Source organism: Theropithecus gelada, chromosome 5 (assembly GCF_003255815.1).
Source record: "Theropithecus gelada isolate Dixy chromosome 5, Tgel_1.0, whole genome shotgun sequence".
Lineage (NCBI taxonomy): Eukaryota > Metazoa > Chordata > Mammalia > Primates > Cercopithecidae > Theropithecus > Theropithecus gelada.
The window spans coordinates 161745769-161808969 of NC_037672.1; the positions used below are offsets into that span (position 1 = coordinate 161745769).

General features: G+C 38.8%; 1 non-coding gene across 1 annotated transcript; it reads left to right on the forward strand.

Annotated features, from left to right (window-relative positions):
* The first annotated feature begins 40163 nt into the window (after nucleotides 1-40163).
* Nucleotides 40164-40270, forward strand: LOC112625540. The gene has a single exon (XR_003119634.1). It is a non-coding gene; the product is annotated as a U6 spliceosomal RNA (small nuclear RNA).
* The last annotated feature ends 22931 nt before the right edge of the window (nucleotides 40271-63201 follow it).

A 63201-nucleotide genomic window follows, 5' to 3' on the forward strand; every position in this document is an offset into this window, starting at 1 on the left:
GGCCAGGTGTTCCTTGCCCTTATTCCAGTAAATCCACAGCCTTCCAGCGTGGGCGTATGGCCATCAGGAACATGTCACAGTGCTGCAAAGATTTTGTTTATGGACAGTTTTGGGGCCAGTTTATGGCTAGGTTCTGGGGGGCCTGTTCCCAACAGTTTTCTTTTCCCAAGAGGTTTAGGATAGTATTTTTAATCAGATTTTTCCGCAGTTTTATTATGTTATGTTCTTTTGTTTCTCTCAGACCCTTCAGGGATGAATATCAGGTTCAAGTGATTTGATTTATATCCTACTACCTCTGATTCTAAGTTGGACAGTATTTATATTGTTTTGCAAGAGAGAACTTCAGGAATTTGTTGTAGCTATTAGTTTGCTCTTATTATAGAAAAAAAATAATCTCATGAGGAATAAAAAAAAATTGAGAAAAAAGGACAAGCATGTGGTTTCTAAGAATGAATGTTCTCAGAAACCCAGCAAGAAACTCATGCTGATGGCTCCCAGTCACCTTGTCTACCTTCTTGGGTAAGTCCATTTGCTTCTGCACTTTAGCTACTATGGACGCACCATTAACCTCCTAGTCTGTATCCCCAGATCTCACACAGATAGAAAGTGTGCTTGTCCACAATCTTTTATCTGCAATTCTAAAATTTAAGAAGTGGTGAAATACGAATGTTTTTCCATAACTCATTTTGCATTCAAAAATGACTTAATCTGAATTCACTTGGTAATAAAACTTGATCTGTATTGATGTGAGGCTGCTTTAAATTACTGTTTTTTCCTCTTAAGGAATCATAGGGTTAACTGTAGAACTGTTACTGTGTTTGACAATCAGGTGCTCTCCTAATCCCCCTTTGAGAGTTTTACATAATGTAGGGTTATCTATCATTTAAACTGTCTAAAATAGAAATATCTGAATATAAAGCACATCTAGACCCATAAGTTTCCTATAAAGGATTGTAGATCTATCCTGGGCAACATGCCAAAACACCATCTCTATAAAAAATACCAAAACATTTAGCCAGGCATGATGACACATCCCTGTAGTCCCAGCTACTCAGGAGAGTGAGGTGAGAGGATGGCTTGAGCCCAGGAGGTCAAGGCTGCAGTGAGCCAAGATCATGTCACTGTACTCTAGCCTGGCAACAGAGCAAGACTCTCTCTCAAAATAAAACTACAGAATTGTAGATCTAAACTAACATTTCATTTAACATATTCAGTCTAAATAATTTCAATCATTAAAGCACTCTTAAAGGCATTTTACCAAGTAATGAGATAGAAAAATATTAATTAACTTCTTAGAGGGAATGTTTTAATAAAATAACAATCTCAAGATTAGATGTCTTTATTAAGATCTAAGAAAAATCTGAAAAAGAGTAATAATCATAGCTAACATTTATTGAACCCTGATAAATTGCTAGACACTCTATTAATTTACATTTATCTACATTATTTCATTAATTCCTCTAAACTACAATGTGAAGTAGATATTTCTATCATACTTTCTCTATAAATGAGAAAACTGAGGCACAGAATAGTTAACATACAAGGATACATTTACAAGTGGTTGAGATAAAATCTAAATCTACGTAATCTGACTCCAGAGCCTCTACATCAAACCTATGTGGTATATTGGCTCAATAATAATAGGAAACCAGCCCTAAAATGTATTAAAATACTACAGTGATGAACAGTTTAGTGCTGGCACAAAAATAAACAGACATGCTGACACTAGTAAGATTTCCATGAATGTTCCAGTTTTCTACTACTGCACAACAAACAACCACAAAACGTAGGGGCTTAAAAATGTATATTATCTCTAATGGTTTTGTGACTTGGCTGGGCTCAGCTAGGTAATTCTTGTTTAGAGTGTTTCATGTGATTGCAGTCCAATGATGGCTGGAGCTAGAATCATCCAAAGGCTCACCTAGGATGGATATCCAAGATGGCCGACTCACATGGTTGGCAGCTGATGCTAGTGATAGCTGGGACTGTAAACTGGAACACCCACACAAGGCCTCCCCATGTGGCTTGGGTTTTTCATAGGACGACCGCTAGGTTCTACATGGGAGCATTCCAAGAATGAGTGTCCTAAGAAATGCAGGCAAAAGCTGTGAGACATCATATGGCCTAGTTTCCAATATTCCAGAACATCTCTTCTCTTCACATTCTATTGGTCTAGCAGGTCACTAAGTCTAGCCCAGATTCAAGAAGAGGGTAATTTGACCCTACTTCTTGATACAAGATACAGCATATGCACACAGGAGGAAAACGATGGTGGACATCTTTGGATACTAGTTACCAAGGTTCACCTTCTGGTCGCCACAATTTACATTTTTCCCGTTAGCAAAATGGGCTTGTCACCATTCCCAAGACCCCTATGATGATATGGCATCAGCTCAAAGTCTAGGATCTACTCATTTAAATCCGACCCAGGTACAGTTGCAGGTGCAGTTCATTGGGTATAACTCTTCAATATGTCTCTTCTCAGGCTGAAGAACTGTGTACTAAGTGTCTACACACTACATGCAATGATGGTGCAGAAATATAATAAACAACAATTTTCCTCAAAAACAACAAGATGGGGGCAAAGGGACTAGTCAGAAGACACATAGCAGGTACTCTGATTTACAGCAATTCTTAAGTCCTGGCAGGCTTATGTCACTAGTTTCTTCATAAGGGAGTCATTCCTGTGGCTCTTGGTTCTACCCTCTGGACTTTCAGCTCTTCATTTTGAATCAATCTTCTTTCTTTTTAAGAAATGATTAATGTTTTAAAACTTAATAGCTTTCTCAAATTGCTTCCTAACTAAAGAAGTTTGGGAACTCTAAAAACTTTCTTTCTTTCTGAACTATTTCTGTCCTTTCAATCCAAGCACATTGTACTTCTAATGGTACAACCCTCTTAAAAACTTAACAAGTTCCCTATTAATCTCACTGGGGTTCACTCCTTTATACAAAAGCCACACACACAATCTCTTTAAGACAGGCCTTGTTCACTACCATGGCCCAAGAGTCACAGTTCTTTGGGTCAAATGCCCTTAGGACTTTGTTCACCTGAGACGATCGACAAGGCACCCTCTTGAGTCTTTCTGAAATCTCAGTAGGTGGTTACAGATGCATGCTTAACTCTATTTTCACCCTGACATCACATCAGTGACACTGGAAACGCCCTAGATTTGTTCTTTGTCCAGAAGCCCTTTCTTTTTTTTTTTTCTTTTTTTTCTTTTCTTTTTTGAGACAGGGTCTTGCTCTGTCGCCCAGGCTGGAGTGCAGTGGCACAATCTCGGCTTACCGCAACCTCTGCCTACCAGGTTCAAGCGATTCTCCTGCCTCGGTTTTACGAGTAGCTGGGACTATAGGCGCACACCACCATGCCCAGATAATTTTTGTATTTTAGCCAAGACGGGGTTTCACCATGTTAGCTAGGCTGGTCTCGAACTCCTGACCTCAGGTGATCCGCCCACCTCAGCGTCCTAAAGTGTTGGGTTTGCAGGCGTGAGCCACTGTGCCTGACCTGCCTTTTCTTGAGAAAATTTTACTCTCTGGAAACGGTTCAAAACTTAACAGTAACGGTACCCTCCCCATCCCCCTACCTTTTTTAAAGTTCATCTCTCTCTAGCCATTACTTTAGCGTAAGAGGCTAAAAGAAAGAAGGTGGCACTTTCAGTATTCTATGTGGACATCTCCTTAACCAAACCCATTAGTTCATTTCGACTTCCTATATTTCTTCTGGCAACATTGTTACCAAACTTTCTAACATTGTATAACAAGGATCTGCTTTTCTCCAGCTTCCACTGGTAATTCCTTACTGTCCCTCAGGTTGTCACTTACAGTCTCCTCAAGGCCCTATTTGCCCCTTGCCTGCTGCCTAGTCCCAAAGCCAATGCCACAAGTTTTAAGCCTTTATTACAGCAGCATCCCAGTTTCAATAACAATTTTTGTTGTATGCTTCTAATATTGTGTAACAAATCAACCCAAACTTAGATGCTTAAGGCAACAATTTATTATTACCTCTCATAGCCCCAGAGACATCAAGTACAATGAATGGAATGAGGTGCCATATTGAGAAAAAGGCCACTCCAGTCCCTTTTTTCCACTTACTCCAACCACCACACCCGAGAATGATGCCTGCCCAGCTAGAAATTGGAGGCTTTCTATGTGGGGAAACTGGAAAATGATGAGTCCAAGAAAAAAGAGCTCTAGATTAATACTCAGTAATCTCACACTCTTATGCCTAGGTTCCTCTCAAATCCCCCTATAGTAAAACCCAGCAGCTGATGAACCCTACTACTCTTGAAGTGCCTCCAGGCAACACTCTTAAATATGATTAGCCAGTTACAAATCACAAGACATTTGTAAACAGTCTCAAGCATGAAAGGAGAGACTAAGGTAAGTAAATCAAAAGAACTCAAAGAAAACAGAGTCAATGCATTGCATGACACTGTGAAAAACAAAGACTTAAAAAACCTATAGTTAACAAGCTTGAGGATAAAACAATATTTCAAGCAAGAAAAAAGTTGCTACCAACAAAGAATATCCAGGGGTAGAGTGGCCAACCATCCCCGTTTGCCCAGAATTGTCTCAGTTTTAGCTCTGAGAGTCTTACATCCCAGGAAAATTATTAGTCCCAGGCAAACCAGGAGGGTTGGTGACCTTGCTGAAAAGTGGGAATGCTTTACTAAATTAAGGACAAGATAGCAGAAATAAGAAGCTATTTGAAGGGTTGACAAATAAAGTTGAGGATAAAACGCAGGAGTAGAATGAAAAGACAAAGAAAAAAACGGGAAAAAATATTTTTTGAAAACAGAGAATCTATCTAGGAGGTAGATCATTTGGATAATAGGAGTTCTTGAAAGAGGAAATAGAATACAGAAGGGAAGAAGCTATCAAAGAACTAATAGAAGGACATTTTCCAGACTGGAAGGACCCAAGTTTTCGGACTAAAAGGGCTCACTGGAGGCCCAAAACAGTGTTTGGGAAAAAAGAATGGCAATGGGGACTTTCCTCAAGAGTGTTAAGAGCTGTGGGAGTGAATAAACAATTCTTAAAGTGGAGAAGGAGAGGAGGGGTGTAAATAGAAAGTGAACATATCAAATTCAAAGGACTTGAATGGAATCAGAAATCCAAATGGCATATTTAACTACTCAACAGCAATGCTGCAGCTTTAATCAATAGAAGATCATGCCTTTAAAGTTCTGAAAGAAAATCATGTCCAACAGAGATGTCTATAGCCAGTACACCATAATAAATATACAAGGATAGTTTCTGCATCATTGTTTGCACAAGCAAAAACCTATATACAACCTAAATACCTACTGTTAGAGATGAAAGAAATTATAGCATATTTTATAACATTCAGATCATTTAAAATAATTTATTCACCAAATTTCATTGAAGAATGAAATCAATGTATATGTACTGACATGGAAAGAACTCCATCATATATTAGCCTTCTAGAAAAAAAGTTTCAAAATGTACGGTATTAGATACTTTTTATAAAAGAGCATAAACACACACACACACAAACAGTATAGGAAGAGAAAAATCTCAATTATTAGTGACTATTTTGGGGACACAGAACTTAGAAGCCCGGCTATTAGTTTTTGTTTTATACAGTTCTACAGTAGTCAGATTTTTTTCCTTAGATGGCCAAATTGTTTTTAAAACAATGCACATATTTTATTTCTTTGGGATGACGGCACCATCTAGTGGTCTATGTTAACTTAACTCTTAGAATATTTTCAACTTTGAAGTGGTATTTAATAATATTTTCCTATTAAAATAAAAACAAGTAAGTACAGCACAGGGAAAAACATTTTAATATGGTATTTGAAAGAACAAACCCTCATAATTATTTATAGGGTTTATGTCTTAGAATGATCTCCAAGATGTAGCAAATGCAAAAATCAAATACAAAAAAATGTTTTTAAAAATCTACTATTTGTGCTAAAAAATACTCGGCTAAAAAAAAGCAGAATATTTTTACATATTAGATTATACATGCATAAAATGTTTCTGGAAAGACACATACACATACAAACTAGAGACATTAGTTACCTTTAGTACGGATAACTGGATGGCTGAAAAATAGAAATAACAACAGAATTTTTCTGTATATCTTTTTGAATCTTTAAAATTTGAACTTTGTTGGTATAAAATTTAAATTAAAACAAAGTTCATATCCAAGGAAAATTTGCTCTGTGCTGCTTTCAGATACTTATGTTATAAACTCTTTGCTATTCTTTATAGGTCTTATTTGTACCACATGTTAAAGTAAGTTTTTCTTGAAATAAAACACAGAGGGACACAGAACCAAATTACTTGTTTAGGGTCCAGGTCCAGAAACTGTCTTAAAAGAAACATCCAGAGAAATAGCAACTACAGAAAGGATTCTACTCTCAGAGAAAACAAAAGATCACCACCCACCTTACCTCCTCAGCACCAAAGATTCCAGGTTCCCTAACTGAAGATGAGAGATATCTCATCCTCAGAGACTGATCACTATTAAAAGAAACATGTACAAACTTCTAGAAGAGAAAGCTGTGATCACTAAGACCACAATGCATTATCAAGAACAACTGATATTGGCCCAATCTTGTTTTTCTAGAGTTAATTTACAGTGATCAACACAATAGCATAACTGGCTGTCAATGATGCCTTGATAGTGTCTTTATAATGATGTGTGATTACATAGAAATATTGAATAGGCCGGGCGCGGTGGCTCAAGCCTGTAATCCCAGCACTTTGGGAGGCCGAGACGGGCGGATCACGAGGTCAGGAGATCGAGACCATCCTGGCTAACACAGTGAAACCCCGTCTCTACTAAAAAATACAAAAAATAGCCGGGCGAAGTGGCGGGCGCCTGTAGTCCCAGCTACTTGGGAGGCTGAGGCAGGAGAATGGCGCAAACCCGGGAGGCAGAGCTTGCAGTGAGCTGAGATCCGGCCACTGCACTCCAGCCTGGGTGACAGCGCGAGACTCCGTCTCAAAAAAAAAAAAAAAAAAAAAGAAATATTGAATAGATAGTAATGTCCACAAGACAATGGTTGAGTATCATAACCAAAGAATGCCAATTAATACATTTAAATCAAATTGTAGATGTCTAGTGCTGTCTTGCATTCATCTTTTTAACAGTTGTACCAGTAACTTCACAGTGTTATCAAGTCAATAGGCTTATGAAATTTGTGAAAAACATAAAGCTTTGAGAGAGAGATATGCATCATATAACAGAGTTAGATGGACTTGATGTTGTACAGAAATGATTAAAATAGAATTTAGGACACAGGAATGTAAGGAACTACATTTGTTTTCAAATAAAGCATCTTTACTAATACAGAATAGAGAAAATCTGGATTACCTGCAACAAGTGTATATCAGGGGAACCTGCCCCCAATATTTCAACATAGGTTCTTTCTATTTTCCATAAGTGTTGGCTGACTGAAAAATAAAGAGAGACAGTACAAAGAGAGGGATTTTACAGCTGGACCTCCAGGGGTGACATCACATATCAGTCGGACTGTGATGCCCGCCTGAGTGTCAAACCAGCAAGTTTTTATTAAGGGTTTCAAAAGGGGAGGGGGTGTAAGAACAGGGAGTAGGTACAAAGATCACATGCTTCAAAGGACAAAAAGCAGAACTACTAATAAGGGTCTAACAAAGATCACATGCTTTTGAGGGAACAGGACAATGGGCAAAAGCAGAACTACTGATAAGGGTCCAACAAAGATCACAAGGCAAAGGGCAAAAGCAGAACTACTGATAAGGGTCTATGTTCAGCGGTGCACGTATTGTCTTGATAAACATCTTGATAGCAGAAAATAGGGTTTGAAAGCAGAGACCCAGTCTGACCACAAATTTGCCAGGGTCGAGTTACCCAACCCTAGTAAGCCTGAGGGTACTACAGGAGACCAGGGCAGGTCTCAGTCCTTATCTCAACCGCGTAAGACAGACATTCCCAGAACAACAATTTATAGTCTTCCCCCAGGAATGTATTCCTTTCCCAGGGTATTAATATTAACATTCCTTGCTAGGAAAAGAATTTAGTGACATCTCTCCTACTTACACATCCATTTATAGGCTCTTTGCAAAAAGAAAAATATGGCTTTTTTTTACCCGACCCTGCAGGCAGTCAGACCTTATGGTTGTCTTCCCTTGTTCCCTAAAAATCACTGTTATTCTGTTCTTTTTCAAGGTGCACTGATTTCATATTGTTCAAACACACGTTTTACAATCAATTTGTACAGTTAACACAATTATCACAGTGGTCCTGAGGTGACATACATCCTCAGCTTACAAACATAATAGGATTAAGAGATTACAGGCATCAGAAATTATAAAAGTATTATTTGGGAACTGATAAATGTCCATATTAAAATGAAATCTTCACAATTTATGTTCCTCTGCCACGGCTCCAGCCGGTCCCTCCATTTGGGGTCCCTGACTTCCCGCAACAGGTGTAAAAAAAAAAAAGAAAAAAAAAGTGGAAACACTAATTCATTGTATAAAGAAATTATCATTATCATTATATTTTATAATTACATGATATAGAATGTTACAATTATATGTTATATGTCCTGTTTAAGGAAAGAACGTTTTCTAGAATGAAGAGGCAATTTCCTGTTCTGTTGTGTGCTGAGCAGAAGCCTCGTGGATGCCGCACAAGCTTCTGGACACCACACTTTCCACATGGACACTCAGCAAACTGTAAACAATCTAAATGAAAAGAACAAGGGCGTCTAGGAGATGTGAGTTTCTGACATAAGCAAAAGCAAGTAAACGAACTAGCAGATCTACATTTCACACGGACAGTGTGCCCTCAGATATGCCAGTTGCTCTTGAGGAAGTAGAAACACCTGTGTACCTTGGAGGGTGAAAATAAACTCGGTTGGTAGAAACTTCAGAGAAACAAAATTTGCTTTAATGTAAGTTGATATTTTCTCATAGTCATAACTCTAAAAAGATGGAAAGGACTACTTCAAGAAGTAGTGTATTTTCCCCAAACCAGAAAGCTCAAGCAAAAGGAATAAACTGCTATGTGGAAATGCTGGAAGGCCACACCTAATTGCACTGGTTACACTCTCCAGTAAGCTTTGTGGGTACTATTGCATTAGGAAGACAGCATTCAATATTTCACCTTTAAGTAAGGTGTTAGTTCTAGGTTTTTATTCCTTATCAGACTGAGGAAGATTCCTTCTATTTCAAATTTGCTGACGATTTTCAGCATGAATTACTGTGAGGTGGTTGATATTAGAATTCCATAGAACCCTATATTGCTATGACTAACATGCTCTATGAATTTCCCTATCTCAGCCTCTCTTGCTCTTTTAGACACCAGTGTGCTATTTTTTTTTTTTTTTTTTTTTTTTTTTTGAGACGGAGTCTTGCTCTGTAGCCCGGGCTGGAGTGCAGTGGCCGGATCTCAGCTCACTGCAAGCTCCGCCTCCCGGGTTTGCGCCATTCTCCTGCCTCAGCCTCCTGAGTAGCTGGGACTACAGGCGCCCGCCACCACGCCTGGCTAGTTTTTTGTATTTTTAGTAGAGACGGGGTTTCACCGTGTTAGCCAGGATGGTCTCGATCTCCTGACCTCGTGATCCGCCCGTCTCGGCCTCCCAAAGTGCTGGGATTACAGGCTTGAGCCACCGCGCCCGGCCCAGTGTGCTATTTCTAATATATGGCAAGAAATGAGTTTTATACTTTCCAGATTTTATAAACTAGAGAACTTTTAAAAATCTAGATAATTATACATTCAGTATGTATGTGAATTTTTAAAATGTCAACTTAATTTTTTTTTTTTTCACATGAGACTGAAGGGGAGGAGACAACTGTTTCTCAGAGTTTAAAAAATGACAAAAGTTGGTCAGGCACAGTGGCTCACGCTTATAATCCCAGTACTTTGGAAAGACAAGGCAGGTGGATCACCTGAGGTCAGGAGTTCAAGACCAGTGTGACCAACATGGTGAAACCCCATCTCTATTAACAGTATAAAATGAGTCGGGTGTGGTGGCATGTGCCTGTAATCCCAACCACTCAGGAGACTGAGGCAGGAGAATAACTTAGAACCTGGGAGGTGGAGGTTGCAGTGAGCTGAGATCACACCACTACACTCCAGCCTGGGCAACAGAGTGAAACTCCGTCTCAGAAAAAAAAAAAAAAAACAACAACAACAAATGTTGGACATCCAGGCTGCAACACGTGGTCAAGTGGTCCAGGTGGAATTCATTCTCAGCCCTCATCCTTACTGTTACTGATAGTTCACTTCTTCCCTTTTTATTTTTCGCAGCTGAACTAAAAGTAGAAACTAAAAATAAAAATAATGGAAAAAAAAAAAAAAAGCAAAGGAATAAGATCTCCTTATTGTAAAGAGCAAAAGGGCCATTTAATAAACAACAATAAAAACCAAGACAAGGCTGGGCACGGTGGCTCACACCTGTAATCCCAGAACTTTAGGAGGCCGAGGCGGGCAGATCAGGAGGTCAGGAGATCCAGACCATCCTGGCTAACACGGTGAAACCCCGTCTCTACTAAAAATACAAAAAATTAGCCAGGCGTGGTGGTGGGTGCCTGTAGTTCCAGCTACTCAGGAGGCTGAGGCAGGAGAATGGCATGAACCCAGGAGGCTGAGCTTGCAGTGAGCCGAGATCATGCCACTGCACTCCAGCCCGGGAGAGAGAGCAAGACCCCATCTCAAAAAATAAATAAATAAATAACGAAGACAAAAGCTGACAAGTAGCTGTGAAGTCCCAAGATAAACTGCGGTTGAAAAGTTAATTGTTTACCAAACTCTCATGTGTTCGACTTGCCTGTTATCATTAAAGACATTAAGGAATACTATAGAAATTGACCTGTGTTCAGACACGTCCCTCCTATAAACCACCTGTTGAATTTCTTGTTTGTCAGCCAAAGCACAATCATTGTTTGCTCAGAACTGTGTATAGTAGTGGTATTTACAGCCGGTTGGGTGACGCAAAAGTAAATAACTACGTTTCATTAGTTTCCTGTTTCCTTCTTGATCCTTCAGAAGGGAAGATTTCCTTTTTAGAGGCATAGATTCCCCTTGGTCAAGTCCTGATTAACACTCCAGCTAAGAGATTAGTAAACCTTGGTTAGTGAAGTGGCATCAGGAAGCGCCTACATTTTCATGGCCTGGTAGCGTTCAGTGAAAATGTTTGTTAACAGACACAGGCCATTCAGTCCGGAATCCCAAGACACTGAAGACTCTGTCTGAATCGGACTCACGGGTTCCTTCCTAGCCACTCTCAGGAACAGGAATGCTTCTGGTAAGTTTTTATAAATCCCCTATTTTATTTACCTCAAAACTCTTTTTTTCACTAATACATATTGACTAGAAATGTAATATTTAATTGCCACAGTTAAGAAATTTTACTTATTGTTCTTTCCTGGAGATTTTTTTTTTTTTTTTTTTTTTACTGTTTAAAAAAATGGCTAAAGAGGGAAGGAAAATTTTCCGTTTTGTAGAACAACTCCCCCTCAGAATAGTTTTCTTCTCTTTTGCTATGTTTGGTTTATTTGTCCTAGTTTTGTTTTTTCCCAAAGCCAGAAGATATGTATTTTTATTTAATTCCAAGGTAGAATGAACCACATTAAATTAAATCATACGATTTCCCTTGGTTCTTGTACTTTTCTACTGCTGAAAATAATGATACCATATTTTGGTGAAAGCAAGAAATAATTTCAAGGGAAATATTTTTAAGGGATATAGTTAAATAATGATTTATTTTAAGTTTAAGGTTAAAAGCAGAAAAATGACAGTATTTCCTCCTATTTCTAAAGCCTTTTAATAACATAAATCTGATGATAGAAATCTTTTTCTATCATCCACAGCCACAGCTGGGCACGGTGGCTCACGCCTGTAATCCCAGTACTTTGGGAGGCCAAGGCAGGCAGATCACTTGAGTTCAGGAGTTCAAGATCAGCCTGGCCAAAATGGTGAAACCCTGTCTCTACTAAAAATGCAAAAATTAGCTGGACATGGTGGTGTGTGCCTGTAATCCCAGCTATTCGGGAGGCTGAGGCAGGAGAATCACTTGAACCCGGGAAGCAGAGGTTACTGTGAGCCGAGATCACGCCATTGCACTCCAGCCTGGGCTACAGAGGGAGACTCTGTCTCAAACAAAAAAAAAAGAAAGAAAGAAAGAAAGAAAAAGAAATCTGTGGCCAGCATTGTTTTGTTCTAGATATTCAACCTGCAAATCTGAGCTGAAATATTATGGGATAGGCCTTGAAAATTGAAATTGAATCAAACTGATGTTATTGACTTGCCTTTTGTCCCATGTGATAAAATATAAAAAACACACCCAGTCTCACACCAGTCTCTGGTGGGACAGAGACTAGCAATTATGTCGTCAACAATTTTAAAAATTCTTTGGAATGCAGTAGTAGCAAAGTCTTTTAGTTCCTAACACTTTGTTATGAAAATTGTTCAAACATAGAGAAAAATTGAAATAATTGTATCATGAACACTCAAATGCCTTCCATGTAGATTGTAAAATTAACATTTTGCTATATTGGCTTCTTTGCCTATTATCTAATATCCATCTGTCTGTACATCCACTGATTCACCTTTATTTTTATGATACCTTTTAAAGTTGAAGACCTCAGTAAACTTTACCCCTAAGCATTTAGGAAAGTACATCACTAACTAGAAGTCGATACTTGTTTAACTAGTTTCTTGAAATAAAATTCAATTAGAGTGAAATGCACAAATCATTAGTGTTATGATTCAATGAATTTTGATGGACATATACATCTATGTAATCCAAACCCCCGTCAAGATATAGAGAACATCTCTGCACATGTAATCCCAGAACTTAAAAGTAAAATTTGTTTAAAAGGGAAACTTTAAAAAGTAATAATAATATAAACAAATAAAAAGATATACAGACCATCGATATAGCTCCAGATCTAGAATGCTGTTTCCTTCCTCTACCTAATCAGCTCCTAGCCCTGCCTCCAGATGTAATCTTCCTCTCTACACAGCATGTATGCTCAATGTTTTCTTCAGATTCATTTGTCTTGTTGTATGCATCACAAAATCGTTCTTTTTAATGTTGAGTAGGATTCCATTATGTAAATGTGTAATTTGTGTATATCCATTCTCTTGTCCATGAAGCCTGAGCTTTGTCCAGTTCTTGGCTAGTATGAATAAGCCTGCTATTGGAGATAAGTGTTTCTCTGAACATATGAACATATGTTTTCAGTCTGTTGTGTAAATACCTAGAAGTGGAACTTCTAGGTCATACTGTAGTTACAGTTTATTTTATACACTTCCAGAGATTTTTTTCCAAGGAACTGTATCATTTTAACACCCTAACATTGTATGAGCATTTCAGTTACTGCACATCTTTGCCAATCTTAGGGTTCTGGCTTTAATTTTAGCTATGTTGGTGGTTAGGCAATGCTATCTTATTGTGATTTTATTTGCATGTGCCTGATGATGAATATTGTTCAGCATTTTCTCTTAGGTTTATTGGTCATTTGCATATGTTCCTTTGTGAAATGTCTATCCAAATATTTGGGCCATTTTTTAAAACTTGGATTGTCTTTTTGTTATTGAGTTGGAGGAGTTTTCACAAGCATATATTGTCGACACAAGTTCTTGGTCAAATATGCATTTTGTTAATGTTCTCCCCCAATCTGAGCCTTGCCAACTCATTTTCTTAATGACGCATTTTGATGAGCACTAGCTTTAAATTATGAAAGGTCTAATTACAAATTTTTGTTTGGTTATTAATTTTCATGTCCTATCTTAAAAAGTCTTTTTTTTAACCACTAAGTTATAAAGACACTCCACTATGCTTTTTTCTAGAAGTCTTATTGTATTAGCTTTTACATTCCGTTCTAAAACTATGTTGAATTTATTTTTCATATGTTGCTGAAGCAGAAATAGAAGTTCCTTTTTTCTTATAAATATCTCATCGTTCCACTACTGCTTTCAAAAAACCATTTTCTTTTCATTACTGAATTGCTTTGGAGCCTTCGTAGGAAATCAAATGTCATAAAGGGTCGATCTTAACTTTGAAATCTTTATTTAGTACTACTAATCTATTTGTCGCCACTCACACAAATACTATACTCTTTTGATTACTAAAGTTTTATAGTAAGTCTTGAAGTCAGGTAGTTTGAGTCTTCCTACTTTGTTCTTTCTCAAAAGTTTGGGTGTAGCTTTTGCATTTCCTTAGAAAGTTTAGAATCAGCTTGTCAATTTCTACAAAAAAAAGCATGATAAGATTATAAGTATAATTGCCTTGGATTTATAGGTTAATCTGGGAAACTTAACAATACTGAGTTTTTCAATCCATAAATATGGTGTATCTCTCAATTTATTTAGATACTTTATTTCTCTCAGCAGTATTTTTTAGTTTTAAGTGTATGTATCTTCAGTATTTTTTGTTAATTTATTTCTAAATTATTGAGCTCTATTTAAAATATAATTTTCATGTTTTATTTTACAATTATTGAAGCCAATATACAGAAACACAATTGGTTTTTCAATATTGACCTTGTATCCTAAGATGCCACTAAATTCTAATCTTGAAAAATTCTTAGGATTTTTTTACATAAACAATGATATCAACTAAAAATAGAGTTTATTTTACTTATCAAATTGTGATCTTTAGGTTTTTAAATTTTTATTTCTAACTTTATTGCATTGGCTAAAGCCTTCAGTATAAGTTGAATAGAAATGACTGAAGTAAATATTGTGCTTAAGGGCAAAGGACTCAGTAGTTCACCTTTACCTATGGTGTTAGCTCTAGGTTTTTCATAGATGCCCCTTATCAAATTGAGGAAGATTATTTTTATTCCTAACTTTCTGGGTGTTTTTATCATGAAGAGTGTTAATTTTTTTCAAATGCCTTGTCAGTATTTATGGAAATGACCATATATGTAGTTTTTCTTTCTTTCTTTCTTTTTTTTTTTTTTTTTTTTTTTTTGTTGAGACGGATTCTCGCTCTGTCGCCCAGGCTGGAGTGCAGTGGCGTGATCTCGGCTCACTGCAAGCTCCGCCTCCCGGGTTCACGCCATTCTCCTGCCTCAGCCTCCCTAGTAGCTGGAACTACAGGTTCCCGCCACCGTGCCCGGCTAATCTTTCTTTTTTTTTTAGTAGAGACCAGGTTTCACCGTGTTAGCAAGGATGGTCTCTATCTCCTGACCTCGTGATCCGCCCACCTCGGCCTCCCAAAGCGCTGGGATTACAGGCGTGAGTCACCGCGCCCGGCCTCATTATGTAGGTTTTCTGCTTTATTCTGTTAATAGAGAACATTACAGTGATTGAATCCCAAATGTTAAGCCGACCCTGGGATAAACCTCACTTACTCATTATAGTATCCTTTTATATACATTGCTGGATTTCATTTGCTATCATCTTACTAGGATTTTTGTGTTTATGTACATTAAGAATACTAGTCTGCAATTTACTTTTGTTATTGTTTTTGTAATGTCTACCAGTTTTGGATATCAGAACTAATTCAGGCCTCATAAAATGATTAGGAATTGTTTCCTCTGCCTCTATTTTCTGATTTTATGTAAATTTTTTCTTCCTTAAGTGTTTGATAGAACACACTCACCTTGTGAGAGCTCCTCACAATCTTTCCATGGAAGAGGAGACTGCTGATAATAGCTGTCATTTTGTGAGGTCCTACAATGTATCGGTTACTTTATTTGGTATGTTACATATGTTAATTAATCCTCACAACAACCCTGAGAATAGATACTATTCTTATGTCAAAAATACAAAAACTATATCTGTAAGTGCCAGGGGCTAGAGTCAGGTATGACTCTAATGGGTAAGCTTTTTCCATTCAACTAAACTCCCTATCAAATTTATTTTTATAGTGACCTAAAGATATCCCTATCAATGAGGAATCATTCCACCAGGCAAATCTGTATCCACTTCATTAGATCTTCATTCATTCATTCATTCATTGAATCATATTGGTAAATACTAATTGAGCTCCTCCTACTAGCCAGGTACTACTCCAAGCACTGTTCTAGGCTCAGCAAACAAAGCACACAAAAATCCTTGCCCCCGTGAAGCTTAAATTCTATTATACTAAACAATAAATATAATAAATAAGTAAAGATTAGAAGGTGATAATTGCTTTGCAAAAATATAACAAAGCAGGCTAAGGAGACTGGGGGGAATACCAACTTTTAATATGATGGTGAGAGTAGACCACACTGAGAAGGTAACACGTCTGAGCAAAGACTTGAAGGAGGTAAGCGGGTGAGCCATTCAGGTCTCCAGAAAAGAGCATTCCAGGCAAAGAGAATAACCAGTACAAAGGCCCTCTGGCAGAAACATGCCTGGAGTGAAGGAGCAACAGCCAGGAGGATAGTGCACCGAGAATGGCGCAAATGACGGGGAGGAAAGTAGGAGAGAAAGTCAGAGACAAAGCGGGACCAGATAATTTAGGGTCTTCCAACAGGACATTTACAAGGATGCTGGCTGTTAATCTGAGTGAAATAGGAGCCATAATAGAGTGTTGACCAGATAGGCAATGTAGTATGCCTTACAATCTTAAAGTGCTGTCTTAAGGGTAGACAAGAAAAGCAAGGGGAGAAGCTGAGAGATCAGTTAAGACCCTATTTCATTCAACCTTGTGAGTAGTAGTGCTTCAAATCAGGGCAGTTGCAGGGGAAGTGGTGGGATTCTGAATGTATGTTGAAGATAAAGCCAGTAGGGGCCAGGCCTGGTGGCTCATGTTTGTAATCCCAGCACTTTGTGAGACCGAGGCGGGTGGATTGCTTGAGGTCAGGACTTCAAGACCAGCCTGGCCAACATGGTGAAACCCCAACTCTACTAAAAAAAGAAAAAAAAAAAATACAAACATGAGTCAGGCATGGTGGCAGGCACCTGTAATCCCAGCTATTCAGGAGGCTGAGGTGGGAGGATCACTTGAACCTGGGAAGTGAAGGTTGCAGTGAGCTGAGATCATGCCACTATGCTCCAGCCTGGGTGACAGAGTGAGACTCCACCTCAAAAAAAAAAGATAAAGCCAATAGGATTTCTTGATAGAAGAGGATATGAACTGTGAAAGAAAGGCGTCAAGGATGACTTTGAGGATTTTATGCTGAACAACTAGAAACATGGAGCTGCTGTCAAATGAAAAGGGAAATAAAGGGGGTGAGATAAAGAAGGAATTCTGTTTTAAACACATTAAGTTTGAGAAATAGTATGTACAAGTCCAAGGATGCATGAGATCTTTGTCCGCTGAAATCTCTTAAGTTTCTTGAAGTTTAGAAATATTACATATTTTCTCAAAGCCAATTGCCCATCTATGATAAATTTTTTATTGCCATTCTAAGCCAAAGGCTTAAGTGCCTTGGTTATTCTTCCCATTTTGAAACCAACCATATTTTCAAATATAGTAGTATTTGAGTGTCAATTTTTCTTTTAAAAGAAAATCACAGGTTTAATAATAATTTATCCTTATGCCATAGCATAACTTTGTCAGAGAAATATTCTTTCTACTATGAAGAAGTAAATCAACAATTTCATTTAAGAGTTCTAGGAAACAAATAGAACAATTTTCTTTAATTGATTTCTATTCTTTACATAATCATCTTAACTCTTGAGCCATTCATCCTTATCTTAAAAAAAATTCATAAATCACCTTTGAACCTTGGCAAGATAGTTACAGTTTCTGCCCTTTGAAACCTAGCAAAATAGAAATTACGACACTGATACACATTATAAAAGAAGCCACAGTCAATTCCTCATGCCTACAGTAGAGTCCGTAGTTGCAAGGATTTGGGTCAATTCTACTGTCCAGCAGCCCAGTGGCCCACTGTCATAGTTATACCTGGGTTGCGACAGGTAATCTCTACCCTGTTCATAAAGGTCTCTGGCCAGGCACTGTGGCTCACGTCTGTAATCCCAGCACTTTGGGAGGCCAAAGAGGGTGTATCACAAGGTCAGGAGTTCAAGACCAGCCTGGCCAAGATGGTGAAACCCCATCTCTACTAAAAATAAAATAATAATAATAATAATAGCCAGGTGTGGTGGCTGATGCCTATAATCCCATCTACTCAGGAGGCTGAGGCAGGGAATTGCTTGAACCCGGGAGGTAGAGGTTGAAGTGAGCCGAGATCCCGCCACCACACTCTAGTCTGGGCAACACAGCGAGATTCCACCTCAAAAAAATAAATAATCAGGTCTCTGATGCTTTGCGTCAGCTCCCACTTCCAGAGCTCCTGCTAGCTCAGCCAATGTCAGCAGGAGGGAGGAGAAATGTGAGAGAGCCACCCCACCTCTCCACATGCCACCACCCCCAAGGCTCACACAGAGCTCACTCTGCAGGGTCTAGTGGTGGTGAAATGGGAAACTGCTTGCAACTTTAAATAGGAACTTTGGGGTGTGAAGCTTATGACTGAAAGGGGACTATAAATATATCTTCCTTTAAATGGATAACAACCATGGGCAAAAACAGAATAATCTCTGCAAAATGTTAGGGATTCTAAAGACTGGAGATATACCTAACATCAATAGAAAGTCAAGGAATGGGGAATAAGGTATAATGTTCCAAGTAAAGCCTTCTTCTATTTTAACAAATATCTAATTCAACCAAGATGATTGAATCAATGTTTAATTCAATCAAATGATTGAAAGTATTCAATATCTGGACAGGCATGGTGGCTCATACCTATAATCCCAGCACTTTTTGGGGAGCCATGGCAGGTAGATTACTTGAGGTCAGGAGTTTGAGACCAGCCTGGGCAAAAGGGTGAAACCCCATCTCTACTAAAAATACAAAAAAAAAAACATATGTATAGCAGGGGGTCCTGGCACATGCCAGCAACTTGAGAGGCTGAAGCAGGAGAATCGTTTGAATGAACCCAGGAAGCAGAGGTTGCAGTGAACCAAGATCACACCACTGCACTCCAGCCTGGGCAACAGAGTAAGACTCCGTGAAAGAAAGAAAGAAAGAAAGGAAAGAAGGAAGGAAGGAAGGAAGGAAGGAAGGAAGGAAGGAAGGAAGGAAGGAAGGAAGGAAGGAAGGAAGGGATTCAGTATCTACTGAGAGCCCACAATGCTGCTATAAAACAATGTATAGAACATTTGCTTATATTCAGTGCGCACTTCATCTATCAGATTGAGAGCATCAGAGCTACACAGTTGTGGGTGAGTTTATGTGATTCCACTCTACCTAGAAGAATGAAACGCTTTGAAGAACATGCAAAGGGGAGAACCTGAAGATACCTGAATTCATGCTCTCCTTGGACAAAAATAAAGCTCTAATGACTCCAAGTTAAAATGACTTTGGAGATCTAATATTTTTCAAGCACAAAAGAATTCTAATTATTTTGCTTAGGGGATGAATATCTAGTTAAAGACAAAAGGCATAAAGAAAAAAATGAAAGTTATTATTCACAAGGTTAAATACAGTGTATATACCCTTATGAAGGGGAAAAGAACTTTAGTAAACCTATACCTCAGAGACTCGCAAATTTGGCAATGCTTCTTCCAACCTTATAAATGCCCATTGCCTCAATAATTCAATTCATTAAATGAGAATACCAAAATAAAAACACAAACCCTTCCATGATTTTATTTCCTATTTCCTATTCTCTTTAGTTTCCAAAATTCTTCAACATGTTATATTATCTATAATCACAAAAATTAATAACTGGAATTTTTACATCATCCTTCAGAAACTCAGAAAGTGTCATTAAATAAATTGAAAACTAAAGTGTACATCAGGAAGGATGAGAATAATGTCTTTTAAAAGACATTTCCAATCTCAGAATTTTAAAAAATGAACCAAATAGAAAGTCAGCCTAAAATTAAAGAAAAATACTTTTTAAAGAATAAATCTGCAATGGTGAATTAAACATCAGAATTTCTAGTGGACACAGAAAGGGGGATGAATCTCAATGATTGTATGATTGGGCATTCACCAAATGCCAGACACTGTTCAAAGTTCTGTATTTCACATGTGATCCTCCCTAAGACTCAAACCAGTCTCCTAAGCTTATAGGTTAAGCAAATTCAACAATCACAGTATATTTCGCTTGTTCTTATGGAAAAGATAACCTTGTTTCAGGCAATGTTTTTGCCCAAGATTTAAAAGAAGACATAGAACACCTGCTTGTTAACCTAGTGGGCATGTGTATATATGAAAAAATCAAATTATACACCCTAACTGTATACAATTTTTATTTGCCAATTATACCTCAATAAAATTGGGGGGGGAAACTTGTGGGTGACATAAAGCAAAGGAATCTTCAAACATTCTGTGAAATAAGAAAAATAAGGGTAGGTAGGAAGTGCTATATCTAGCTATCTATCTTTAGTTTCCAAAATTCTTCAACATATTATTTATAATCATGTTTATAATCACAAAAATTAATAACTATAATTTTTAAATAATCCTTTAGAAACTCAGAAAGTGATATTAAATAAATTGAAAACTAACAATTGCTGAATTTTCCCTAAGTTGTTTTGGTCAAATAGATGTCTAGCCTGAATTCCTCTAGTGACAAGGAACTCACTATCATTGGAGGCATGGATTGCCCTATATTATAGGTTTTTTTAAATGAGGCCTGACTGGCAACCAGACCATTGGCAGATCACTGAGTTAAAATGTGGTAGGTGTGGCGGGGCGCAGTGGCTCTCACCTGTAATCTCAGCACTTTGGGAGGCCGAGGTGGGCAGATCACGAGGTCAAGAGATCAAGACCATCCTGGCCAACATGGTGAAATCCTGTCTCTACTAAAAATACAAAAATTAGCTGAGCGTGGTGGCATGTGCCTGTAGTCGCAGCTACTCAGGAGGCTGAGGCAGGAGAATCACTTGAACCCGGGAGGCAAAGGTTGCAGTGAGCCAAGATCACGCCACTGCACTATAGCCTGGGCAACAGAGCGAGACTCTGTCTCAAAAAAAAAAAAAAAAAATATGGTGGGTGCTGTTGTTGCCTTATTGGAATCTAGTCACCCTAATTCAAAATATTACCTTCAGCTTGGTTACTCCACTTTAGAGGGATTTAGAAGTAAAAGACAAATCAAAAGGGACAAAGGACACAGAATTATGTCATATGAAGAATATTTGTCTAGACAAAGGAGAGAAAGCCCAGGCAACATGACAAAGTCCTGGTCTCAAATATTTGAGGACCCCTCTCATAAAAGAAGAGCTTTTTAGTTCTGTATTTAGGAATCACATGGTAACAGTTAAAAGGAACAGAATTTTGGCTCATATAACGATGGAGTTTTCTAAAGAGCAGGGTTATCCAGAGCTTAAACGGATTGCCTCCAATGATAGGCAGTTCCTCGTCACTAGAGGAATTCAGGCTGGGCATCTAGTTCACCAAAACAGTTTAGGGAAAATTCAATCATTGTATGGTGTCTTCACAAGGGTGATTTTTTATTTTCTTTCCAAACCTGAAACTTCATTTGAAGGAAAGTTCTCAAGGACAAGATGGCTTTTTGTTCAGAGTTTGACGAGAAGAAGACTTGAAACATGGAACTGTCCCAAGAAACAGAGGAAGGCAACGTGATAGGGGATCCACCCAAAAAGAAAGATTGAGAAAATCAAAGAGACATGCAGCAGGTTGAAATGTCAAGTAGGGACAGCAATGACAGGAGCTGGGACACATCATTTGTCATTCAGCAAGTGTGATTTGCCAAGTACTTGGTGTCAGGGAGTAAATAAGAAACACAGATTTCTGCCTGTATGAGCCTTCAAGGTGAATACATAATTCAGAAACCATACGCAGAGACTAATGAGCGTTGTTGGCATTTCACAGATGGACGGGATAATTAAGGCTTTGTTTAGTAGACAGGATTTACACCGTGACAGCATTACTGGTATAGCCATCCACACGCCTACAGATAAAACAGAAAAAAGTGCCACTGGTTTCAGATTATTTAAATTAGATAAGCATTCAATGCGTCAGGTGAGTCTTGTTCAGAATTTTTAAAGGAGGAAGGGATACTTTGTCTCAGAAAAAAAAAAAAAAAAAAAAAGCAGATAAATCCAGCAAGCAACAGAAGAGGCACACATGTTGGTTAGTAGCCTTTACACTTTTTCCACAAGGCCTTTGAAGGCTAGTGGGGGAGTGGGCACTGCAGTATCTCACAGAATTTTTTTCAGCCCGTAGTTTTCTAATACAGCAGGCTATAAGAATTCAAAACACTAAATTCCCACTGCCCAGAAAAGTGCATTTACTTCCTGTAAATAAGCCCTTTATTTTTACTGTAGCAGATTTTTCTTTAGATGAAGGCAGACATTTTACCTAGTCCCTTCGGCCCTTGATGCATGCACAGAGCATCTACATTAGGAATGGGGCCCAGTAAGAAGAGCATGTTCCATGCTGTCCTCAAGCAATCATAACAGCACTCAAGGGAGCCGCAAGAGAATGAATGGATGGTGCACAAAGAGAGCAGTGAGCTCAGTCAGCAACCACGAAGACAGAAAAATAAAGCAACAAAGGAAAGGCAACACATCCCCCCGTGAGGGCAGTAACAGCCGCAAGAAAAACCATCAGTCCCAACCACGCTGCTTATTTTATGGAAACCTTAAAGTCATTTTCAAAATAGACTTCTTGTCCTCTGGGTGGGATTTTCTCAAGTAATAAAGTGCTTGATGCCACTGGGATTTCCAAATATATCTTCAATCCGGAGTTTCCATTCACAGCTGCGAAATTCAGATTTTTGCATCAACTTGCCTTCTTCGGTGCTGCTTTCATCCATTCATTTGTTTATGGTCACTCAATGAATACTTACGGAAAAATGTACTATATGCCAGTCATTTCTTCGAAGTCCTATAGGTACAGAGGTAAACAAAGCAGACTGTTTTCGTAGAACTTTAATGGGGAAAGACAGACAAAGAAACAATAACAAAAAAATGCAGCCAGGCGTGATGGCTCACGTCTGTAATCCTAGCACTTCGGGAGGCTGAAGCGGGCGGATCACAAGGTCAGGAGATCAAGACCATCCTGGCCAATACGGTGAACCCCCATCTCTACTAAAAATACAAAAAATTAGCCAGGTGTGGTGGCACGCACCTGTAGTCCCAGCTACTTGGGAGGCTGAGGCAGGAGAATCACTTGAACCTGGGAGGTAGAGCTTGCAGTGAGCCAAGATCGTGCCACTGCGCTCCAGCCTGGTGACAGAGCGAGACTCTGTCTCAAAAAAATAAAAATAAAAATAATGCAATGGAGAATAGCTGTGGTGAGAATAAAACAGTGCTTAGATTAGAAGTCAAGAAAGGCCTCTGTGGGGAGGTGGTGCTTGAACTGAAGAGAAGACACAGAGAAAGTAGACAAATGAGAATGTGGAGGGGATTCTCAGGCAGAAGGAAGAGAGGATGAGCTTAGCTGGGCAAGGTACACGAGCCAGGTCAGTGCAGGAGCATGCAAACTGTCACACAGGCTACCATCAGACGGATGCGGGGCAAGTGATGGGAGCCTAGGAGGGAAGAACTGGGAGTTTGAATTTTATTCCAAGGGAAGCCATTTGCTAGTTATGTAGAAGAGGAGTGAATCTGATTTCCATTTATAAAGATCATTCCCTTCGTGATGCTGAAGGATAGGAGGAATACAGAATGGTAGGGTTGGGATAGTCTAATGACCCATTTCCCTCCTTAAATCAAGAAGATAATGTCTGAATTTAATCTGTTTCCTAAATGATCTAAGAAATAATGACATATCAGGGTAACCATGCTTTAGTCACTAGTAAATGATTTTAATTTAACTAAGCTTAGATAAGCTTAAATGTGATAGAATATATGGTATGATAAAAGGAGTTCGATTAATTTTTATCGTACAAAAATGAATATGATTTACCTACTATCTGTTACTAGATAATAATTTCAGTTGGTACTAACCCTTAGAGAAGCTGCAGGGAACAAGTGATACATTTTTGCACCAAGTAAGCTGAGATGGAGAAAATGTCCAGAGAACAGACTACAGATACACATCCCAGGAAGAAATGCAGGCTGTACAACCAGCTGTTCTTCAGATGTTCCGTCAAGGATACACAAGAACGGGAACAGTGTAGGCACCAGAAGCATCATCTTTGCATTTAGAAAATATCTCTTGGCTGGTTTATTTATGCAGAAATCACCTTTTCTGGAATTTAGGGCATAGTTGTGGAGAGCCCCTGGTCAAGGGCTGTTTGCCCTGAGCACGTGACAAGAAGGTAGTTGGGTTCCAAGTTCCATAGTCATAGATATCTGACAATATCTATTATCCCACTATGTCTTCTCCCCCAACTTTCAATTTCTACTGAAAATTCAAAGACCATTATTTTGTGTTTATTATGCCTAGAATGACAGTATCTAGGATAGTGAGCTAGAAATAACTCATCACAGGGCCAGACGCGGTGGCTATGCCTGTAATCTCAGCACTTGGGAGGAGAAGTGGGTGTATCGCTTGAGCCCAGGAGTTTGAGACCAGCCTGGACAACATAACCAGACCTTGTCTCTACATGAAAATCAAAAAATTAGCTGAGGGTGGTAGTGCATGTCTGTGGCCCCAGCTATTCTTGAGGCTGAAATGGGAGGATTGCTTGAGCCCAAAAGGATGCAGTAAACTGTGATCATGCCATTGCTCTTCAACCTGGGCAACAGAGCAAGACTTTGTCTCAAAAAAAAAGAGAAAGAGAAAGAAGAGAAAGGAGAGAAAGAGAAAGAGACAGAGAGAGAGACAGAGAGACAGAGAGGAAGGAAGAAGATACTCTGGAAGCTGAGGCAGAGAACTGCTTGAACCCGGGAGGTGGCGGTTGCAGTGAGCCGAGATCGCACCACTGCACTCCAGCCTGGGTGACAGAGCAAGAGTTCGTCTCAAAACAAGAAAAAAAAAAAAAAAAAAGTGAGGATTCTGTAACCAGGTTGCCAGAGGAAGGGAGAGAGGGAGGGAATCACCACATATGAGCTATGTGTCCAGAAAACATTAACAACTGCCTCCTCTCAAAGACAGGTACCTTAAGTCTGTTGATATTCTAGGCGTAGGACAAAACGGGAGAATAGGAGAAACCATTTTGCATGAGCACAGGGTAACACGTATGTATAATGAAACATCTTTAGAGAGTGTGGGCAATTCATCCTTCTTTCTCCCACCTATAGCACTTAAAAACCACTAGAGGGCACAATTTTTTCTTTTCTGTTTTTAGGTTTGTTTTTTTTTTTTTTTTTTTTTTTTTTGAGACGGAGTCTGGCTCTGTCGCCCAGGCTGGAGCGCAGTGGCCGGATCTCAGCTCACTGCAAGCTCCGCCTCCCGGGTTTACGCCATTCTCCTGCCTCAGCCTCCCGAGTAGCTGGGACTACAGGCGCCCGCCACCTCGCCCGGCTAGTTTTTTGTATTTTTTAGTAGAGACGTGGTTTCACCGTGTTAGCCAGGATGGTCTCGATCTCCTGACCTTGTGATCCGCCCGTCTCAGCCTCCCAAAGTGCTGGGATTACAGGCTTGAGCCACCGCGCCCGGTTAGTTTTATTTTTTTCTTCAGGAAAGAGTCCTCACAGAAAACTGATAGTAAAAATAACCGTATTCTCTGTGCTGCTTTAGCAGAGTTAATAGCCTTCATATTCTCTGAAGAAGCATAAGCATGATCAATTCATTTTCCAAATATTGATGAATGGCCGAATACGTGACAGTGCATCTGCATCCCTAGTAACCACAAGGAAGTTTGAGGAACTAATATTCTCTACCACGGATTTCACACATGATTCTGGGGGCCTCTTTTTCCCAGTGATCTTTGTTTCTCCTCTTCCTTCCCGCACTTCATTTTAATGTTGGGACACCCTCTGCACCCCATAGAGCCAACAAGCTGCCAAGATCCTTCTTCCCTTCTATCAAATCGGCTTTTAGTTTTATCCCTTCCTTTCTCTCCTTCCCGCTAAAATCCTAACACAGAGCTAAAACTCACTCTGAGTTTTTTCCAGTTACCAGTCTCTTCCTTCATTCTCTCCTGTACATGGAGATGCCATTAATATTCTCAAAATACTACTTCATCATGTCTCTGTACTACCAAGGACCTTATATTCATCTTCTAATATCATTTGAAAAAAGACTAAGTTCTCATCTTGACATTAAATTCTTTCCAATATCCTTGGCTTAACCCACTGTATCTCCTACTACCTAACATAAAAACTCCTCTCCAATCAACCCACTTAACGCTTTTGCAGAACATGATCCTAACCATTACTGTGGGTTTGGGATTGGTTGGCTGGTTGGTTGGTTAGTTGGTTAGTCGAGTGTCAGTATAGTATATTGACTAAGAGTGAGGATTCTGTAACCAGATTGCCAGAGTTGGTGTTTCACCTCTGCCATATACTAGAGTTATAACTTAAGGTAAGTTACATCGTAGTGCTTCAGTTCCTTCATTTATGAAATGGAGACAATACTGGTATCTCACAGAGTTATTATGAGGATTAAAGGAGGTAATAGCTCAAGCTCTTTCAAGTGCGTGGTCCTGTTTAAGTGCTCATTGCATGTCAGCATACCTTATCTTTATTCCCAGAGTAGTGTTGAAAAACTCACAAAGGTGTGTAAAGGTAAATTGACTCTGCCATTCAGACTTCTAGGCTCTCTTCCAATCTACACAGTGAAATTGTATGCCAAATTTCAAAACAAGAGCACACTTCATTTTTGCCAGTGCCAAATACATTGTTCCAGGTACACAGAAGTATTTCAACAAGCTTCAGTAAATCTCACACGTGTTGAATTCTAAAATAAATCATTGCTGAGCAAGCTCTCTCTGGATTAGAGTATGCTGAGCCAATGTTGTATTTCTCTTGTAGGTGAAGAAGTTTTTGGTGGCAGTTCATGGAGCTTCCCTACACCAACTTGGAAATGGCATTCATTTTATTGGCTTTTGTTATCTTTTCCTTATTTACCCTGGCTTCCATCTACACTACTCCGGATGACAGTAATGAAGGTAAAAGAAGAAAAAAAGAAAAAAGCTCTTTGTGGCTACTGTGTACTTTTCTCTCCCTATCATCTTGCTGTGTGTTGGGATTTGGTTTGGTTTCTATCCTGTGTGTGAGGATAACTTTGTTTTTGTTTTGTGGCATGTGTGTGCATGTGTGTTCATTCAACTATACATAGAAAGGAAAAGGATTAGAATTTTTTTGATGAGTTCTTAATAAAGCCCAAACATTTAAAAAAATATGTAGAAGTATTTTAAAAACCCAGTACATTTTTTTCCTCATTGCCAGTAATAACATTTGTCAATAAGAGAAATATATAATTTCAATGATTGTGCTTGGTAGTTCAGGTCCTACCACATTTCAGACAAAATTGATAACTGGAGAAATGATACACTTGGGAACCAAAAATTTATATTTATTTGTGTGTATGTGTGTGTGTAAATATATGATTAGGAAATTATATATATTCATAGAAAATAAGATAAAATCATAAAAAGCAAATTGTATTTGTGCTTCCTAGCTTATCCCCAACCCTATCAATTCTTGACTATAAAATAAGTGCTGTCTATGAATTAAAAGACTATTCTATCCCATAGACATACAACACTATCATAACAAGGAAACAAAAAGCCACAGTAAATAGACATTCCAGATCATGCTGACTTGCAGACTGCAAAACATAATTGGAATCCATAAAATCTTTTTCCTGCTCACAATTATTTCCACTGCGTTAGTTTAAAATGGGTTTGCCTGAAAGAAAGAGGAAAACCAAAATAGCTGTTACTTTAACTACAAAATAATGTATTTCTCTTACCAGGACAGGAAGCCTGGAGGTAGTCGATGTGGCACTTAATAAAATCTTGGAACCCCGGTTACTTCTACCTTGGTTCTTTCCATCTTCAACATAAATTTTAAAGAATCCACTTGCTGGGCACGGTGGCTCACACCTGTAATCCCAGCACTTCGGGAGTCCAAGGCGGGTGGATCACGAGGTCAGGAGATCAAGACCATCCTGACTAACACAGTGAAACCCTGCCTCTACTAAAAATACAAAAAAAAAAAAAAATAGCTGGGCATGGTAGCACACATCTGTAGCTCCAGCTACACAGGAGGCTGAGGCAGGAGAAGCACTTGAATACGGGAGGCGGAGGTTGCAGTGATCCGAGATCGCGCTACTGCACTCCAGCCTGGGTGACAGAGCAAGACTCTGTCTCAAAAAACAAAAATTAAAAATTAAAAAAGAATCCACTCAACCTGGAAAAATGGTTGTCTCCTTTTGGTGACTTAAAAATTGATAAAAATGAAATTATTTAGCTGTAGTGGAAATGAGAATGAAGCAGGGCTGATTCTCCCAGTTTACTACACTGTTTACTGTCTATCTTATTTGCCTGTAAGCATAAAAACAATGGAAATGTTTATCAGGAGCTATATTAATTCATTCTTGCACTGTTATAAAGAAATACCTGAGACTGGGTAATTTATAAAGAAAAGTTTTAAGTTGCTTATAGTTCTGCAGGCTGTATAGGAAGCCTAGTGGCTTCTGCTTCTGTGAAAGTCTCAGAAAGCCTCCAATCATGGTGGAAGGCAAAGGGGTAGTGAGGCATCTCACATGGCCAAAGCAGGAGGAAGAGGGAGAAGGGCGAGGGGAGGTGCTACACACTTTTAAACAACCAGATCTCATGAGAACTCACTGCCATGACTATAGCACCAAGGGGCGTGGTGTTAAATCATGAGAAACTGCCCCCATGATCCAATCACCTCTCACCAGGCCCCACCTTCAACACTGGGTATTACATTTCAACATGAGATTCGGGAGGGGGCACAGACTCAAACCGTATCAGGAGCCTTCCATTAAAAAGGCAGAACACGAAGCACTTTAGAGGTATTATTGTGTTTAATCTTAAAACAATCCCATGAGATGAGTAATAATAACCCCACTATTTCACAAGCAAGGATATTGAAGTTTTAACTTTACCATAGGTCACTCAGCTAATAAGACAGAGAGCCAGAAGTTGATCTCCAGCTTATAGGACTCCAGAACCTGGAGTGTGCATAACCAGCACACTTTCTCTTCAGATAACCTTGAAAAAGATACATGGCTTAAAAAAAAAAAAAAAAAAGCATATATACTTCTCTTTCTTTCTACAAAGGGCTTAAATTGGCTAAAAAAGATATAACAAGATACAACTTAATTTTTAATAAGTAGATAAGGACATCCAGGCAAAAGGAAAAATTAGGGTAGGAAAAAAATGGGTGAACTCGGTAGGGAGAAGGAGGCTGGCATACCATTTCAGCACAGAGCACAAATTTGTGATTAGTCACTCCTGGATTCCTGTCCTGGCTTTGCCATTGGATAATTCTGCCTTTGGAAAAATCATACAAATTATCAAAGCCTCTGTGTTAGTCTATTCTCATGCTGCTAATAAGAACATACCCAAAACTGGGTAATTTATAAAGGAAGAAGGTCTATTTGACTCACAGTTCAGCATGGCTGGGGAGGCCTCAGGAAACTTACAATTGTGGTGGAAGAGGAAGCAAATAGGTCCTTCTTCATTTGGTGGCCAGAAGAAGAAGAATGAAGTTGGGGGAAAGGCCCTTATAAAACCATCAGATCTCGTGAGAACTCACTCACTATCAGGTGAACAGCGTGGAGGTAACTGCCCCCATGATTCTATTGCCTCCACCTTGTCCCTCCCACAACACGTGGGGATTATGGGCACTGCAATTGAAGATGAGATTTGGGTGGGGACACAGCCAAACCATATCAGCCTCCATTCCCTCATCCGTGTATTGGGGATAATAATACTACCTGCCCTGCAGAGTTGAAGTGAGAATTAAATAAAATAAAGCATCTAAAATGCTGAAGGGTGACTTGTGGAGTCTTCTTCTTGGGAGTCTTCATGATTAGAAATTTAGATAGAGCAATAAGGGTCATCATCATGAAAAATATTTATTACAAAACCAATACAGCTTGTATTCACTTAATCCACACACTGGGTCAACGTCTTTGTTTTAAATATCTAGTAACACAATACATTCCACACAAATCAATTACAAGGTGACATCACACATGTCACAAAAGATAAAAATCTGATGTAAGGGAAGGTAAAGTTAGGGTCACTGGAATCCTTCAGGCAAAGCCACTGACAAATGAGTGCTTAATAGAATTAGACCACCTATCCAATCAAGAAGAGATGGGCACATAAGCACCCCAAAATAGTGTGAAGTGAATGCCAAAGAAGTGAAAGACATCTCAGAAAATTAATGATGCTTTGAATATTTTTTGCTAATGGTATCCTCTATAGAATTGTGCTATGACAATCACAAGTAACAAGAAGAGTATTGTGTGGAGCTATGATGCAAATGTATCAGAAAAGTGATGCTCCCCAACCCACCCAAATCGACATCTCATCCATTCTTTGTCTAAAACTAACTTCGAGTTGCAATTACAAACTGCATTTTATTAAATGAGTAACATAATTTTATTTTCATTATTTTTAGTTTCAAGTTTCAATATAAAGTTTCATTCAAAGTTGTTTTTTTTTTTAATTTTTATTTTTTGCTATTTTGTATTAAATTTTGCCCTGGCTCAAGTAAATTCACTTTAATTGATCTATTCCAGTACCATTTATTCTCAGATTAAAAAGAAATTACCTGTTACAGAATGATATCCTCAGTGATGTTAGCCAACATCAGTTATCATCCAAGGAACTAGCTGGAGGCATGCTCTTAAGTTTACTTACTTGGAGGAAATGGGCCAGACATTTGGGTCTTTTCTTTCTTTAAAGTCAGCCCTTTAAAGTCAGTGATAACACTGAACTTTATCTGAGCTCTGTGCTTCTGGAAAGCAGGTATAGTTCAGAAATTCCCCCAACCTTTTATTTTCTGAAATCTCCCCACTCTTATTTTGCAGGAAATGTCTTAAGGAAAAGAACTACCTTTCCCCTTAAGACACAGATAAGACTCACTGTCCACTCTTTCTCCTGACTTCCCTAAGACCCATGAAGGCTCCCTTGTTTACCTGAGCCTTTGACAGATACAGACCTTTCCTTTTTTGCCTGAAGCTGCAGACAAGCACAGACACAGACCTTTCAACTCCCTGTTCTTTGTCTCACGAATGATTTAGCTGAGATTTGAACTGTTTGTCCTTCTGAAACTAGCCAGACAGAGCTAAACTTTTGCCTTACAGATATTTGAATGAGACTTCTCCTGATTGCAAAACAATCCCAACTATAAATCATCTCACCTATAACTTTTCTACTCCTCTCTATAAAATTCTAAAGTAACACTACCCTGCCAAGCTGCTTGATCTCTGGATTTGAGGTGCTCTCCCTATAGTAACAGTTTGAATACAATCAATCTGCTTCCTTGTGCGCACACGCGTGTGTGTGTGTGGTGTGTGTGTGTGTGTCTTTGACAAAACACAATCTGGTCCCTATATATGACAAACTGGTGTGGATATGATAAAAAAAATAATATAGTTGCTTAGTGGGATTACAACTATTTCTGGCACGGAGAAAAGAGAAAATGGCTCACTAGAAAAGAATCGCATTAGGGGCTCTAGTTTAGAGATGTTGGAACTTGTTTCAGTAAAACCCACTTCCAGACCTGCTCCCTCACCTACAACATATTTACCCACGTGTGTGCAGCTGAAATGAGAGTTTCATAAACTCAGCCTCTCTACAGGTGATATACTCTAGTATTTTCTTTTCTGTGTTGTTCTTTTTTGCAAGGCTGGTGGCAATTCACCTAAACTACATGTCAATCTCCCAGGCAGAAACCTTCTCTAATTGGCCATTGCCTGCAAAATAAAATGAAAATTTCCAAGGCTCTTGAGCATTCTTATTCTTCCAAGTAGAAAATATCCACCTGTCCACTAATAATCCCCTCCTCCCCATCTACTTGAATCTTACTTATTCTTCAAATAAGTCATTTTCTCTCTTCTTTATTCAGTGTAACCCAAAATGAACTCCCTCTCTGTGGAACTTTCATAGAGCATTTTAAAATTTCACTAATTTGGTGCTTATCTTCATCACCTTGTACTGTTGGTTATGTTTAGATAAGTAGGAAAAGAGACTATAAAATAATGAATTAGAGTTCCATGATTTGTTACTTGACTTGGTTGACCATTCAGCAAGTATAGTTTTTTACATGCTGTCTGCAAGAAGGCACTGTAGAGGCATGGGCACAGATGAAAAATTAGCCAATTACCAGTCTTGCCCTTAAAGTTTAGAGTCTCATAGGAGAGAGAACACAGGTAGAAAACTACAAGATGAGCAGGGCGCAGTGGTTCACGCCCGTAATCCCAGCACTTTGGGAGGCCAAGGCGGGCAGATCATGAGGTCAGGAGATCAAGACCACCCTGGCTAACACAGTGAAACCCCATCTCTACGAAAAATACAAAAAATTAGCCGAGCGTGGTGGCAGGCGCCTGTAGTCCCAGCTACTCGGGAGGCTGAGGCAGGAGAATGGTGTGAACCCAGGAGGCGGAGCTTGCAGTGAGCCGAGATAGCGCCACCGCACTCCAGCCTGGGTGGCAGAGCGAGACTCCGTCTCAAAAAAAAATGAAAACTAAAAGGTGATAATTCCTATTCACATAAAAATAAAATGATTCATTCCTGTGCGAAGCCTTTCTTTGAATGGCCAAAAATAAAATAGCAAACTAACAAAAGCATGTTTTAAAGATAATAAGAAATCAGACTTTGCATGTCATCTAGAATGTAAGCTCCATGATACAGATTTGGACTGTTTAACCACTGCTCATCTCAGCACCTAGAACACTATTTGGGACATAGGTGGTTTTCAGTAACTCATTACTGAATAAATTAATAAATACCTACAGCTTATTTCTTTAGGGAATCTCAATGTATGAGTTTCACATTTCATGACCATTATACATCATCTTTCTCATTTATTCTGTAGCTCTTCCTACCACTTTTTACCTAATAATAGTTGATGTTGCTTTATCTATATTAATCATTTAATCCTAAGATTAGGCCTATGAGGCAGGTATTGTTATAATACTACATTAAATCTAAAATCCTCAGAAATACTCATTAGGATCTCATGGACTTGTATATGAGCAGAATCACAGGCTGATTTATGCACAACGATAACATATGGGCTATTCATAAACCTCCTTGAAAACTCAGTGACATGAAGCACAAATTAATTCAGAATAACACAAATCAATGTAGAGAGGCTTTTCATGATGGTCTTCAATGTATATTTGATCAACTTTCTGTAATGTTCAGGTTTGATATATTCATGAATTGAAAATGGATTTTAATGTCTGTCAAACAAAACATGACCAGGACAGGCATGCCCTCGGGGCAGAAGAAATTATATTCTGCATGCCAAAGTCAAATATAAATGGCGTGGTGTATTTCCATTTTTTGTGTTACCCAGACCACTGCTTCCCTGTATTTTCTTAAATTATAAAGAATCATTTTGCATCTATTTCATTGTTCTTTAGTTTTTAAATTTACCACTGTGAAGCTGCAGTATCCGATTAGAAGAGATTAGTATAACAGTCTCTTTGTATCTCTAGAGGTAGCACATAGTGACACAGCAGTAGCAGCTCTTTCCTGCCTGAATTATATTGCTGTCCACCTGCACGCTAGGCCCTGTCTTTGAAAGTTGTCTGGTGTAATGACCAGTAGGAAGTGATAAAATGTAACTGACCCATCAGGGAATTATAAGGATATTCTGGGAAGGTAATGATCCTTCATCAAAGGTGCGTCCAGCCTCTTGACAAACAGTAGCTATCCAGCATCCCCATGCCAGACAGTCCCTTCCAGAATAGCTGTAACTGCCAGATGAACAGTCTTGGTGACTTTGTCCATGATGCACAGAGCTTTAGAGAAAGTAAGCCCAAGGCAGGCAGACCCCCAGTCCAGATTAGAATCAACTTTATAATTTTAGAAAGTCTTAGGTTTTAAAACTTGATGTCTGTTAAGAATTCATTTAGATATTACAGATATTACTGTTGTCCAACTGAGTCAATGTGGCCAAAAGGCCCTACAGCATTACAGCACAGAAAGGTATCTGTTCATAAAGAAAAATTGCCACTGCTGTGATTCTATATTAATCAGACAGCAATAAGCATGTTTGTTATTTAAGAAGATCCCTACCATTTTTTCAAAGCTGGCCTCACAAACCAGAGTCAAAGTCATAAACCTGGCCACATGCAGTGGCTCATGCCTGTGATCCCAGCCCTTTGGGAGGCCAAGGCAGGAGGATGGCTTGAGCCCAGAAGTTTGAGATCAGCCTGGGCAACATAGTGAGACCTCGTCTCTATTTATAAATAAATAAACAAACAAACAAACAAACAAACATAAACCTTTCAGCACTCAAGAGTAGTGAGGCGAAATCAAGTAGGGAAGCTACAAGTTTTACCCATGTAAATAGATTTTTAAAAAAATTTTTTTTGCAATGTCACTTCATTCTTCTCCAAAATCAACATTAAGCACAAAACAAAAGTTTAATATACACCTCTAATAATATACAAAGTGATTTGATAGTACCAGCACACATTTAGGGAGTTATATGTGATGACTCGATGAAAAATTTCTTCCCTTGGTACACAATTTGGGTTGTCTGCAAAATAAGAACTGATGATATCTATAGCACAAAAATAATAATTTGAGTGTTCACTGTATGCCAAGCGCTTAACATATTTAAGCCTTCTTTCATCCGTATGACCACATTGTAAAGCAGAGAAGTAATGCTATGTCTACTTTGGAGATAAGGAAAATGAAATTCCCAGAAGCAATGTGCCCAAGGAGAGGAAGAGGCAGGAAGAGCTCGATGAGCATGATCATGACCCAGGTTCTCCATCCACATGCCTGAGACAGGGGTGAGTGTGAAAACGGGAACTGACTCAGAATTAACTGTGCGATCATGGGCAAGTTGCCAAGTCAACCCTCATATCTAAATTCAGGTATCCTTGAACAAACATAGGCAGATGCTGATGATCCACCATTGTTTACTATAACAATAAACTCTTTGTGAATAAAAAATGGCCTCTCACCCCGGAAAAAAAATGTAAAATAATATTGAGAATGGAATCCACCTAACAGGGAAAAAAAAAAAAAACTCCAGAGCATCAGCTGCATCATTTTCAACTGAGGGTTTCTTTAACTACCTTGTTGTGTTTGTAATTAACTAGGTTAGATTGAACATAAATTAAATGTCTTTTGGTTGCAGAGAAGTTCAACATTTGCATATGTATGCCTAAAACAGTGTAGTCTCAGAGAATGTGGATGAAGGCTGTGTTCATTTCTAATTCTTCAGCAAATAGAGGCGGGTTTACATTTTGGTCACCCCAGCTATTTCCGTAGTGTGTGAGTAAACTATTGGGCTTGCTGAGCTAATACTTCACAACATAGTTCTGTGGGTGCCAAAGGCCACAGGCACCAAGGTTTCCAGTTAAATGGTTAGGAAAAAAATGCCAAAATGTCTGGATCCTGAATTGGAAGCTTCTGCTTTTGCTTCGTAGAAGTGAGGAAAGCCCTTATTAGCAAAAGACCAAACCGAGATTAGTGGCCAATCTGTAGATTTTCTATTATTTTATATAGTTTTAAAGCAATTTTTCTGCAAATTTTTTTCATGAAAAGTCAACCATATTTTTTGCAAGTTTTCTGTTATCTCTGAATACAATGACTCTTCTGCCTTTATAAACCAAATTGTCCCAAATTAAGAAGGCATGGCCGTAAGTGAGACTGAGGTCTTCCTATTTATTTATCTCAACTGAAAGCCACAAACTTGCCTGGAATGAGACTGTTCATTATTTACTAGGGCAAATTTCAGGCTTGTTTTAAATGAAATCAAAATATCCTCTCTGCATCAATACTCCTGACATACATATTTAGGGATATAGAGGAATCAAAAAAGTTATGCTTTAAAAGAAGGATTATTAATCTATTTAATGTGGATTGTTAGAGGTGGAGACAGCAAATTTTGAGAGCAGGCAATAAATTGGTTTCTTTGTATTTCTTAGAAGTAATTGCAGCAGCCAGCCAGTAGACGGCAATGTTTGACTAACACCCAAATCCAAGAAAAATAATTTTGCTCTCGTGTGTGCCGGTGCTGCCTGTGTAGAACTAATTTCACACCAGTCAGCATGCTAACCACTGGGAATGCCAAAGCTTTGTCTTTTTCCCCAGGGAACTGTGAGCAATGCATGCAACTCTTCCAGATAATCCCTTAATCATATTTAAAAATACGAATAGTGGCCGGGCGCGGTGGCTCACGCCTATAATCCCAGCAGTTTGGGAGGCTGAGGTGGGTGGATCACAAGGTCGGGAGATCGAGACCAGCCTGGCCAACACGGTGAAACCCTGTTTCTACTAAAAATACAAAAAATTAGCCAGGTGTGGTGGCACGTGCCTGTGGTCCCAGCTGCTCAGGAGGCTGAGGCAGGAGAATTGCTTAAACTCAGGAGGCAGAGGTTGCAGTGAGCTGAGATTGTGCCACTGCACTCCAGCCTGGGCAACATTGCGAGACTCTGTCTCAAAAAAAAAAAAAAAAAAAAAAGGAATTTCCAACTGGGTGGGGTGGCTCACACCTGTAATCCCAGCACTTTGGGAGGCTGAGGAGGGTGAATCACTTGAGATCAAGAATTCGAGACCAGCCTGGCCAACATGCTGAAACCCCATCTCTACCAAAAACACAAAAATTTGCCAGACATGGTGGCAGGCGCCTGTAAACCCAGTTTCTCAGGAGGCTGGGGCAGGAGAATCACTTGAATACAGGAAGCGAAGGTTTCAGTGAGCCACTGTTGAGCCACTCACTCCAGCCTGGGTGCCAGAGCAAGAGGCCATCTCAAAAAAAAAAAAAGGAATTTCCATTCCATTTCTAGATAGAAATGAAATTTCTAAACATCTGCCAATATAGAAAACAACGTTTTCTTCATGTTTCTTAGAAAAACACATGATCCATAAACTGGATGTAATGGATCATGCCTATAATCCCAGCTACTTAACAGGCTAAGGTGGGAGGATTACTTGAGGCCAGGAGTTCAAGACCAGCCTGAGCAACACAGCAAGACTGCATCCCCCACCTCTCTTTCTGAAAAAATAAATACTTGCACACATAAAAAGAAAAATATGTGATACATCTTGCTAAAATAAAATAATTAATTTTTTGCCTATACTGACATTTTCACTTTATTTATATGAATTTTCCTATAGCTACTTATACAGAAAAACCTCAGAAAATGTGAAAAAAAAGAAGCAGTTTTCTTTATGACATAAAATTTTAAAAATTAACTCTCAAAGTACTGCTTTAGTAACTTGAAAATGACAAGAATTCCAGGCATTATTTTCCCTCACCAGAGCATAATAAATTCCCCTGCTGGAATTCCCATCATTGGCTGGAAGAATGGTGGCCCTAAAAATAAAAATTAAAAGTACAACTAACAATGAAGAAAGTTGGGGGCGAGGGCCCAGCTGGGAGTTGAGACTAATTCTGTGGGAGTGGTAACTGCACATCATTCTCACCACTCCCTAAGGAGATGTAAAATGTATGATTAAGGGGACAGAAGACGTTCCAAGCTTGACTCCCAAGAATGCTCGCCTTTGAGTTATTATAGACTAATGACTGCAGTTTGGCTAGCTCTCTAACTGAACCCTGAAACAAACAGGAGTTTTATTTGTGGTGGGTAAATGTAACTGCTAGACGCCATTGGTTCTTGATAGTATTATATGTCACATTTCGGATAAAGTATTTTTCTAATACAGAAAAAGTCATTTGATGAGTATAAGAAAACTTTTTTAAAAGATGGCAAAACGACCACAAACAGGTAGAATCAGATAGTATATGATGAATTTCGTATGAAAGGAAATTCAGCACTAAGCCAGTAAGTTGAAGAATATGGTTTGTTGATTCCTGTTGAAGGGACTACGAACATGCTGGGAGAAATAAGATTTACTAACAGTTCACTTCCCACAGGGTTGAGATGGAAATAAGAAAGGCCTAGGTTTGGGAATCCCGAGTCCTACTTACGAGCCTGAGAATCACAAGAATCAATACAGAATCATCTTAAGGAGTTGTGCCATAGCTGGGGTCATTGGACTAATTATACAAATAGGATGCCTTTGGAGTGCTGTGTGTTTGGAAAAGAAAAGATAACTAGCCATACACAAAATCAAGTGATCTTTGCTATCATCAACCTCTCCCCAAGGTTCTGTTTGTTTATTTGTCTGGCCTTTTTTTTTTTAATTCCCTGAGTTGTAAAAATAATCTTGTAACATTTACTAAAAGAAGAATAATTTCTTCATGACAAGAGCAATTAAAAACACTCCAAAATGGATTTTTTAAACCATTTTTTTCTTGTTTGTTTACACTTTGTTTTTCAAAATTTTATTCACTAACTCCAAAGTTCAAAGTCCATCATCAAACACTAGTAAGATTCAATCTCCTGCTCTGTATAATGGAGATAAACCACATACCAAGGTTTTTGTAAGGATCAAATGAAATGGAAACTATAAAATAGTAACCATATTCAAGGAATTATTTGTGTAGGTACCAAATATATTTTCTTTGTTATTGAAATGAATTTGAGCTGCAGATCCAATGTTCAGCTATGCAAAGCATGTATTTACATAATCTTTAAACTTATTGTGTGTGTGTGTATATATATATAATATATATATTTAAGTTTAATCCTATTCAGTGTTCAGCTACACAATGCATATATTTACATAATCTTTAAGCTTCTTGTGTGTGTGTATGCATATATATACACACACATATGCATATATCTTTAACAAAAGGAAACCTATCTTTTGAGAATTTTAAAAGTCAGACAGTTTCTTATAATGGTAGAAGTAGAATATCATTTGGAATAGGTTATTAAATGTCCTGGCTACAAATAGCCCAGATCCTTGGAACTCCCTAAATCCCATCCCAGACTTCAATTAGTAGCTAGGAAAAATCGTATATCATGAGGGAGCGTGGTCGTCCCTAAAGACCACATAAACTATGGTTTCCCGTCGGAAATGGTCAAGATATTCAGCACTTTTAAGAAAGCATGTAAAATAAACCATTATCCAATTTAAATCTAAATATTAGAACCCCAAGGAAAAAATCAACTTCACAGATTTTAGAAAAATAATAGAACTTATTTTTGTGACACAATTTCCCAGGAACTTAATCTTGGTTGAAGGATGTTTGCTAAGGATGGATGTTTGTTAAACTATTTGCTCAGTAAAACAATTCCCACCAGCCAGCAGTTACAGCCTTTGTGGCTCCAGTTTTATGTAATGAGTTATATTTAAACTACCCTAGCAGCTACTGAAAATGCCATTCAGGAGCTACCTGAAAGCTGTTCCCAGGGCCTGGTTTGTGCTCCAGGTGAGAGAGTAGTTGATCAAAGACATCTTTCCAGAAATGATGACAACTACATTTCCTTAGGGGTAGTTAAAATTCTGCTATGGATAATAAGAATTCTTGCCAGAAACCCTAGGATTTATGGATAACAAAAATTTTAAAAAAGAGAGATTACTATTTGCTCACTTTTGAAAACATATTTTAGCTTTTATGTATCTTTTTTGCTAGAATTCTAGTGCTCTCTTCTACCATTATTGAATCAGAAACTAGTTATCCAGAAAATTTATTCACACTTCAGCTACTAAACTCCCTCTTTTTTGTGTGCCCAAATGCCTAAATGCTAGTGGCAAGGCTTTCTAGGTATAGATCCAAGCCAATAAAACCGGATTAAATTTTCTCTTATCCCAAAGGGGGTTGTCACTGCCTTGTTTGAACATTTGGACACTTTACATTGGGTCAAAAGGCTTACAGCCTGCTTGATGTCATCCAGATGGACCCTTTTAAACATAAATGAGTAGGTATAGGACACAAAAACATTTAATTAAAAAATCATTTGAGCTTAGATAAGCACACATAAACCAATAGGAATCATAGCTCAAAGTTTATTCTTGAAATTGCTAGTGGAACCCCAGGGTTACAGGTGGCACCAGTAATTCTTTGCGCAAACTAAAGAACATTGTGCAGAAATGTTTAAGGACAGCAACTTAAGGAAGGGAAGTGAGATTAAGTCCTACCCTCAGGGATAGATGGTTATACGTTAATAATTTTCAGTTTCCTTTTTTATATCTCTGAGTTTTTATTAAATAATTCTTAAAACTACTTAACAATGCAATATTGGTATTTGTGGTAAATTGGGATTAGTTACTACTTCCTGGACAGCATTTGAAGAGATACTAAATGATGTGCCAAGATTTTTTTAAACTACTATAAGATGTTTAGACAAAGAAATGGTGCTCGCTTTGGCAGCACATGCGCTGAAATTGGCATGACACAGAGAAGATTAGCATTGTCCCTGTGCAAGGATGACATACAAATTCATGAAGTGTTCAATTAAAAAAAAAGAGAAAAGAAAAAAAGAAATGCATAGTTTCCAGAGGATAAACACAGTGTTGCTCTTATATTTTCATTTCTTTCCTTCCTTTCTTTCTTTCTCCATTTTTTTCCTTCTTTTCTCTATTCTGTTTTATTCAAAGTTAAAAATAAGCATTTGTGCTTTTTTTTTCAAGCTAAAACCAGTGGATACAGTCAGAGTAGGCCCAGTCTTCTCTGTCTTCTCTCTTCTGTGACAGTTGAATCTCAAATGTCATGAACTAGAACTCACTTTACTTGGATAATGGAAATTCTAGATCTTTTAATCCTGGCCTCCAAATCCCTACGTCTTAAAAAAAAAAAAAAAAAAGTGTTTTATGTAAACATAGGCACAGTATCACGTGCCCAAGGATATAGGCCTATTTTTCATCCTGTTCTCTTCAAGTCTTTTTAGTGCTTTACATCAGCCATTTAAGAGAAAGCCTGTGAACATAGCATCGCTTTCTGATTTAGACACGTATTTGGTCTTGTAACATCTTTGACAATCTACTTATATATAGATGTACTACTACCTTGGGGCACATATTATTGTCAGTTTTTCAGAATTATAACACCATTTCCTGCCTAGGTTCTACACCCAGCTCTTGGGTTCAGTACTTTTTAAAGATTCTCCCCACCACCCTCGGTTTTACACAATATATATGAGGAAGAGTGCAGAAATGTTTCTTGGATGTATTTTCAATAACTTGCTTTTATTGGAAAATAAATATCATCAGCAATCCATTGAACCCAATGGTCCCTGTTTGGAAGAATGTTTTTAATGCTATGTAATAATTATGTTTCAGAAAAGTAGAGAGCTGAGTATAATTGCTCCTCTAACTCTTGAGACTCGCTAGTGCCAATTCTTCTGATTAATAACACTATTTACAGGGATATATGCACTGTGTTGTTCTGTGTGGTAAAACTGTGAGAGACATTAGAATTTTCATTTTATAAAAGGAGAAACAGAATCACCAAACCTAATGCCCTGGGGTAGTGCTGATGGAAAAATATTTCAAATAAACTAACTACTCGTGACCAATCTGAATCTATAAAATTTCTTTTCTTCTAATTTTTCTTTCTTTCTTTTTTTTTTTTTTTTTTTGAGATGGAGTCTCCCTCTTGTTGCCCAGGCTAGAGTGCAATGGTGCAATCTTGGCTCACTGCAACCTCCACCTCCCAGGTTCAAGCAATTCTCCTGCCTCAGCCTCCCAAGTAGCTGGGATTACAGGCATGCACCACCACGCCCAGCTAAATTTGTATTTTTAGTAGAGACGGGGTTTCTGCATGTTGAGGCTGGTCTCGAACTCCTGACCTCAGGTGATCCGCCCGCCTTGGCCTCCCAAAGTGCTGGGATTACAGGCGTGAGCCGCCACGCCCGGCCGTTTTCTTCTAATTTTTTAAGAGCACTTTTTGAGCTAGATTTAAAAACATGTGCTATATTGTATATCTCTTCTTTAGAAATTTTGAACATTTTCAAATGGCAATCTTTGGTATTCTATATGCTATTTCAGTACAAAATTTATCGTTTCCAAAAGAAAAATGTGTTGCTTTTATGTTTTAACTGCAAAATTGGGGAGTTCTGAGACATTAATGGAACTTTAGATTTAAGAAGCAATAAAAACAAGAAACTGATTTGTGTGCAAGGCTGGTGCTCTTACTTGAAAGCTGTTTGTGATCTGGAAAAAAAATCTTGAAAGTGACTATTCTTGGATACTTTTCCTTATACACATAACAAGGATTAAAGAATAATTTAATTATTATATGGAGTTTTTCAGCTTCAAGACTAGCCTCTGAATGTTTGCAGATTCCACAGATCTGCAAATAATTAGCTGACAATGCTGGAATGCAGAAACAGGTCTGTCAGCAGCATTGGTGTTAAGCACTGAGGGAGAATCAAAGGCCAGCAGAGGTACAAATGAACTCACTCAGGCAGACCTCAGTCTCTCCTTTACCTACACTCCACAGGTAATGTCAAAAAAGTTTCTCGAATATCTCTATGGATTGAACTAAGGAATAACTTAAGAATCTCATACTTATATAAAAGTCATCTTGTCATTTAACCTGAACATTTTAAATGATTGCATTTTCATGACTACCAAAATATTTGTCCACTGTAAGAGAAACTTCACTGGGTAGAGGCATAATATTCTCAACGCATAATTTTTAGTAGTTAACTTTTGGAATCTTGCTCCTACCTATATAGAAAATTCATAAATGGAAAAGAGTAAAATTCAAATGAATTTTATCCCATAGTAATTACAGAGTTTAACTAAATTTTATTAATCTGATGCTTTGTCACAAATGTGTTTGCATTACCGCAGTGCATTTCTGCAACTCAAGAGATAAGCAATGTTGGAAGATGGTACTTATTTTTGAGAATAAGTTCTGTCTCATCTTTTATCCTTCTCTGACAAAAACTGAAGTTAATGTTTCTCTCTTTGAGTCCCCAGTCTCCTAGATCTCTTATTTATTTCCAGGATACATCAAACAAGCCTAAAACTGTTATGTAGAACATCTGTTTATATGTAACAAAGGACTAGAAATCTAGTTATACATAGAAGAGGACTTAAGACCCTAAAATACACATTTAGTCATTTGGAGACTTCATTCAACTTTCCTTTCTTCAGGTTATGCCTACTTCTGTCTCACAACACATTCAAGGGAACCAGATAAGCAATGAACACATGATTCCCTAGTTTTTGATAGGCCGCACACAGCATCAGAATTCTCCTAGGCGCATTTTACTAAGCAAAATCCTAACTTTAAAAAATATAGATGAAATGCTATGATGACTGAAACACCTAAACAGGAAATTTGAAAACTTATAAGCTAAATAATTACTTCACCTGCTATCACTGATTTGAATGATACTATTTTTTTAAAAAAAAATCTTTTTAAATGAATTAGTATTCAAGTATTAAAACAAGCTCTGAAAACTAAATTATTTGCATATGTTACAGATTGCAAAATCACTAATAAGGTTATCTAATAAATTTCAACATGCAAGTAATTCACTTTAAGTAACATCACATGACACTTATAAATTCCTTTTTTTATTAGTCCAGTGAAGCAGTGGGAGTGGGTATAAATTCTTACTATTACAAATAAAGTAAATTAGCCTTACCTTTGACTTTCATGCTTCCAGTAACCATGGCTTCTGAAAAATAAAACACAGAAAACCTCAAAGTGATGAAATTTTGACACGAAAAATAAAATAAAGTTTTCTATTTTTACTTTACCAAATTCTTACGATATTTAAGGTTAGTATTTTTCAGTCACATAATAAATACTTTTTATTAGTAAAAAAGTATACTTTTGGGGTATATTCATCTAGTTTCACCTCTAGATTTTATGGTGAAAAGAAGGTGTAATTATAGAACTTTAATGTAAGAAACAAATGCTGCAGAGGTTACCTTAAGAAATCAAAATAAAAGACCTTAACAATTTTTAGAAAAATATATATTCAAAGAAAAATACATATGGTCAATCCACAAATAGATTATAGACCTGTTTCTGCATTCCAGCATTGTCAGCTAATTATTTGCAGATCTGTGGAATCTGTACATATTCAGAGGCTAGCATTGAAGCTGAAAACTCCATATAACAATTACATTATTCCTTAATCCTTGTTACGTGTATAAGGAAAAATATCCAAGAATAATCACTTTCGAGATTTTTTTTCCAGATCACAGATATAAATTCTATCCTCTTTGATTGTTAATTTATAGCTACTTCTAACATTATCTTGGACTGTTTTTCCTTATTCTCAATAAATTTATTACATTTAGTAGATTAACGTTTTCTTAATTATCACTAAAATATTTAAATCTGTTAGACATATAAATTTATTTGCCTACTATGAAAGAAGACATGACATATCACTGTTTAAAAAATTATAATACATTTGGTAGTTTTAGTCATTTTTTAGTTTTTGAGACAGGGTCTGGCTCTGTTGCCTAGGCTGGACTGCAGTGGTGCGATCTCAGCTTACTGCAACTTCTGCCTTCCAGGCTCAAGTCATTCTCCCATCTCAGCATCCTGAGTAGCTGGGACTACTGGCACATACCACCACACCCAGGTAATTTTTGTAATTTTTTGGTGGAGATGGGGTTTTCACTACATTGCCCAGGCTAGTCTCGAACTCTTGGGCTCAAGCAATCCACCTGCCCTGGCCTTCCAAAAGTTTACTCATTCTTAACAAACTAGTTATATTGTCTATAGTAATCATCTATAGCAATGATTCTCAGACATTTTGTTGTCAATATTATTACTATTATTATTATTTAATTTTATTTCAATAGATTTAGGGTACAAGAGGTTTCTGGTTACTTGAATGAATTGTGTAGTGGTGATGTCTGGGCTTTAAGTGTACCCATTACCTGAATGGTGTACATGGTACCCAATAGGTGATTTTTCATCCTTCACCCCCTCCCACACTCCCCACTTTTGAGTCTCCAGTGTCTGTTTATACCACTCGGTATGCCTTTGCGTATCTACAGCTCAGCTCCCACTTATAAGTGAGAACATGTTGTATTTGGTTTTCTATTCAATATTATTGTCAGCTACACAAGATTTTCTGGGCAAGACAGGGCAAGCTGATGCTTTAGATCCTTGCTACACAAAGTTCCATTGAATTAGCTATGAATTAATCAGTGCCTCTCAAAACTTTAATGTGAATTTGATTCCCTTGAAGATCTTGTGAAAATGCAACTTCTAATTTAGTAGATCTGAGATTCTGCATTGTTTCAGAATGCTCTCAAGTGATGTCATGGTGCTAGGCCACAGACTACACTTTAAGTAGCAACATTTTAGATTATCATTAGTCTTTTCCAAAACAGTTTATTGAAAGCTGTCTAAAAAGGGGGAGCTAATTGAAAATACATTTTTAAAAGATGTGTAGGAACTCATTGACAAAAGGACTGTTCTGAAGTAATATAATATTTAGGCAATATTTTGACAAATTTCTCCACCCTTTGGGAAACTTAGTTTGTCTTGATGTAAATTTTGCTAATAAATAAATCATTAGCAATAATTATTTTTTTCACAGCTTATTTAATTAAGGTTTCCTACATGAGATCTGAGGAAAGGAGCAACACGAAGACGCAGTCTGTAATTCCTAAAAGAGAAATTTGCCAAAATTTATCTAAATTGTATAGCATTTCAAAGTGCTGAATTTGTTTCAAAAGGTTTTGTCTTTTTAATTTTTCATTTAGCATTATTAACTGGTGAATTCAGCATCTGAACTGTGATTACTACTATGGAAGACCACTTCAGTACACATAAAAATCCAAATACTATTCAAAGTTTTCTACAGATTCAACAGAGTTGCTACCACAATTCAATAACTTTTTCTGCAGAAATAAAAAAATTTGTCATAAAATTCATATAGAATCTCATGGGACCCTAGTCAAAACAATTTTGAAAAATAAGAGCAAAGTTGGAAGATTAATATTTCCTGATTTCAAAACATTACAAAGCCACAGTAATCAATACAATGTAGCACTGGCATAAAAACAGAAAACATATACCAATGGACTAGAATAAAGAGCTCATTCAATTGCAAAAGGGCCTTCTCTTCAACAGTTGTTGAGAAAACTGAATATCATGGACTACTATGCAACCACAAAAAGAACAAAATCGTGTTCTTTGCAGCAATATGGCTGATGCTGGAGGTCATTACGTTAAGCAAATATACACAGAAACAGGAAATAAAATGCCATTATGTTCTCTCTTATAAGCCGAAGCTAAATATTGGGTACTCATGAATATAAACATGGACAACAATAGACACTGAAGACTAACGGAGTGAGGAGGGAGAAAAGAAGGGTTGAAAAACTAACGATTGAGCACTAAGCTCACTATCTGGGTGACAGGATCATTTGTATTCCAAACCTTGGCATCCCACAATAACTCAGGTAACAAACTTGTGTTTGCACCCCCTGAATCTAAAATAAAAACTGAAATTATAAAACAAAAAAACTAGATATCCACATACAAAATAATGAAGTTGGACCTTCATCTTACACCAGGTATTAGTCTGTTAGGGCTGCCATAATAAAATACCATAGACTGGATGGCTTATACAACAAAAATTTATTTTTTACAGTTCTAGAGGATGGGAAGTCCAAGATTTTAAGGTACTGGTCAAGTAGGTTTTATTCTGAGGCTTCTTCTCTTGGCTTTTAGGCAGCTGCTATATTGCTGTTTGCTTACATGATTTCTTCTTTGTGTGAATGTAGGGAGAAAGAGCAAGATCTCTGGTGTCTCACCTTATAAAGGCACTAATTCTACTAGACCAGAGCCCCATCCTTTTGACCTCATTGAACCTCAATGACTTCCTTAGAGGTTCCATCTCCAAACACACACACTAGGGGTTAGGGCTTCAGCATCTGAATTTGGGACTAAGTAGGACAGAAACATTCAGTCTATAACACACCATATACATAAATTAACTCAAAATGGGTTAAAGATCTAAATGTAAGACTCAAAAATATAAAACTCCTGGAATAAAACATAAGAAAAGCATCGTAGCATTTGACTTGGCAATGATTTCTTGGCTATGACACCAAACGCACATGCAACCAAAAGTACGAACAAACTAAATACAAATACATATAAATAAATAACATAAACTACATCAAACTTAAAGACTTGTGCATCGAAAGCCACAATCAACAGATTGAAAAGGCAACTTGCCAGGCACAGTGGCTCACGTCTGTAATCCCAGCATTTTGGGAGGCCAAGGCAGGTGGATCATTTGAGCCCAGGAGTTCCAGCCCAGCCTGGGCAACATAAGGAAACCCTATCTCTACAAAAAATTTTAAAAATTGAGTTGGTAGCAGTGGTGCACACCTGTAGTTCCAGCTGTTTGGGAGGCTGAAGTGGGAGGATCACTTCAGCCCAGGAGGTTGAGGCTGCAGTGAACCATAATGATTATGCCACTGCACTCCAGTCTGGGTGACAGAGGGAGGCCCTGTCTCAAAAAAAAAAAAAAAAAAAAGAGAGAAGAAGAAAGAGGAAGAAATGTAGATGTATATGTGGGGAAATGTCCACAATCTTTAGTGTAAAAAAGCAACGTATAGAATAATACGTTTACTACAATCACATTTTTGTTTAAAAACTAAAATAGGGCCAGGCGTGGTGGCTCACACCTATAATCCCAGCACTTTGGGAGGCCGAGACGGGTGGATCACGAGGTCAAGAGATTGAGACCATCCTGGCCAACATGGTAAAACCCTGTCTCTACTAAAAATACAAAAATTAGCTGGGCATAGTGGCATGCGCCTGTAGTCCCAGCTACTCAGGAGACTGAGGCAGCAGAATCACTTGAACCCAGAAGTGGAGGTTGCAGTGAGTCGAGATCAGGCCACTGCACTCCAGCCTGGCAACAGAGCAAGACTCTGTCTCAAAATAATAATAATAATAATAATAATTTTTTAAAACTAAAATAAATGAATATATCTTACAGAGATACACAGAGAGGAAGAGAAAGTATAAAAAATTTTTTTAATATTTTTTAAATCTGGAAACATAATGAACTATTGCCCCTTAATTAGAAAAGAAAAACTTTCACTTCTTACTTTACATACTTTGCAATGAGAAAATAAAATTGTACTCTCACTCAATACTAATAAATCTCCATTTTTACACTGCGAGTTCTAAATTCGGCTACATAATGGTACAAAATTTAATTTTAATGAAGGCAACGTTGTATTACGACTTTGAATCAGAAAGTTTTGCATTCAAATCTCAAATTTGCTCCTGACATAATTTAGATTGGACAAATTAGCTTACTATCACTGAGCCTCAGTTTTGTCCACCTATAACAAGGCATTAATAAGAGCTACTTTGTAGGGGCCAGGCCCCGTGGCTTATACCTGTAATCCCAGCACTTTGGGAGGCCAAGGCTGGTGGATTACCTGAGGTCAGGAGTTCGAGGCCAGCCTGGCCAACATGGCAAAACCCCATCTCTATTAAAAATACAAGAATTAGCCAGGTGTGGTGGCGGTCACCTGTAATTCCAGCTACTCTGGAGGCTGAGGCAGGAGATCGCTTGAACCTAGGAGGTGAAGAGTTTGCAGTGAGGCGAGATCACGCCACTGCACTCCAGCCTGGTGACCAAGCGATACTCCATCTCGAAAAACAAAAACAAGAAGAATCCTAATTTGTTAGAGTACGATAATTGAATATAAGTAAATATAAGATAATTGAATATAACCCTACTTCACAGAGTTGTTGGGAAGAGCAAATGCTTAATAAATAAAGATTATATTTTTTAGTCATTTTCATATTTCCAAGGCCTGCCATGTTGTAAGCAATCAAGTATTAATTATAATCAGTTAATAATGCATTTAATCACTGTTTACTAATTGCTTACAATATGCCAGGGCTGCATAGTATACAGGTGACTGAAGCACAGCCTCTGCCCTCCAAGAAAGCACAGTCTAGTGAGGTGCAACATCTCAGTTCCCTCATCACAGGTCACCAGACACGGCAGAGATACCCCCACCTTCACTCCTTGCTGATATCCTCAAAAGACTCTGAGAAGGTGGCAATGTTATTATAAATTTATAGAAGTATCCAGCTTATGGGCTAATTTTCAATGGGCTTAGAACTACTTTAATGCCTGAATTTGCTTACCCAAAATATAAGCAAACTTGAATCATTTCCTCTGAAAAATCCTCAAATAGCTCATCAGTAGATGCACAATTTCTATTGGTTAGGTTGGGTTTTGTTCAAGCCACCATGTGTAAAATAAATTCTGCAGCATCACTTCTCATTCTGTTCTTTTTCTTCAGTTTGCAAACTTAATTTATTCACAACTGCTGAAAGTGTTACTGCAGTGATTATTTTAAATCTGAATTCCTTCAATAATGAGAAATGCGCAGATATACATCTCTTGGTTTCCCCTCTGCCTTCCCCGTCAGTCATCGTGTGCCTCCTCTGTAGATTCCCCCTAATGCTGGAGGGCCTGGGACTCAGTCCTTCCACCTCCTCTCTATCTGCACACATTCCCTTGGTGATCGCTTTTACCTTGTTGCTTTGGCTTTAAACAACATCTGTAACCTGATGAGTTACAAATTTGTATCTCTAGCCTAGACCTCTTTTCTGCTCAGCCTACCTACTTCAAAGTCAAAATCCAAACTTAATTCCTGATCTTGCTTCCAAAACCTCATCCACCCACTGCCTTCCCTTCAAAGTTGTTGGTGACTCCATCTTTCCAGTGGCTCAAGACAAACCTCTTTCTCTCATAACCATATCCAAACTGTCAGCAAATCTTGTTGGCTATAGCTTCAAAATGCACCCAGAATTTGATAACATTCCTTAAACCTCCACTGCCACCACCCTGATCCAAGCCACCATCATCTCTCACCCAGAGTACGGCAATAATTGATCATATCATTCATTGGCTCAAAATCTTGTAATGACTTTCTATTTCATTTAGACCAGCAGCCAAAATTCCTACAATGACTAACAGAGCCAAATGTCTTTCCCCCAGCCTCTTGATCTTGTTTTCTGTATCTGTCTCTAGGACCTCTGACTACGCTGTTCTTCCAGCTGTATCTGAAATACACAGAGGGGTTCCTGCTTTAGGTTGTTCCACTGGCTGCTCTCATTGCTTGGATGACTCTTTTAATTAATAATATTCACATCACTCCTCATCTCCCTCAAGTACTTACTCGATGTCGCCTTCTTAATAAGCTTTATGCTCACCACATCATCTAAATTTCAATCTCCTCTTTACCTCAGTATTCCCGATCCTCCTTAACAAGTTTTACTTTTCTTATATAGTGCATGCTAGCATGCCGTAAATTTTCTTATTTATTATATTTTGTTATTTATTATCTGTCTCTGTCTGCAAGAAGGTAAGCTTGGGGATATGGGAAGAAAGAGTATATTAGTCAAGGTTTACAGAAACACAGACCAATAGAATATAGATATAAACACGGATACAAAAGGACATTTATATATATATGCACCCAGAATTTGATCACATTCCTTATATATATGTTTAGATACATTTAGATATATTCCTATATATATATATGTAGACAGTAAAGTGTAGATTTTCTTTCTTTTCTTTCTTATTTTTTTGAGACAGAGTCTCACTCTGTCACCCAGGCTGGAGTGCAGTGGTGTGATCTTGTTTCACTGAAACATCCGTCTCCCAGGTTCAAGCAATTCTCCTGCCTCAGTCTCTGGAGTAACTGGAACTACAGGTGCACGCCACCATGCCTGGCTAATTTTTGCATTTTTAGTAGAGATGGGGTTTCACCAGTTTGGCCAGGCTAGTCTTGAACTCCTGACCCCAGGTGATCCACCCGCCTCAGCCCCCATAGTGCTGGCATTACAGGTGTGAACCACCGCACCTGGCCTAAAGTGCAAATTTCTTACATGCATATATTGCATAGTGGTGAAATCTGGGCTTTTAATGTACCCATTACCCAAATAGTCAACATTAATACCCAATAGGTAATTTTTGAACCCTCACTACTCTCGCATCCTCCCACCTTTTGTTGTCCCTGATATCTATTACTCCACTCTGAATGTTCACTTGTGCCTATTGCTTATCTCTCACCTATAAGTGAGAATACACAGTATTTGTCTTTCTGTTTGTCAGTTAGTTCACTTAGGATAATGGCCTCCAGTTCCATCCATGTTGCTGCAAAAGACATGATTTCATTCTTTTTTATGGGCTAAGTAGTCCATGGCATATACATACCACATTTTTTAATCCAATTATCCATTGATGGACACTTAGGTTTAATTCCTTATCTTTGCTATTGTTATCATTGCTGCGATAAACATATGAGGATAGGTATCTTTTTGATATAATGATTTTTAAAGGAGATTTACTATAAGAAATTGACTTAGGGGATTATGGAGATGGAGAAATTCCATGATCTACTGTCTGCAAGCTGGAGATCCAGGAAAGCTGGTGGTATAATTCCATTCAAGTCCAAAGACCTGAGAACCAGGAGAGTCAGTGACAGAAACTGCAGTCTGAGGGCATGATACTATTTGGATGTTGTCCCCTCTAAATCTCATGTTGAATTGTAATCCCCAATGTTGGAGGTGGGGCCTGGTTGGGGGGTGATTGGACCATGGGGGTGAATTTCTTGTGAATGGTGTAGCACCATCCCCTTGGTGCTGTCCTCGTGATAGTGAGTAGGTTCTCATGAAGTCTGACTGTTTAAAAGTGTGTGGCATCTTCCCCCTCACTCTCTTGTTCCTGCTTTCACCGTGTGAAGTGTCTGTTCCCATTTCACCTTCTGCCATGAGTCAAAGCTCCCTGAGGCGTCCCTGGAAGGTGAACAGATGCTGGTGCCATGCTTGGGGCAGCCTGCAGAAGCATGAGCTACTTAAACCTCTTTTCTTTATAAATTACCGGCTCATGTCTATAATTCCAGCACTTTAGGAGGCCAAGGAGGGTGGATCTCTTGAGCTCAGGAGTTCAAGACCAGCCTGGACAACATAACAAACCCCATCCCCACAAAAATTAGCTGGGTATGATGGCACGTGCCTGTAATCCCAGCTACTCAAGAGGCTGAGGTGGGAGGATCGCTTGAGTCCAGGAGTTCAAGACTGCAGTGAGCCAAGATCGCGCCACTGCACTCCAGCCTGGGCAACAGAGCAAGCCCCTGTCTCAAAAAAATAAAAAATAAATAAATAAAATAAACATAAACATAAACATAAATTAGCCAGTCTCAGGGATTTTTTTAATAGCAATGGAAAGAACAGTGTAATATAGGGCAGAAGAATATCTGAGATGAGATCTCCAGCTCAAGTAGTGAGGCAGGAAAAATGGGAGGAATTCCTCCTTCCTTAGCCTTTTGTTCTATGCACCCCCTCAGCAGGTTGAATGATTCCCACTCACATGGGGAAGGCCACCTGCTTAACTGAGTCCAATTCAAATGCTGATCTCACCCAGAAACACCCTGACAGATACACCCAGAAGCAATGTTTCATCTGGGCCCCATGGCCCACTCAAGTTGACACAAAAAATGAACCATCACAAGAGGCAGTGATCTTTGTCAGTTTTATTCACTGATGTATCCCAAGCATCTAAAACAGTCTGAAGCATGGTGTGTGCTCAGTAAGAATTGCTGAATGAATGAGCGAATGAATGATTGAAGATAAGCGGTGCTAATTGACATCAGGACTAATAATATAAATGGACAGTATGTGCAATCAAAGTAGATAGAAGTAAAATTTCAAAGCCATAAGGTGCTTTAAGACTCACCCAACACAACCCGTTTAAAACATTTAGAAAACAGAACCAGAGAAATAAAATGATTTATGAGATATCATTCTGCAAACTAGTGGCAAAGAGTAAAGAGAATCTGAGCCTTTTAATTTAGTAGTTTTCCTCAGCTCTTCACTAGTTCTCTTGCCTAGGGAATGCTTTAGCCTAGACTTCTTGAGGTTCCAGAGGACAGTCATAATTACATTTAAAGGGTGTTTAACTTATTTTTTCTTTTTCTTTTTTTTTTTTTTTTTTTTACAAAGTCTCTCCGTCGAGGCTGGAGTACAGTGGTGCTATCTCAGCTCTCTGCAATCTCCGCCTCCCAGTTTCAAGCAATTATCCTGCCTCAGCCCCCTGAGTAGCTGGGATTACAGACACGCCACCACGCCAGGCTAATTTTTAAATTTTCAGTAGAGACGGGATTTCGCCATGTTGGCCAGGCTTGTTTTGAACTCCTGGGCTCAAGTGATCTGCCCGCCTCGGCCTCCCAAAGTGCTAGAATTACAGGCACGAGTCATCGCACCTGGCCTGTTTAACTTACTTATTTCAGGAAATATTAACTAGTGCCTAAGAAATGGTATCTTGATAGCTCACACACTAGGCCCAGGGACCCCAGAACAGACTGAGATGGGTTACCAGACCAAGTGACAATGCCCCTCAGGCTTATGGATCCCAGTCTGTGGACAGTGGGCTCCCAAAATCTATCACCAGTTGTCTTGAGCACCCAGCCCTCTACAGCTTTCTCTGTCTTTATATGTGACATGTTTCTCACATGCCATGAATTTTAACATCAATCTCAGTGCTCTTTCTGCTCATTATCTTAGTGCGTCCTAGTTCAGAGGCAGTTCACACCTTACAAAAGATGTCATTAGCCTTTGCGATATTGGACCAAAACATTACCTAGAAAGAAACGAGTGCTCACTAGTCTCCTCCCAGTGGACAAACGTCCTCTCATCCTTGCTCTGTCTCCTTTCACTAGGTGTAATCCTCTTCCTAGCCAGCAGAAAAAGTTACGTTAGTGAGCACCCAAGTCTTCTTATAACCGAAGTTAATTTCTACTTTTTCCAAATGGCGAATTTACATTCTTTTTTCTGAATTCTTTTTTATGGTAGAGGAAGAACATGAAACAAAGGGAAGAGAGAAGAAAAGGAAAAAGTTTGAAGAGAAGAAAAATTGCTCGGAGGAAGAGCATAGAATTGAAGCTGTTGAGCTATGATCTCATAGCCACCAATATTTCTCGCTAAGAAGACAGAGAAAGCAATCCATGGGAGTTACTTATCCACAGTAAACAAGAAGCAGGGATAATGACGAAAGTTAAAATCACTTACTGATTAAACACGATGATAATAACCATTAATAAACGCAATACTTGGGAAAGGTACTTCACAACATTTCTGGGACTCAGCATTATCCAAAATATCTATTCAGAGCTATACACCATTCTAGCTGCAATGGATTGTACCAAAAAAAAAAAAAAAAAAAGGCCAAAGTGGTTACAATAATAAAATAGAACACAGAGAAAGAAGAAAACTACATGTGCTACAATTTGGTAAGGTACAACAATAAAAAATAAATTTTAATCACTTTTTTTTGGTCCTGCAACACACATGATAATTTATGTCTTCATTCTCCTAACAAATGATAATGAAAAGCTATAAGCAACTGTGCTATTGCTTCTGTATCTGAAATAAGTGAAAGAGGGGGAAAAAAACACTATATATTTTTAAAGCTTTACAGCAGAAATTCTGAAAGACTTACGTTCCATTTAAACATTAGCATTGCCTCAGTAGGCTTTAAAACACAAATGTCTACGTTTTCTGAAGCAATATGGTTTACAAAGACATGAGTTTTTGTAAATCTCTGGTCCCAATACTATGTAAATCCTTAATGTGTATGCATCCAGGAAAAATTGTCATTCTGTGTCCTTTATTCATTCTAAAAGCTGAAAGTTTTCTGTTATTTATAATTTTTTTTTTTTTTTTAAATTTGAGAGAGAGAGAGGGCCTTGCTTTGTCACCGAGGCTGGAGTGCAGTGGTGTAATCACAGCTCACTGCAACCTTGAGCTCCTGGGCTCAGGTGATCCTTTTGCTTCAGTCACCCAAGTACCTGTGACTACAAGCATGTGTCATCACACCCAGCTAATTTTTGTAATTTTTTGTAGAACAAAGGCCTCTCTATGTTGCCTAGGCTGGTCTCAAAATCCTGGACTCAAGCGATGCTCTGCCTCAGCCTCCCAAAGTACTGGGATTATACACTTGAGCCACCACGCCTGGCCTGTTATTTATAAATCTTACAGACATTAAACCATCACAATCAATGCTGGCAGCATTATAGTGGCGGGGTCCACAATACAACCAAAGATACCTAACTGCATCTCGTAAGAATCATAGCTCAGGTCTCCATTGCCAGAGTTTCAGTCATGTGAGAGACTCGCTTTATCTGTACGTACCCCTGCCCTATACTGCTCACTTTCAAGAAAGATTCAATAAAGATGGCTTTCTGCCACACAGAGATAGGCATACTAGTGTAAACAGAATGTTTACAGAGTTAACCAAGTAGTCGCCCAGGTCAGAGTAGTAAAGTTTAAAAGTGCTCACTAAGTGAGAGAGGACAGAGAATGGACTTCAAAGATTAGCAGATCTGGGTTTGAGTCTGCTCCAACCTTTCCTTATTATATGACCTTGGGCACATTACTTACTTTCTCTGAGCCCTGGTGTTCTCTGAAAAAATGAACATTTAAAAAAAATCTTTGCTGGGTTGACGAATGGATGAGAGATAGTATAAGTAAAATGTGTAACTCAGTGCCTAGGATCATTGCTGAATAAGGCTATCTATTATTATTGGAAAGCATTTTGGGACACTTGGACTTTTAAGTTTACTGATAGGGTTTCTCAGAAAAGCAGAAAAATCTACAACATGGTTTCAAATACTTGGATGAGGCTCCATTCACTCCCTTAGCCCATCTTACATATATTCCTGCATTGACTGGAAATGGCAAGCACTTCTCAATTAGGAATCTTGTCAGGTCAGCCGGGCACCATGGGCATGCTTATAGTCCAAGCTACTCGCAAGGCTGAGGCAGGAGGATTGCTTGAGCCTGGAAGTTTGAGGCTGCAGGGAGCTACAGCCTGGATGACAGAGAAGACCCTATCTCAAAAAACAAAAAAATTTTTAAAACCCGTCAAATTAGATGTTAAAGAGTGCATGTAAAACAAAATCTCCCTAACATGTTTATGAAATAGGTGCAAAAGGCTGAGCACAGTGGCTCACATCTGAAATCCCAGCACTTTGGGAAGCCGAGGCAGGTGGATCACCTGAGGTCAAGAATTACAGAGCCTGGCCAACATGGTGAAGCCTCGTCTCTACTAAAAATACAAAAATTAGCCAGGCATGGTGATCCATGCCTGTAATCCTAACTACTCAGGAGGCTGAGGCAGGAGAATCGCTCGAACTTGGGGAGCGGAGGTTGCAGTGAGCCAAGACTGCGTCATTGCCCTCCAGCCTGGGGAGCAAGAGCAAAACTCCATCTCAAAAAAAAACAAAAGAAAAGAAATAACTGCCAAAAGCCCAGGCTATTATTTTGTTACCCAAAGCATAACCAATCTACCAAAGCAATCCAAAATGCTTCAGAAGGCCGGGCACGGTGGCTCACGCCTATTATCCCAGCACTTTGGGAGGCAGAGTCAGGTGAATCACTTGAGGCCAGGAGTTCAAGACTAGCCTGGTCCACATGGTGAAACTCTGTCTCTAAAAATACAAAAATTAGCTGGGCGTAGTAGCACATGCCTGTAGTCCCAGCTACTTGGGAGACTGAGGCACAAGAATTGCTTGAATCCAGGAGGCAGAGGTTGCAGTGAGCAGAGATTGTGCCATTATACTCCAGCATGGGCTAAAAAAAAAAAAAAAAAAAGTGCTTCAAAAGCAACTGTACTGCTCATAATTATGTATAACAGAGACATACTGAACATAAGATTTCTGCCATTCATGTCTGCTTATAAGGATAGATAAACTATCTCAGATAAAAGCTGAGATATTTCTTCAACGGTATTCTCATCGAGCATAAAATATTTTTTTCAATGTAGTAACAAACTTACCATCTTTTACTTTAAGTGTTCTATCATTTTTGATTTGCATTCAGAGTAATAGTAAATTGAGTGAGAAAGTTCTGAGTTTTTCAGAAACTGGAAGGTGTAGGAATTTTCTTAAGAAATCGTGTTCTCATAGCAACCCATCCCGGTTTCTTGATGAAGGAGTTTGGATAAGTATATGAAGTTTGGAGTGTTTATTACAACTCTCAGACCTTTTGAAATTTACCCATCACAAATACCTTCTGTTTTTATGTGTGCAGTTAATATAGATTTAAATATATACTTGCCTTCTGAATTTTATTATAGATATACAGATACAGACACCTTATGTTTCTTTCAATAGAAGGATCTAAGAAATAAACATTGTCTTTAAACTCTAACCACACTTAACAAAAAAGTTCTCTAGATCTAATAGCAACTTTCAAGCAGCCACATACTAAATAAAGAAACCTAGCATCTCTCCATAACTTGTCCTTCCATCTCCCAGAAAATCAGCTGTTCTTATTCAAAAGGGGTTTCCATTTTGTGAAGTATTTAAAAGGCAGCAAAGGAGAGTTAATAATTGGAGAAATATGATGGATAAGAATTGCATTTCAAACTTCTACTCTTGACACAGTCGGAGTCCAGCACTGGAGCTAATGGGTCGCTATGCTGTTCACTGAGAGACTAAGAGTCAAACAAACAAACAGAAAGTTTGCTCAGATAAGAGAAAGAGTCCATCAAGGAAAATAAGAAGATAGGGGAGAGAGACTGAAAGAAAGGTATAGTGTTTCCAACAAGTAAACATTTTATTTTGCCTTACAATAGGCAGGAAAACAGTCTATTCTTTGTTATTTTCCATCTGTTAGTATTTTAACTGATAAAAGACTGAAGTACTTTATTTCTCTTTGTTCTGATTTGGGAAGAAAGAATGGGACTTCAGAAGCACTTATTCTTAAGAAAACCTTTGTATTTCAAGCAGTCATAACAGTAATGAAATATACAGATGGGTTCAAAATGTTACCTCTATATTTATCAATCCAAATGAAATGATTATTATCTAATGACTGGAAAATAGATGTCAATTTTTCTAAAAGTAAAACCAACAATCCGTTATTTGTGCTACCTGGAAATAGAGAAAGAATAACTAAGGTTCACAAATAATACAAGAGCTGACTTCATTCAGTGGTTTCAAGCTTCTCTCAAGCTTAATCTATTATTTGAAGAGTTAACCAGAAACTAAACCAATCAGCTTAAGTTTTAACTTTTTCTTCTTTCAGCTCTAAGTCCTTGTGGAAAAAGATATTAAAGTATAAGGAAAAGACCCTAAGTCTTGCAGGAAGTAAAAACATGAAGAGAAAAATGTGGAGAGACAAGTAAACTGTGTTTTTCCCCAGTCTCAGAATTTATCCCGCTCTGTATAACCCAGAAGTGACTCAGAGGGTGCAACCTGTGTGTCTAGCCTGGACCCCACGTGCTCTGCTACTGGGCTTGAGTCATTAATCTTCTGGCCACCGATTTTTCTCTCAAAAATTACATGAGCTTCCCCCATCAATAAATATCTTTAGTGCTCTATCCATTAATTTCCCACCCACTGAATAAAGGTTACAACAACTATTCATGAGGTTAGGTTTGTTTAAAAATACAGTTTACATCAATTAAGTAGGGTACATTAGGGAATTAGAAGGAGAACAGAGAAGGCAACAGTGTGTGCTTCCAACCCAACTTCAGGGGCTGGGACAAGGTGAAATTACAGAGATCACAAACTGAAGATACTAAATAGGAATGACAGGGGCTGGTCCCCACATGTATCACAGCCCACCATTTCCAGAGACACAGCTCTCAGGTTCCAAAGGGACTAGTTGACATCAACTGCAAGATGGTTTTCTAGATCCCACAGCCTTTCTCAACAAGTTTACAAGAGAATTAGCCATGCAGAAAATTATTTGAGTGACTATTTTTTCCATTTTCCCAAGGGTTGTGCATAACTAGTACTATTCTAATTGCACAGGAGAGAAATTAACTCATGACATTAATGCCTTAGGGTAGGTGTTGACAAACTAAGAACAGAGCTGCCCACCCGTTTTTGTAAATGTGTGGGGTGTTTTTGTTTTTGTTTTGTTTTTTAATTTTGAGTGGAGTCTCACTCTTTTGCTCAGGCTAGAGTGCAGTGGGATCACTGCAACTTCTGCCTCATGGGTTCAAGCAATCCTCTCGCCTCAGCCTCCCAAGTAGCTGGGATTACAAGCATGCACCACCACACCTGGCTAATTTTAGTAGAGATGAAGTTTCACCACGTTGGCCGGGCTGGTCTCGAACACCTGACCTCAAGTAATCCACCCACCTCGGCCTCCCAAAGTGCTGGAATTACAGGTGTGAGCCACCACACCCGGCCCCATTTTTGTAAATATGGTTTTGTGGTAACACAGTCATGCTCATTCATTTTTGTATTGACTATGACTGTTTTGAAGCTATAATGGCAGAACTGAGTAGATACAGATATATCATTGCTTACAATTGCATATAAACTTTGGAAGAGTAAACAAGAAATCAGTAGCATTATTTGTTCCTAATGAGGAGAACTAAGGATCTGGGAACAAGTGTGGGAAGGAGACTTTTCCACATACAGCCTTTGGGCATAAGCCACCATGCCCAACCCCAAGTCTCTTCATAGAGGAAAATATTAATACTTTGTCTTGGTTGAATGTATGTTAAATGGAACCAAATTGATTCCTTTAAAAAATTATAGCTGAGAGCAGTGACTCACGACCATGGGCCCAGCACTTTGGGAGGCTGAGACAGGTGGATCACTTGAGTCCACGAGACCGGCCTGGGCAGCCTGGAGAAACCCTGTCTCTATGAAAAATAAAAAAGTTAGCCGGTGACGTGCACCTGTGGTCCTGGCTACTAGTAGGGAGGTGGGGGGCAGTGCTGAGGTGGGAGGATCGCTTAAGCCCAGAAAGTGGAGGTTGCCGTGAGCCGTGATCTTGCCCCACTGCACTCCAGCCTGGGTGACCGAGTGAGACCCTTCTCAAAAAATAAAATATAAAATAAAAATTATAAACAAGGAAAAGTCTTAGTTCATAGATTAAATGATTAGACCTTCTTCTCTGGAGTAATAGAAATCAGTCCTTTTTGGATGAGAACCAGCATCTTTGCAGCCTTAAGCCACCTGAAGCTTAGCTGGCATGAGAAGGTAGTTAGAAAACTCCTCTTTATTACTGAGAAGCAAATTCCAGAGTTTCATCTGCCAGGACTAACTTGGATCTGAGGGGTAGATACCTTTGCTCAAAAATGCAAATTCTTCAGAGCTCGTGGGAGTGGAAGAATAACTACTAAGGTAAAGAAAATGGCATCTCTGTCTCCACAAGCTTCCTCTAGCAGGCCGGGATTTTTTATGGTCAGCCTGTTTGAAGCTCTACAGAAATGTTCAGCCTAAGAGGTTTCTGTGCTTGGACAAACCCCAGCGTGGATGCCACACACTTGGGGACGAAGGCATTCCTTTCATGTGAGGGGACTTTGGAATTTCCCTCCCTGGGATTTGTGTTGTTTTCTCTTCGTGTTGGGATGAGTCCTATCGGTTTTCTTTTGCTAGAATTCCTTAGATCTTACCGTGAGCCTCGTATTCCCTAAGCAGATGTCTTTGGTTAGATTTTTGAAATGCCACCATTACCTTCATTTGATACTGGAGGAACTATATTGGCATCCTGTCTTTGCATTTGGGTAGATTTTACTCCTAAGTGTTCATTGTGAGCAAGACTAAGCGCTTGCCTTACATGGCCTCATGGAGTTCTCCCCACGACGCTATCCTCTTGGAGACTCCATAGCTGCCTCTGCTTCACAGTTAAGGACACTGGGCCTAGAGTGTTTAAGGAATTTGCCCAGTGTCTTGGTACCTCACTTTGGCATGTCTTGGAATATCGATTCATTAAATCTGTTTAACATATGTAAAAAATATATAGAGATAGAGCTGGGTGCAGTGGCTTACGCCTGTAATCTCAGCACTTTGGGAGGTCTAGGCGGGTGGATTACCTGAGTTCAGGAGTTCAAGACCAGCCTGACCAACATAGTGAAACCCTGTCTCTACTAAAAATACAAAAATTAGCCGGGTGTGGTCGCTGGCGCCTGTAATCCCAGCTACTTGGTAGGCTGAGGCAGGGGAATCGCTTGAACCCGGAAGGCGAAGGTTGAAGTAAGTTGAGATCACAACACTGCATTCCAGCCTGGGCAACAAGAGTGAAACTCCATCTCAAAACAAAATAAAACAAAAAATACTTGAGTCTAGGAGTTCAAGACCAGCTTGGGCAATATGGTGAAAACCTGTCTCTACCAAAAATACAAAAAATTAGTTGAGTGTGGTGGCACATGCCTATAATCCCAGCTACTCAGGAGTCTGAGATGGGAGAGCCATCTGAGCCTGGAAGGTTTAGGCTACAGTGAGCAGTGATGTGCCACTGCACTACTGCCTGGGCAATGGGAGTGAAAGCCTGTGGAAAAAAGAAAAGGAAGGAAGGAAGGAAGGAAGGAAGAAGAAGAAGAAGAAGAAGAAGAAGAAGAAGAAGAAGAAGAAGAAGAAGAAGAAGAAGAAGAAGAAGAAGCAGCAGCAGCAGCGGAGGAGGAGAAGGAGGAGGAGGAGGAGAGAGGGGGAGGGGGAGAGGGAGGGGGAGAGGGAGAGGGAGAGGGAGAGGGAGAAGGAGATCCTGCAAAAGTTTTGCTTGAAATAATTAACAACGTCCTACCACATGATGTTGGGTTGAATTAGGTCTCAGGCCATTATCATTACAAAGCTTATCCCATTTTTTTTCAAGGAACTTAACATCATATGCTAAGAAATATATTTACTCTTCACCAGGCGCGGTGGCTAACGCCTGTAATCCCAGCACTTTGGGAGACCAAGGCAGGCAAATCACCTGAGGTCAGGAGTTCAAGACCAGCCTGGCCAACTTGGTGAAATCCTGTCTCTACTAAAAATACAAAAATTAGCTGAGTGTGGTGGTGGGCACCTGTAGTCCCAGCTACTCGGGAGGCTGAGGCAGGAGGATTGCTTGAACCCAGGAGGCAGAGATTGCAGTGAGCCAAGATCACACCACTGCACCCCAGCCTGAGTGACAAGTGAGGCTCTGTCTCAAAAAAAAAGAGTTTTGACCTTATAGTCTTCTATGCACGTTTTTAAAATGTCTAATCCCATCCTGTCATAACTAAATACCTGAGAACTGAATATCAGGAATAGATTTAATTTCTGGTAGTTAGATTTTTTTAAACTTTTATTAAAATTAACACCGTGGCAGCCACCAAAATGAAAATTTGTATTTGCCCTGTCATATGACCCTTCCTAATGGCAAAGGACATCCTAAAATTGTTTCACATCTAAATACAGAGGTTTTCTAAGTAAATTAACTCTGTCCAAGAAAATGCTTAGAGAGCTCTTAAAAGCAATCTGTAAATGGGTCGATGGTTACATCAGAATCACCTGGGAAGCCTTTATAAAACATTAACTCTAGAGTCTTGCTCCCCAGTAGTATGATTTAGTAGGTCTAAAGCAGAACCTGGAAGTTTATATTTCTGAAAAGTCCAGGAGGTTGCCACGCTGCCAAATTTAGGAAGCACTGCTTTATACTACTCTTCCTCCCTGAAACATCAATGCAAGACAACATTTGTAGAAGCGCAACATTGCTCCTACGAGACTTCAAAAAGGAGAAGCAAGCTAGAGCTCAGATTACAGAAGACTTTAAAAATTACATTCAGAAATCAAACATTTGAAAACTTGATGTTTATAGGTAAAGTAATCAAACCATTCAGGTTGAAGTAAGAAAAACCTTTCTACCCACATCTAAGATTTCAAATTACCTCTCAGTGTAAAGAAAGGCATTCTCCAAAAAGAGAGAGAGAAAGAGGCTCAGAAAATCATAAATAAGATAAATTTATAGGCGTGGATTTCAGTCTGTAGATCTCAGACCACAAATTTGTGTTTACAAGAGAAGCATTGAAAATTTTAACCTCAGGGGTTTTGCCTTGGGGATTTTCTGCCTCCTCCTCACTTCACTGGAAATGTTCCATGAGTGATTTTAGGACCTCATGCAGTTGCAAGGTTTTTTGAGGGGTCTGAGAACTTGAATGAGTATCTCATAACAATATCCAGGCTCAATGAAAGAATTAACAACTCATCTAACATATGGCACAAGTGATTCAAATTACTCCTTGGGGGTCACAGGCAAAGGAGGGGCCCTGTACATAGAGGCCCCAGGGTGGCTGCTATGAAGAATAAACCAACATCTTTTTTTAAAAAAGGACTTAAGATTGTCCCTGTCGGCCGGGCGCGGTGGCTCAAGCCTGTAATCCCAGCACTTTGGGAGGCCGAGGCGGGTGGATCACGAGGTCAGGAGATCGAGACTATCCTAGCTAACATGGTGAAACCCCGTCTCTACTAAAAATACAAAAAAACTAGCCGGGCGTGGTGGTGGGCGCCTGTAGTCTCAGCTACTCGGGAGGCTGAGGCGGGAGAATGGCGTGAACCCGGGAGGCAGAGCTTGCAGTGAGCCGAGATCATGCCACTGCACTCCAGCCTGGGAGCACAGCGAGACTCCATCTCAAAAAAAAATAAA